This window comes from Acinonyx jubatus, chromosome B1, assembly GCF_027475565.1.
Source record: "Acinonyx jubatus isolate Ajub_Pintada_27869175 chromosome B1, VMU_Ajub_asm_v1.0, whole genome shotgun sequence".
NCBI classification, from domain to species: Eukaryota; Metazoa; Chordata; class Mammalia; order Carnivora; family Felidae; genus Acinonyx; species Acinonyx jubatus.
In genome coordinates this window covers 91993520-92065608 of record NC_069382.1, presented here as the reverse complement: position 1 = coordinate 92065608, position 72089 = coordinate 91993520, and positions in this window count along the sequence as shown.

Here is a 72089-nt window from a genome sequence, read left to right as displayed (position 1 = left end):
TTCATTACTTGCCCCTTATGCCCTAGGAAGAAAATAAATAACTATAATAAGTAGCTGAGAAAGAGGCAAGGAAAGCAGATGATGATGTACCATATCACCTCAAAATTAAACCTCTTATATTTCAATATTTATTATTATCATTACATTGCACATTTTAGGTGTAGAAAATATTATGTTCAACCATTTTTAAAGAATGAATTCTAGGAAACATGAATGATACTATATAAATAACTTACAATAAAATTTGTCTGTAGCTTGAATAGAAACTCTTGGTTCCAATTTTCAATCCTGGATAAATATTGGCTATTCAGAAACAAACAAACAAACATATAGGAATATTATCCCTAAAAACATAGGTGAAACTGTTTTTTTTTCAAATATTTGAAATATCTACTCCAATGAAGTATGGACCTTTACTCCTTTTTGAAAGTAATGATTTGCTAAACATTTAACTACTATGTCATAAACTCTATAGTAAGATTCCATTCAAGTATTCAGCTACAAGTGTGTGTGTCAGTGGGTGAATGTTTGCATTTGTATGTGTGTATATATATTTATATGTTCATTTTCATGAATATACCTACACATACATCAGAGAAGTATCAGGGAAATAAGCCAAATGGTTGAAAAAAAGGACAGCGAGGAAAAATTGAAAATAATAATTGAACATGGGATAAAACATGGCAACTTAATGACTTTGTATCCTGGGGAAACTCCTTTATTCACTTGAAGATTCACCATTTTATATAAAAATGGAAACAGTAATTATAAAGGCTAAGTTTTATTGAATTATTATTATATTCCAAGTAGCCTTCTGATTGCTTTACATGTTCAATTTATATAATAATCACACACCAACCTCTGAGAGGGGTATTATCAATTATATTAATTCAGGTCTAAGGAAACATACTATAACAATAAAGCAAGCTTCATTTAGTTGGGGAGATGAAGCAAGACTTACTCGGGAAATTATGTTTGATTTTAACTTTAATAGGAATAAGGCAGTTAAAGAGATATAAACTGGACTTTTGATGATAAGAAAAACATGCATGCGACTGCTTAGTGGACTAAGGTGTGTAACATATTTGAATAACTTAAAGAAGGCATAAAATTATATAATCTTAGGCTGGAGCAGTACATGGGAGTAGGCACAGAAATGATCTGTCATTTCTATGTTTATGCATTCATGACAAGAGGGTAACAGTCCCTTGAGTTGAAAACTTTGGAATGGCAGTATTTTAGCTAATAGAGAGATTTATTAGAGATAAAATAACATACATATATAAGATTTTTAAGTATGGTTTTGTAAAAGGGTGAGTCATGACTATTTTATTTTTGAATTCAGAAAAAATAATATGTTTGTCTTTATATTTTTTCTTTTTTTCCCATCATTTGTGAATTTTATTTTATTTTATTTTATTTTTTTCAATATATGAAATTTATTGTCCAATTGGTTTCCATACAATACCCAGTGCTCATCCCTTAAGGTGCCTTCCTCAATACCCATCACCCACCCACCCCTCCCTCCCACCCCCCATCAACCCTCAGTTTGTTCTCAATTTTTAAGAGTCTCTTATGCTTTGGCTCTCTCCCACTCTAACCTCTTTTTTTTCCTTCCCCTCCCCCATGGGTTTCTGTTAAGTTTCTCAGGATCTACATAAGAGTGAAAACATATGGTATCTGTCTTTTCATTTGTGAATTTTAGATTTATTGTAAGATTATTCTGATTTAAATTGTATTCCAATTATAAAACTTTCATACTTGCTTGTACTATCCTGAGTCTTTTGAGAATTTATGTGTTCATCATACACATATTTACATATTAAAAGTCATTAAGACTAACTTTAATACAGTTGCTGAATTCAACACTTCAAATTTAAATCTGCTTTCTAGATATTAAAGTTCAATTGGTAAAATAGCAAAAATTAAAAAGAAAAAAGTTATCTTCTGCAAATAGGTTGCTAGTAAAACCTGTCTAAAGACAAAAACTAAAATAGCTAGACAAAACCAAACCAAATGACAACCATTTGTTGAAAGTATTGGGAAACAATCAACTCAGTTTGGTGGCCATGATATTATAAACAAGAAAAAGTTCAGAGAAGTTTGTCCTGTATTTGATGCTTTCATTTCTCCCCAGGTATTTGTCAATTACATATCATTTATAGAGATAAAGAGCAATTTCAAAATGATAATGAAATAACGTGATGAAATGTAATAATAAAATTTAATTCACCATAGAGATTTAAAATTATAAGTGTGTATGCTCTAATAATATACCCTAAAATACATAAAGTTAATATTAACAGAACTAATGGAATATTAAACAGCTTTCTTAGTAACTGATAAAACAAGCTAGAAAAAAAAAAAACAGTGAGCCTTTATATGAATCATCTAATCAATTTGAGCTGAACCCAACAATTTCAAAATATACACTCTTTATAAGTGCACATGGTAGAATATTAAGTAAAATTTATGACCTGCTGAGTCACAGATAAAGTCTTAAGAAATAACAAAGGCTTTAAAGTAAACAGTACATTGTTAATTGTTATGGTATTACCTTAAAAATCAATATTAAAATAAGTAACACTCAACTTTAATTAAATTAGGAAGCAGAGTCCTAAAAATCCAATTTAGTTGAAAAAAAAATCACAATACAATTAGAAACTGCTTTTTTAGAGATTTTTTTAATGCTTATTTATTTGGAGATACAGAAAGAGATAGTGAGCAGGGGAGAGGCAGGAAGAGTGAGAGAGAGAAAGAGAGAGAGAGAGAGAGAATCCCAAGAAGATTCCACACTGTCAGCACAGAACCCAATGTGGGGCTCGATCCCATGAACCTTGAATCATGACCTGACCTGAAGCCAAGAGACAGACGCTTAACCAACAGAGCCATCCAGGTCGCCCAGAAAATCCTTTTTTAAATTGAATGCCAGAAAGTCTAGTTGTGACACTTACTGCACATTCAAGATAATAAAATAGGAAAATGAATGATATAAGCATTCCCATCATTATAAAACTTAACAAAAGAAACCATAAGATAAAAATAATCAAGATAATAAAAACTAACCATATAAGAAATATATTTTTATAATATATTACTAAGTATAATAAACTCCTGATAGAACCCATCAAGATACTAGAGAAGTCCCAATGATCAATAATGGGAATGATAAAGGAGATATTAATAGACATCTTACCAATATGAAAATCATTATAAAACATATTATAAACACCTTTATAGATATACCTTTATATAAGAATATCTGATAACATAGATTCAATAAGAAAATGTCTAAAAAAAACATAATGTATACAAACTGACATAAAAATATTTTCACTCTGAGGGATGCCTGGGTGGGTCAGTTGGTTAAGGGTCCAACTTCAGCTCAGGTCATGATCTCGTAGTTCGTGGGTTTGAGCTCTGTGTCTGGCTCAGTGCTGATAGCTCAGAGCCTTGATCCTGCTTTGGATTCTGTGTCTCCCTCTCTCTCTCTCTCTCTGCCGCTCCCCTGCTCACACTTTGTCTCTCTCTCTCTCTCCCTCAAAAATAAATGAACATTAAAAAAAAATTAGAAGATTTACAATCTGAATTATTCTATAATTATAAAATTTATCTTTATTAAAATCATTCTCAGGGCACCTGGGTGGCTCAGTTGGTTAGGCGTCTGACTTGCACTCAGGTCGTGATCTCACAGCTTGTGGGTTTGAGCCCCACATTCGGCTCTGTGCAGCCCAGAGCCTGGAGCCTGCTTTGTATTCTGTGTCTCCTTCTCTTTCTCTCTCTGCCCCTCCCCGGCTAGTGATCTGTCTGTTTCTTCCTCTCTCTCTTTCTCTTTCTCTCTCTCAAAAATAAATAAACATTAAAAAAATAAAATAAATAAAATCATTCTTACAAAACACAAAAGATTGAGTACAGGTAAAGATGCCTTCCCTGATAAATTTGACCTAATATTTAAGGAAACAGTAACTCCCACCATTCAAAACAGTGTCAAGGAAGAAAGAAGAAATCATATCTCAACCTGCTTTGGAAGACATAATGATGTGGATAACAAAATCTGACAAAGATGTAACAATCATAGCAAATTTTATTTGTTAACACAGATACAAGAATCTTAAAATAAATATCATGACCAGATATCATGACCAAAATTATATTCAGGAATGTATTGCTAACTTAACATTTAAGTATAATTTACCAGATTAACAGATTAAAGGAAAAGTCATAAGGGGATATCAATAGATGCAGAAAATAATTCAATAAAATGTATTTCTAATTATAATGTAAACCCTTAACCAGCCAAGAACATTTTTAATTGAAATATAATTGAAACAAAATGTTACATTATTTTCAGGTGTACAACGTGGTGATTCAATAATTCTATGGGTTATGTTATACTCACCAGAAGTATAGTTACTATCTGTCACCATAACACCCTTGAATCATGAACTGACCTGTCAAATACATTGACTGTATTTTCTATGCTGTATCTTTCATCCCCATAATTTACTCATTTCATAACTGGAAGCCTGTACATTCCGCTCCCTTTCATCCATTTTACTCTTCTCACCCCTCCTTCCCTTCAGCGACCATTAGTTCTCTGTATTTATTGGTCTGTTTCTATTTGTTTGTTTTGTTTTATTTTGTTTCAAGATTCCACGTGTAAGTAAAATTCTATGGTATTTTTCTTTCTCTTATTTTTTTCAAGTTTTTATTTAAATGCTAGTTAGTTAACATATATGGTAAAATTGGTTTCAGATGTAGAATGTAATGATTCATCACTTACCTATAATACCCAGTTCTGCTGACATATTTCACTTAGTTTAATACACTCTACATCCATTCATGTTGTCATAAATGACAAGATCTCATGTTTTTGTTGTGGCTGAGTAATACTCCACTGTATAGGAGCACTAGATCTTGTTTATTCATTTATCTATCCATGGACACAGGTTGCTTCTATATCTTGGAAGTTGTAAATAATAATGCAATGAACATGGGAGTGCATATATCTTTTCAAATTAGTGTTTTCATTGTCTTTGGATAAATACCCAATAGTGGAATTACTGGATCATATGATAATTTTATTTTTTTTGTTTTTTGAGGAATGTCTGTACTATTTTCCATAATGGCTGTACCAATTTACATTCCTACCAACAATGCACGAGGATTCCTTTACTCCACATCTTTGCCAACACTTTTATTCCTTGTCTTTTGATTCTAGCCCTTCTAACAGGTGTAAGGTCACATTTCATTTGGGTTTTGATTTGCATATCCCTGATGATTAGTAATGTTGAGCATTTTCATATGTCTGTTGGCCATCTGTAGTTCTTCTTTGGAAAAACGTCTATTTAGATCCTCAGCACATTTTTTAAGTAGAACTATTTTTCTTGTTGTTGTGTAAGTTCACTGTATATTTTGGATATTAACTCCTTATCAGATATAATACTTGAAAAAATATCTTCTCCCATTCAGATGTTGCTTTTTCATTTTGTTAACAGTTACCTTTGTCGTGTTAAGGCTTTTTATTTTGGTGTAGTTCCAATAATTTATTTTTGCTTTTTTTTAAATTATTAATTTAAATTTAAGTTAGTTAACAATAGGGTTGTATTGGTTTCAGGAGTAGAACCCAGTGATTCATCATTTGCATTTAACACCCAGTGCTCATCCCAACAAGTGCCCTCCTTAATGTCCATCACCCATTTAGCAAATTGCCCCACTCTCCTCCTTTTCAGCAGCCCTCAATTTATTTTCTGTATTCAAGAGTCTCTTAGGACTTTCTCCCCTCTCTGTTTTATTCTAATTTTTCCTTCCCTTCCCCTATATTCATCTGTTTTGTTTCTCAAATTCTATATGTGAGTGAAATCATATATTTGTCATTCTCTGATTGACTTATTTTGCATAGCATAATACACTCTAGTTCCATCCATATTGTTGCAAATGACAATTTTCATTTTTTTTTGATCACCAAGTAGTATTTTTACTTTTGTTTCCCATTCCTGAGGAAACATATGTAAAAAAATGTTTCTACAATAGATGTCAAAGAAACTATTGCCTATGTTTTCTTCTTAGATTTTTTATGGTTTCATGTCACACGTTTAGGTTTTTAACCCATTTTGAGTTTATTTTTGTGTATGATGCAAGAAAGTGGTCTTTTCTCATTTTGCATGTGGCTGTCCAGTTTTTCCAGTACTATATATTGAAGATACTGTCTTTTCCACATTGTGTACTCTTGACTCCCTTGTTGCAGATTGACCATATATGCATAGGTTTACTTCTAGGCTTTCTATTCTGTTCCACTGATGTGTGTGTCTGTTTTGTGCCAGTACTATACTAGTTTGATTATTATAGCTTTGTAGTGTATCTTGATATCTACGATCGTGATACCTCCAGCTTTGTTCTTTCTCAAAATTGCTTTGGCTGCTTAGGGTCGTTTGTGGTTCCACACAAATTTTAGTACTATTTGTTTTAGTTGTGTGAAAAGTGCTATTGGTATTCAAAATCAAATATAAATGCAATATTAACAACAAAATAAGAAATCCATAAGTAATACATATGCTTTTCTCTGTAACCATTGATAAGAAAAACATGTCTTTTATCATCATATTTATCTAATATTATATTAAGAGATCCTTGCCAGTTTGATATAGCAAGAAAAAAATGAACAAAAATTATAAAACCCAGAAATAGAAATGACTGTCATTAATTCAGACAACATATTGTAATGGGTAGAAATTCAGAAGAATTTAGTAATAAATTATTTGAATTAATAATGTTATTATTATGCTATTCAATGTAAGGTAAATTAAAAAAATCACTTGAATTATTATATACTACCATAATTTTAGAAGATAAAGAAGGGTATTTTTATTGTCTCAAAAATGTCAAATATCAAAAATATAAGATATCCAATACCTCTATACAGAAACTATACAATTTTGTTGCCAAAAACTAAAGTGAAACTAAATATATAAATAAATATTTTATGTTTATTAATAAAAAACTTGATTTTCTAAAGCCACAAAATTTCCACAAATTTATCATAGATGTATTCAATGAAATCTCAGTCAATATATTGACATGTTTGTGAAAATGCATATATAAAAATAAGAAATGTGGTACTGTGCCTATGCATGGCAAAGACCAAAATAAAAAAGTAAAAAACCAAATATTGACTAGGCTCTGGAGCAATTGCTACTTTCATTTGTTACTATCTATTCACTGGAGGGTGTATACATCAATATAAGTTTTTGGGAAAACTATTTGATATTATTCACATAAAGATGCCCTGAGTCTCACTATTTCTTTCCTGAGTGTGTGTCTTGTGTGTGTGTGTGCATGCACCTGTGTGTATCTTTAATGGATAAACATGTAGAAGTTCAAAGAAAAACATGAACAAGGATGCTTGCAGTGACATTATTTGTTATGGCATAATGGGAAGTAGACACATAAATATTTATAATGGTAGAATAAAAAATAACTTAGATGAATTAATAGAATACTATATAGCAATGAAAATATAACCCATCTCTATGAGATAATATGAAGGAATCCCAAAAATATTATACTTATCAAAGGCAGCCAGGTCAAAATGAACACCTAAGCATGATTCCATTTTTCAAAGTTCAAAGACAGGAAAATCGTGTTATGTCATTAATGATCAGAATAATGATAAGTTTTGGAGCAGAAGTACAAGGTAGTGGTTTAAAGGAGGAGTGAAGCTTTAGGACAGTAATCATATTTCATTTCTGTCATGTAAAGATTTGAATTTTTGATAATTTGTCATGCTGCTAATTTATGATTCAATTTTTTTTAATTTTTTTTCAACGTTTATTTATTTTTGAGACAGAGAGAGACAGAGCATGAACAGGGGAGGGGCAGAGAGAGAGGGAGACACAGAATCGGAAACAGGCTGCAGGCTCTGAGCGCTCAGCACAGACCCAGATGCGGGGCTCGAACTCACCGGCCGTGAGATCATGACCTGAGCCGAAGTCGGATGCTTAACCGACCAAGCCACCCAGGCGCCCCTATGATTCAATTTCTGTATGCATGTTATAATTCTATGAAAACTTTAGAAAATAAAACATTTTAAATTGAGGGCAATGGTTAAAATTGTGTCAACAAAAGTGCCTGTTTAAAATATAATCTTAGTGAATATATATTAATTTTCCAGCCAGAAAAAGGAGATAGGGACATATTTCAGGGGAGGAGAAGGCAGAAGAAAGGTAATAATGACTAGAGTTTTGAATTTAGGTCGCAGGTCTGGCAATAAGAGTAGATAGGTAAGTCAAGGTCTATGTATTTATAATAAGAAAGAAAAAATCATTATCTATGTGGAGAAGTGAGATTTACAAACAGTAAGTATAAATTCAGATTTTATTTACAGTAAAAGTAGCAGTGTCTATTGAAAGGAATATAATAAGTTTATTATTTAAGTGTGTTTCTATGTACTGCCTTTGATTACCCTATCACAATGTGTTATGGTGAATATATTCAAAAATGATAATTTAATGCATTTAATTTAAAATTTAATTAGAAATTTGAGCAAAGGCAAAACATTCACAAAATCTTGAATATATTACTTACATCTTTTGACTGAGATATTATGACATAAAGATGTGGATTCAGAAAGAAAAATCACCTCACTATTTCTTCTTCTGCCTGTTTTTAAAAATATGAATCAATCTAACAGTATTATATTGATCCTAATATTCACTAGACAGAAGTGTTAGACACTGCATATACATTGGTGCAGATTTATTAAACAGAGTAAACATATGTACACACATACATGTATACATATTCACACACATATATACATATAATTATATATGTATACATAGAGAATGAATTATATATGTGTGTGTATATGTAAAAGTACAAACTGTGGTAAGTTAGCTTTAGGAAAATAGCTAAATACTGTGAAGAAAAATGAAGGAGTCGCTAAATTTGGATTCGTGGTCATGGGTTAAAGAAGGAATGACGGAGCATATGACATTTAAACTAATGCAAGGAAAAAGAGGAGGATTTAGGTAAGTCAGGAATATAGAGCTACTATTCTGGAGAGAGAATAAAATAGTATTTGCAAAGTATATAAGACTGGAAACAGGTTAGAAGAAGAAATGATTAAGTGTCAGATTAGCTAAAGTGTATGTGAGGAATAAAAAAAAAAAAAACAAACAAAAAACAGAGAGGTGCCTGGGTGGCTCATTTGGTTGAGTATCCTACTTCAGCTTCAGATCATGATCTCAAGCAAAGGACAGATATTCAGGCTTAATAGTCCTTGTTAAAGTGATAAACATCATCTTAAAGGCATATAAGCTTGAAAAATTATAAGTAGGATAATAAAATGATATACTTCTCATGTTTAGTATGTCACTTGGAGTATATTCCCACAAATTATTTTACTGGATCATTTGATTTTTTTATATGGTAGAGTCCATGGAAGAAAGTCCACAACAATTATTATAGCGAAAATAACTTGACTTTAAAATATCAGAGAGGTCAGAAAACATTCTGATATCACACAGCTTCTTAACTGCAAGAGTGCAGCAAGATTTCATATTCCTGCTAAAGTGTTACATTTAATTATGTTAGAATATTTTTCTTCCACCACACGCATTAGCATCTTTGATCTGTCAAGCTAATAACTAAAAACAGTTTAATAACAAGGTGAAAGTGTTATATAAAAATAGCTTTTGGATTCCTTTTAACTGTACATTTTTAAATTACTTTAATTGCTGATAAAGAATTTGTTCCCTCTTTATAAAGTTGTGACTTGATATATCAAGTGGCAGTTTAAACATTCCCTACATTTGCTTAAAAGTTTGATTCTGAAGCTAAGGTACATCTTTTTCTCAGTAGATAATTAAGTTCTGCATAAAATGTGACTGATCAAGTAAGTACTGAAAGGTTTTTATTAAAATAATAAGTCATCTCTGCCTCTATCATATTTAAATCTAAATCAAAGTATTCTGAATTCAATATATGATAGCCAATTGGTTGTACTTCCATTATTCAATTACACTGGGAAGACATGTATTCAGGTAAACATCTTTTTTTTTTTTATATTTACTTACTCATGATGTTATTTGGAACTCACTGGGTAGCAAATTCTATAAAACCAATACAAACATGCTTAGTGACAGCACAGCAAATGGAATATTAGTTTATTGGATCAGATTACTAATAAGGCTTATTTCAGGCATAGCTGAATTAAGTGGCTCAAGAATGATCTCGCTGATTTACTGTCTACTTCTCTAAGCTCTGGATTTACTCAGCATTGTTGTTACTCTCAGGTGGTCTCTAGAGTTAGGGTGGAGTTGTCAGAATTTGCTATCTAGGTTCTTCTTGGTAAAACAAGCAAAAAGGAGATACCTTTTTATATTTCAACTGATTGCAAGGAAAAGTCCAGACCTGAGCTTTTTAACCCAATCAGGGCTAAATTCTTATCTCCAAAACAATTGCTGTGGCCAGGGGTAAAGAAGTCACTGAGTACTGGCCAGAGATTGGAGATAAAGTGTCCCCTGTAATTTGGAGTCTCTTACCTATAAAAAAAGGGACATGCAGTGCTGGAAGGTAAGAATGTAAATGTCAGTTACACTAGTGATTTTTAAACACTGCTTCATTTAGTATTGCAATGAGTGTGAAATAAAACACTCAATCAGAATAGTAGATGATAATTGTACAGGGGTTTTGGAAACCATGGTGGACTGAAATCTTTAGTACATCTATTTTAAAGCTTGACTTTTTGTTTACCTGAAGTCTGAAGCTCTTGGGTTGAGGATGGTCACATAATGAAAACAGAATTTTTAAAAAGAATATCACAATTAAACAGATAACATTTTTGTATTAATAAAGAGATCCTTGAATATAATGGGATGTTACTCAGCCATAGAAAGGAATGGGATCTTGCCATTTGAGACAACACAGATGGATCTTGAGGGTATTAAGATAAGAGAAATAAGTCAAGGAAAGACAAATACCATAGGATTTCACTTATATGTAGAATCTAAAAAAACAAATGAATAAACAAACAAAAAGCAGAAGCAGGCCCATAAATACAGAGAATAAACTTGCCAGAGGAAAGGGGGATAGGGGAAATGGGCAGAATGGGTGAAGGGGAGTGGGGGAATGCAAGCTTCCAGTTATGGAATGAATAAGTCACTGGGATAAAAAAGGTACAGCATAGGGAATAGAGCCAATGGTAATTGTGAAAGCATTGTATGGTGACAGATGGTACATGCACTTGTGATGAGCATAGCTTAATCTTTAGACTTGTTGAATCACTATGCTGTACATCTGAAACAAATGTAACATTGTATACCTTTAAAAAATTAAAAAAAATACAAAAACAAAAAGAGGAAGAGAGATCCTTGGTAGAGTTGTTATATAATGTTTCTTTTTTACCATACATTCTGATTTCACAAATTATGTTACCTATTTGATGTGCTTTTGACAATGCTATAACATTTGAAAACATTTTTCTTTATTTTCTGTTGTAAAATTTAATTAGGATACTTAAATAGGACTTGATAGAAGAGGGACTTGGAATGACTAAAGATTAAAAAAAAACTCAGTGTGATTCCTTCTGCATTTTGTTTCCTTTCCAAGATAGACCTTGTGGTAGACAGCCTCTAAAATGGCTCCAAATGATGTCCATCTCTTGGTATTCGTGCCTTTGTATAACCTTTCCCCTTGGGTATGGGCTAGATTTAGTGACTGGTTTCTAATGAATAGAACACAATAAAAGTGGTTGAATGTCCCATCCAGGATTAGGTTACAAAATCAATGGCGCCTCTGTCTTTTTGTCATCTCTCATCTTCTCTTCAGTGGTATTCTCCTTCTTGGAGAAGCAAGCTGCCTATTGTAAGTATCCCTCTGGAGAGACCCACATAACAAGGGAGTGATGTATTTGGCCAACAGCCAGTGACAACCTGGGGCTTGCTGAGTCATGTCAGTGAGTTGGAAGTAGAACTTCTCAAACGAATCAATAGTCATTGAGGATTTACAGCCTCCCAAGAGCCACATGAACTAAGGGATGAATTCCCTCCAGTCAAACCTTGAGATGTTTGCAGCCCAGTGAACACCTTGATCACAGCCTTGTGACAGACCCTAAGGTAGAGGACCTCACTAAGCCAGATCTGATTCCCGAGCCACAGAAACTATCAGATTATCTCTTTTGTTTTCAGACATTTAGCTTGGAGATAATTTATAATAGCACCAGATAACTAATACAGACATATTGGTAGATTATTGATTTTCTATACTGTCAGTTTCTTCTACAAATTCTACATCTAGACTCAAGGAGCAGTTCATTAGGTTTTACAGTATCTCAATCATATATTATGAAGACATGTGGCACATTTATAATTATCTAAATGCATTTCATATCTAAATATTATGTTTAAAGATTCAGTCCATAGATAGTAAGAAAATAATAGCTAACAGGTTTTTCCTGGCTTTTCCCATAATTGAATCAGATTTACAGCAAAAGTAGAAAAGAGAGCATGAAGTAGAGGGAAAAGTCTTAGATGAGAAGATAGTACTGGCTTGTTTATGATTTTATAGTCATTTAACTTCTTAAGGCCTCATCACTTTCCTTATATCAAAAAAATATATACTAAAAATGTTTTTTGCTGCCAATATTACCTATTTGCAAATGAATAGAGGACACTTGTATTCTAACAAGTAGAGAACAAGAGTCAAAAATTGAGCTGTAATTTTCTTCCCATCAGCAGTCATTGTTATGATTTGGGGCAAGTTATTCAAAGATCCTTTGAAATATTTTCACCTTTAGAAAATGTTCCCTATGATTCTTCATTGTTTGAAATGTATGATATCATGATTACATTTTGATTTTGTTGTTGCTTTTGCATCACTATATGTACTAATCGTCCAACCACTACTGGATTAGTTTAAAACTAGGCTTGATACTAATGAAGAATAAATTTCCTGATGTATGTTATTAAATTAAATTTATTGACATTTACCCCAAGAAGTCCTTTTAATCCTCTGGTAGAGGATTCAGTGCTAGACAGTTTATCAAATTATTTCCTCTTAGCTCCCAACCCGCTCTTCCATATTCTGCTTGCCAGCTCCTCCCTGTTAGGCTCTTTCAGGAGGGGGTGCAGATGGAGAGTTGGAGACTTGCAGTTTCTGTGAGCATCACCCCAACCCCATTTGTTCATCTTGGCAGAAACACTTCCTTTCTGGAGCAGTAGCTGGATGGTTTGAGCTTTTCCAAACATTTACAAAAATAGCCTTGTTGTACTCTTTCAGAGACATAAGCACTAAGTAACAGATGCTTCCTCCTTGGAGGTAAGAGTCTTAGCACCATGGGGCCCCTCCTGTGACAGACACCACATCAGCTGAGGCCTGAGCTTCAGCTTCTCAGGGCCCTCTTCTAAATTTCAAAATTTTAATAATTCCAATAGTGTCTCTGTTCCTTCATTCCTGGAGTAGTAGCTGCTACATAAGGTCCCTACTTTCATGATGACTGAGTTCTCCTTTTACCCATTCTGTTACTTAGTTAACAAACTTGTACTTAGTTAACAATCACATATTAAATTCACTCCATATAAAGTACTAAGGAGGAATTTGTCTCCTGACTGTCCCTTGATTGATAAAATCACATAGCTTATGACCTTTTTTTTAATGTTTATTTATTTATATTTATATTTATTTATTTATTTATATATTTAATGTTTATATATTTATATTTATATTTGTATATATATTTATATTTATTATATATATTTATATATTATATAGATTTATATTTATTTATATGTATTTATATTATATATTATAATATATAATATATATTATTTATATTTATTTATATTTATTTATTTATATTTATTTATATTTATAAATATTTATTTATTTATATTTATAAATATTTATTTATTTATTTATTTATTTATTTATATTATTTAATGTTTATTTATTTATATATAGAGTGGGCAGAGGGACAGAGATGGAGGAAGAGAGAATCCCAAGCAGGATCCACACTGTCAGTGAGGATCCCCACTGTTAGTGGGGCTCGAGCCCACAAACAGTGAGATCTTGACCTGAGCCTAAATCAAGAGTCAGATGCTTAGCCAACTGAGACATCCAGGTACCCTTGTGAACCTTTAATGTTGAACGAATGTGGACTGAAGTCACTTAAATATACACCAATAAAGTCAGAATCTGGTGCTATAGCAGAGTGGCTTACACTATAGAATAGACAATTTAAAAATATTGCACGTGTTAGGAAAATGTGTTTAATGTTTGCTTTGCTTTCCAAACAGCTTAGCTAGGAAACTTCTTCTCCAGTGTTTGTATGAGTATTGCATTAGTTAATTTGATTTCTTAAAAACGATTTCATTTTGTCATCTTTAAGATGCCAACTTAAATTTTAATTGCACTGACAGCTATGTGTTCTGTTTGTTCAATATACATTCCCTTGTGTTTTAATATGCAATTTAAAATAAAATTGATTTTTCTTATAGTTCCAATATTCAAATATAATCTTACCCTTTCAACAAAAATATAATAACCTAGTCATGTTGATCAGATCATGCCAATTGACTCTTTGAAACACACACGCGCACACACACACACACACACACACACACACACACTCAAGGTTAAAGGTTTTTTACTTATAGTTTCCCAAAACGCCTCATAGTCATATATAAGTGGATTTCCAATAATTTACAATTGCACTATGGAAAGATTAACAAGGGAATCTTGATTGATTTTACTCTTGCATTGCAACTTTATAGTGTTTTAGAAACTCTTCAAAAGTATTTCCTAATATGATGAACCAGTTGAATCATAAAACATTTTGTGATTTCCTTTTCTCATGCATTTAAGTGCTATATCACTAATTTAAGTCAATTATACATTGATTTTGTTCAAAATGTCTACTTGTTACTTCAATAAATATTCTGAATGAAATGCATTTTATGTAGCTTTCTAATGAAAGATACCCTTTTAATTAACACACAGAGTAAAAAGATTTTCTTCAGGATAATTGTACTTTAAATATGGTATTTCCTGGGCAATCCTCATGACATTTATTTGTTATGATGGTTGTTTGTTTTGAGGTTCTTTATACCAGTAACTCTTTTTTTCACATTTTCCCTTTTTTCACTCCCATTTCTGGTGAATAAGTGATCTACTCTCTTACTAAGGCCTCTCAATGTGTCCTTGATTCTAGCAATTTCATTTTCATCACCTGGTAATAACTGATAAATCATTATCTTCTTTGTATCTCATAATATTTTATAGTGTTTATAACAGTAATTTTTATTAGTCTATTTATTAATTTCTGCTTAGAAATAAAGGGTTAGAACTTAAAAACTCATGTACCAAAGTTTAAGCAACTGAAGGGCATTCATCTCTTTCCAGCCTGATCCTAGTTTCGGTAGGTAGACTGTGGTTACTCAGTGAGTATATGTTGAATAAAGATGACCTGATTTTTTCAGGCTTATTCTCCATCTCTACCTTAACGTTTCTAGAATCATTTGCATCTTGAATTATATTTTTTAGTGGCTAATTTTCTTATTAAAGAGATGATTCCGTATCACCTCCACATTACCTAGGATAATGTTTTTCAGATGATCAATTTAATATTCATACTTTCTGAATTGATTTGCTTACAGATATGCTTCTTATCAATAAAATAAATAGAAAACTAACATCTTTCTCATCCTGGCATCTCCACATGCTATTGGCCATCATATCTTCTCTTACCTGGAATCCTATTTCCTTACAATTCACCTATTTATTTTATTTTTCAAACTTACATCACCAATTATCTTTTTACTTACACTATGTTCTTGTAGATATCCAGTGAAGACCTTGTCACCCAAAATAAAGAGATTTTTAATCAGTCATTTTACTTTTATTCCAATATTAAAATAATAATTAGTAAAATTCTACTTTTAGCAATATCTGAACAGGTATTTTGCTGAACAAGCTTTCTTATGAGAACACTTAGTAAAACAAAAACAAAATTGGGGATTGGAAGAACTGTTTTAGGCATAGTGACAGCAAGAAAACAGTCATTTTTGTAATCCAGAAAAAAATATGCCCTGATTTTTATGAATGGCCTTTTGAATCATATTCATGATGGTAGAGTTATGAGTTGCTGCAGATGGGCTCTGGATTATATTTTTAAATATCCAAATTTATTTGTTTATAGTCACTTTGTAACAGTTGTCCTAGAAACAGTTTTAAACATGGATTGTTTTCTTGTAGAGATGGAATTCCTTATAATGTCACAAATTTCTATTTCTTATTTTCATTTTGCCATTCCCGTCTGGATCATCACCTTTCCCCATAATTTTTTTCTGTACCTCCACCAGATACCCCATCAGAATAGGTTGACCTTGCCTATAAAATTCAGAGTCTCTTACCCATACTTCTCTTTAGAATCTATAATAATTTATTAGTAGCATTGGTTTTTGTATTCCTACTGTCTTGTTTTTAGTTATTTATATGTCCATTTAATAGTCAAAATAGTATGAAAGCAGACATCAAGTCTTATTTCTGTGTCTCCAATATCTAGAAAAATGCATAGCATAAAGTAAGAGAAATAATCATTTAATGAATGGAACTGAAAGAAGAGGTTCAAGTGGTCATTTTTCAAGGATATTGGCAGACTTTGTTATCATGTGTAATACTTTCTGTAATGTATCCTAATTCTTGTTTATAAAGTTAAATTATCCTTCTTAGGGAAGGATAATTCGTGTTCCACGAACAGGCAACTGAGTGTGTCCAAGAATAAGTTACTAAGCTAACACTTTCCATGGTATAACTAGATAAGCTCAATAGTTTTAGTATATGATCCATTAAACTATCCCTTCCTACAAAGCTCAAACATTATAAATGTAATAACAAAATTAGTTATTATATCATTTAGAATGCAACTTTTATTTTTTAAAAAATGTAACTTTTATCAATATATACAACTAATTTAAAACAATTTCAGTGCACATATTCTTTATGTCAATGGACATCATCTGTCATCAGTCCCAAATTAGTCTAACCTGGTTCTAATTGGAGACTAAAGGTACATTTTATCCTGTCTCCCACCATCGAGTCTGAATCTTTTGGGTCTCTGTCATATCATTCTGTCGTGACACGGATCTGCTTGAAAATGATCTCTGCAAGTGGCCCATAACTAGCTACTTGTCCTTTTCAGGAAAAAGATGCATAATTGCCTTCTTAACTTGTAAATATTGGATACTGCACGTCATAGAGCATAATATTTCTCTTTTCTTGTGTCAAAAAAGGAAAAGGAAGAAGGGAAAAAGTCCTTTACAGTGCCCTCTCCATATGAGATAAACAAAAAAGAAAGTACAATTCATGGATTAGAATACTATGCTACTCATACGTGATTCTTTTAAATATGTATTTTGTGTTACTCAAATATTACTCTGGCAATTCCCATTGTAATCATTCTATGAAATTTATTCATGCTTCCTTTATTTTTTTCTTCCTTTAATATATAGTATTGTTTTCTTAAGCTGTTTTTGTTAAAAACAAATTTTATTAATATCAACCATACACCCCAAATTATAAAACTGCTACCAAATAAAGCAGAAAGGTAAGGGGAGCAAAAGTTCAAGGACACTTACATAAGCAGCTAATTTTAAAAAAAAGGAAGCTTTGCATTTTAAATTCACATGTTCTTAAAAGTTTCATGTCCATATTGGATTTTACATAGGAGGTCTAGGGTATGGTGGTAAGAAATGCCAGGTGTATGGACTCCCAATCTGGAGACAAATTAACACATTGAAAAAGCAAATGGGAAAGCCACATCTGTGTCTGAAATTGGCAGAACAAGATTTCATCCCATGTCAGTGGGATCCAATAGGGCCAAAAAGCATGCAGGCAGGAAATGGTGTCACTGACAGCATAAGCCTAATACCAAGCAGTATATTCTAATTTTAAAGAGACCATCAACCAGTGACTTTTTTCAAGCTGCAAACAATGAGGCAAAACATAATTTGCTAATTTCTTAGTTTTAGGATTTTTTTTCTTTTTTCAATATCCAACAACCATTATTTATATATGCTGTTTCAGCTGTTTGTTAATGAATCTTTAGTATCCATTAAAAATGCTATATTAGGCATGTTTCTGCAATCCATAAAAAGATAGCCAATTTGCAACATTGTGAATTTTAATCTGTTAAATCTCAATTAAGATTTTAATATTGATTATCCTTTACTCCACCATGATATTTCTCTAGATAGAATATTATGAAATTATCCTGGCAACTCACCTGTAAATCCCTTTGTTCCAGTTTATTGGTCTTAACCTTTTCCTTTTATTTTTATATTTGTACAACTGAAAACATAGGTAGTTATTTTTAAGAAGATATAATCATTCTGTGCATACACTCTTCATTTTATCATTATTTTTTCTCTCTTTAATCTTGCATTTGTACATATCTATTGACAGAAAAACATTAAAAATATTTTATTTGGTCAAAATTTCTCTTGAATATTCAGTTTCTCAGTCATATTTTTGAAATCGAAGAACATTTTAGAATGTTCACTGCCTGAGTTTACATGTGAAATCAAACAAATCTATGTACTATTATTCATCATAGGTAAGAAATTTGGAGACGGTTTTTGAGGGAAATGTTTTTTTTTTAATCATAGTGTGTTTTACCAGGTCTCTCGACCTGTATCAAAATCTCCTGTAATGCCTGGTTAATATGTACATTTGCCCAGAGTTTGAATTCAGAGATTATGGGGGGTATAAAACTGCATGTATTTCAATGATACTTTTGCATAGTTAAGTTTGAGGATTATAACATTAATATCTTTCCACAATTCAAATTCAGATATATAGCCAAGAAACATTGCCCACTTAAAGAATCTTCCTTCATAATTAAACCTCTACCTATACATTAACTGTAAAATTCTGGAATAAATTAAACTAGAATTGTTAAATATGCTTTCCCAGGAATGGGAGTATTACTAGATAACATAAAATTATGAAAATCTCTTAGATTCTGAGTTAGGTTTTTTTGTAATACTCATCTCTGAAGTAATTAATAAATATATAGGTAGCATTTATGGCTCACAAATCTGGCCTTGTTCTAAGTGATTTGTGTATAGCAACTTTCTTAGTCTTCACTGCTACCCAGTGGGCTTGGTTCCTTTCCTCTCCTTGCTTTATGGTTGAGGAAATGGAAGCACACAATAAGGAATTTACCTGCAACAAAAGTACACAGACCACTCCCAAGGCTCTCCAATGTGCGCTCATTGCCCTAGGGGAATAACATTTAAATAATCTATTTATTATGCTTGCAGGGTCTACATATGTGAGTGTTAATTCTAATGGATTGTACAATTGAAGGTGTTCTTTTGAAATTTCAAGGCATTTATTTTCGAAAAAAGTTACCTGTTAAAATATAGGAGTATTCATGATCACAATGTCATTGCTACCTAAGTTTTCAGAACATTATTCAGATTGGAGGTCTTTAAAATTTTATATTTTTAAGTTATATGTATATAAAACATACATAAAAAGGAAAGAATTGTCTGAAAACAGCACAAGTATAGTTACTTTGTAATAGTTTTACAATAGGCATTCTTGTATTTTAACTATTTATATTTACTTTGAAGGTAGTAATGTTCATAAAAAGTATTAGAAAAATGTATGTTCAATATATTATTTACATACCCTTTTTCCCATGATATCAATTCAAGTAATTGATATATCAGCTACCAGCATTCTTTAAAACATTGATGTATTTATTTGGTATCTTGAATGTAATACTTTAAAATTTGGTTTGAGGCTGACCCTTTAGTAAAAGTGAGAATGAGAAAAGTAAAAGTGATATAGTGAAGGGAAAGGAAATGACTTGTAAGGAGGAGAGGTTAGATGAGAAAGCATCAGCTACACCAAAGGGCATGAGAAAGAGAACAGTGGAATTATTTTAACTTAATCAACATTATTGTGGAAAAAATGGGAATGGTTATAAAAATGTGTAAAATAGTGACACTGTAATAGTCATTGCCTCTTAAACTTTGTTTTGTTAAATTAAGCATAAATTTTGGAAAGAATCAGAATTCTTCTGATTTTTTTTTTTAAAAAAAAACAGAAATCATTGTGGTTTCATACGTTTTCCAAAGGCTGGTGAACTAGATATTACGAAGTCCTGAAAATCAGTGAACAAAAGACTGTGGTATTGCTGATCACATATCAAATCATTTCTACTCTCAGTTGATCTCCAATAAAATATTTCTGGAGCCAAAGAGAATTTTTCAAATATTTTAATACAAATGAATGACCAGTGGGCTTAGAAGGCTGCCTCCATGAGGAGTAAGAAAAATGAAAGGAATCAAAAGGCCTTTAAAACCAAGGGCTCTGGCCAATTAGCTATAGCCCTTTCTCACTGTAGTCCTGTGGATTATACAACTGTCTAAAGATTTATTTCCAGAATCTGAGTCTCCATTAGTGGCCATAGTATTAAAGGTAGAGATTTTTCTGACATCTATGGTAAAACATGTGATACTAGTGACTGCTGAATAGTCAGTGCTCTTTACTGCATGTAGCATATTTGACTTGATTTTGTAATTTAATATAATCCAGACACCATTATTACCCCTACACATATATTTACTCATTCAACCATCCCAGTAAACCTGTGAAAGTGTTATGAATTATGATATCATTTGATTGTTCGTTTATTTTACAAATAGCAGATAACATGCCAATGCAACACACTTGATATTGGTGTATTCAGGATTCAAACCCAGGACATCTGCCTCTACAGGGTGCTTTTTAACTCCCTATAGCAGTGGTTTGTATCATGTTTTGAGTGATCCACACTAAAAACTAAGTTCCTTTTATGTAATGATCCAGCTTGCAGTGCCCACATATACACACACACCCACACTTAACCCTTGCTACTTGAGATGCATTCTGGTACTTTCTTTTATATTGTGTTCTATTCCAATCCATTCACTACATTTTTAGAAGTGCTAATCTTGACCTGCTAACAGATTTTGGCCTGGATTTTGACAAACAGTGTAAAATTTTCCCCGTCTCTGCATTAGGATACTGATGTGCCAGGTAAGGTCCCATTTACTCTTTATAATTGATAATGAATGGAAAAAAAAAAAAAAACAAAACTAGGATGTCCAAAGTTCAATATAATTAATGATTAAAAATTGTAAATAGTTGTTGTCTTTTTTTTTTTTTTACTTTTATTTGTTATTGAGAGACAGAGAGAGACAGAGCATGAGCAGGGGAGGAGCTGAGAGACGGAGGCACAGAATCTGAAGCAGGCTCCAGGCTCTGAGCTGTCAGCACAGATCCTGACGCGGGGCTTGAACTCACAAACTTGGAGATCATGACCTGAGCCCAAGTCAGTCGCTTAACCGACTGACCCACTCAGGTGCCCCTGTTGTCTTATTTATTGTATGCAAATATCCAGTATAAAACTTATTCCTTATCCTCCAATGCAGCTTTTCACTCTAAATTCTCTTATTTGGTTTAAAAATTCACAAATACGTAATCATAATCCTATTCAGGATATATTTCCCTCATTTTTAGAATTGCTTTGTACACGTATAACATACTCTGTCTAAAACAATCTGTCAATACATGTTTCTTTCTATGATATAATTTACATGTAAAGCTTTACTCACTGGTAGAACTTGTTTCCACTTCCTATTCTTAGCCATTGTCCCCTATATTAGTTGCAAATAGTTCCTGATACTGTTTATATCATTCATACAGATCATATCTTTTGCTCATTCACTGTGAATTCACTAGCTTAAAGTTTTTGTTTTGTTTTGTTTTGTTTTGTTTTTCTTTTTCTGGTCAAATGCAGTACTTCCTGAGCCATTTCAAAATCTATTCTTTACAAAAATTTTCTCTAATCCATCCTGAGTGATGTTGCCTACTGTACTGTTTATTTCACTTCTGCTTCTAAATTTAAGCTAGAATTGCTTATCAGAAGTTTAAGACCTGGCTAAATATCTGTTATTTCAATTTTATTGGCTGCTAAATGCCTACATCATTGTTAACCATATATCTTACATCATGCCTATAAATATAAACCTGTATCTTTTTTTTTTTACCAATTTAATGTTTTTCTTCTATAACTGAGTGAACCACAGTATCCACAAACATACCCAACAGAAACTGTAGGAAATTGACTTGTCCAAGAGATTAATGAAAGATCACTATGGGTATTTAAAAGCTTTGACAGGGTCTTTGTGTAATAGAGTAGTCATTAGCCATGAAAAGTTTACAGCTTTTATCTCAAAAGAGAGAGAGAGAAAGCAGACAGAGTACAGACGAAATTAACAACATTCTGCATAATAATGTGCAGTGGAAACAAGTAGTACCAGTGAATAAAATTTCACATGTAAATTATATCATAGAAAGAAACCTGTATTGACACATTATTCAGATAGTATATTATACTTGTACAAAACAATTCTAAAAATGAGGAAAATATATCCCGCATAACCCCTGTAGGTTATGGGCTATGGTTTTTCTAAAAGTTGAGGGAGATTAGAATAAGGGACATTTTTGGCAAGTCATGGATTTCTCCATAAAGATCCCATCTTAACTTCTTTGAAAGGGATTATTTTCTTCTTTGTGTGACATTTTACTCTGATTCTTTTTTTCCCCCCACAATACTGTGAAAATTACAAGACACTAAAAGATGAAAACGCATCAAAAGATTTTGTTATCCCATTATAATTTCATTTCATCAGATATCTTAAAGTTTATATTGAGTAAAAAAGTTAAGTTAAGCTATGCATATTTGCATTTTTACTTTTTATTCTATTTGTAAGTTCTGTCTATACATTGGACTCATTATGTGCCAAAAGTTCTTCTAAATTCTTTAAAATATAAAGTTAACTTAGGGGCATCTTGGTGGCTCATTCGGTTAAGCATTCAACTTGTGATTTTGGCTCAGGTCATGATCTCATAGTTCCTGGAATCAAACCCCATGTCAAGCTCTGCACGGAGCCTTCTTGAGATTCTCTCCCCCACTCTCTGACCCTCCCTTGCTTATGCACTCTGTCTCTAAAAATAAACTTTTAAGCATTATACATATTCAACTTGACTAAATAAAAAATGTCTCTGTATTGTCAAACAATTTGAGAAATATGAAGTTAATTCCTCATCTTCATAGTATCATATCCAATAGTTAAGTGACATAAAATATGAATAAATTGTTCTCAGTGCTGGGAAACATGGAAGAATTGGATTTGTAAGGTATCAGTGAGAAAGGTTTATGTATATTGAGTAATAGACAAGTTGAGCGGGATTCTTAGTCTTTCATCCTTAGCCTAGTACATCTTACATGTACAAGAACAGTATACATTCTCCCCACTCAAACTGATCAAGGAATGAAAGAGAGACTGTGGTATTTTTACTCATATTTTAATTGAAATATTGCAACAACCAGCATACAAAAAAATTCAGTGACCTTAAATGAACAACTTAGAAAATTTTCACAAAGTAAAACATACTGGGCTAACCATCACAAACATCAAAAAACAGAATATTATTGACACTTAAGAAGCTCTGTTATGATGCTTCCCACTCATTTCCCAATGATAAATGTAATTGTTATTCTGAATTGTAACACTATAAATAGTTTTGACCATTTTGAATCTTCTACAAATGGGAATATATATTATGCCTGAATTCTTTTGCTCAGTATTATGTTTGAGATTCATCTGCTATATGTATGTTTGTGTGTGAGTACAGTAATAGTTTTATACTCTTACAAATTTATAGTATTCCACTCTATGATGACCACTATTTATTTGACCAATCTAAAAGTTCATGGGAATTTTAATTGATTTTAGTTTCTGTCTATAAAAAATGAAGTTTCAATAGAGGCTGCAGAAATAGATCCATACAAATATGCTCAATTACTTTGACAAAGGAATAAAAGCAATTCAGTGGAGAAGGAATAGTTTTTCAATAAGTGGTGTTAGAACAATTGGGCATCAGCAGTCAAATGAAGAACCTTTACTAAATCACACAGTGTATATACAATTTACAAAATTCGATAATGGCTTTAAACATAAAATTATAAAATTTCTAGTAAAAAGCAAAATGAAAAAAAAAAGTCTCTAGAAACTAAGTCTAGACCAAAACTGCTTAGATTTGACACAAAAAAACATGAGCCATAAAAGGAAAATTGATACAATTAGACCTCATGGTTTATTCTGTAAAAGAATCTGTTACAATAAAAAGACAAATTACAGACTAAAGAAAATATTTGTAAATGACATATCTGACAGAGGACTAGTAACAGCAAAATGATTTTTAAATAACCCTCGAAACTTAACATTAAGAAGATACATAATCCAATTAAGAAATGGGCTAAGATGTACAGACATTCACCAAACAGGATATACAAAGAGAAAATAAGCACATGAAGATATTAAACACTACTAGCCACTAGGGAAATGAAAATTAAAAGTTCAATGAAATAGTATGTACATATCAGAATACGTAAAATAAAAAGAGTGATAAGACAATGCTATTAAGGATGCATGGTCACAAGATCACTCATACATTTCTGGCAAGAATGTAACTCAGTGCAATCACCTTGGAAAACATTTTGTTAGTTGCTTATAACAATAAACATGTATTTCGTGGACATGAATATGGATTTCTGCTACATATTGCCAGGAAAGGAATTGCTGAATTACAGGTATGTGCATGTTAAATTTTAATAGATGCTCTTTTCAAAGTATTTATAAAAACTTAAACCTTCATTATCAATGTATATGCCCGTGTCTTCACATCTTTGTCAACATATGACATTGTTTGTACCTTTCGTTTTAGCCATGCTGGTATGCGTGATAACACTGTAATTTGAGTTTGCATTTCTTTGATCACCAATGATGTTGAGTGATTTTTCACATGTTACTGGTTATTTAGATATCCTTGTCACAACTTTTGTTGAAGATCTTTAATTAGTGGGTCACATTTTCTACTAATGTTTCTGCTTCTTTTTTATTTAAGTTGATACAAGGAATTAATTAATTAATTAAGGGCGAAATTTTTGTCAGACACCTGTATTAGAAAATGTATTCTTCCAAGATAAATAAGTAAACTTAAAAAAAAATAAAGGGGCACCTGGGTGGCTCAGCTGGTTAAACGTCTACTCTTGATCAGAGCTTAGGTCATGATCTCACAGTTCGCGAGTTCAGCCTCTCTTTGGGCTCTGCATTGACAACACAGAGCCTGCCTGGGATTCTGTCCCTGTCTCTTCCCCTTCCTCACTTGTACACACACAATCTCTCTCTCTCAAAATAAATAAGTAAACATTAAAAAAAAACTTATTCTCCACTTTATAGCTTTATTTTGTCTTCATTTTCATGAATAGTAGTTATAAATATCAATATAATCAAATTTATCTTTTTTCTCTTTATATTTAATGATTTTTATTACTTTCAGAAAATTTTTGCCTACCGCACAGTCATAACCACATTGCTGTGAGTCCCAAATGATCATTGGGGTCCCTTCTGGGCTGTATACTTTGGATCCTCAGGATTGGAAGAGTCACAAACTTTTTGCTCTTCACTCAAGAAACTTTCTACTGAATTTCTTGATTTCCCATGTACCTTCTATAAGGCATTCTGGTATCTTGAGGGGAAAAGAGAGCAAGTGACTGATCTGTGTCCTGCTTTTCTCACCAGGATCCTCATCCTTGGTGTCTAATATTGTCTCACAAAACCTCTCAAAATTTTGCTTGGGTCTCTACATCTTCCTATTGGCATTTAGCTAAGGGAACTCAAACCCTCAGCTTATTGTACAGCATACAGAATTGATACTTTGGGCTAGAAGGCATGTCACTTCCTTGTGTTTCATGGTTGGTACCCCCTTCATGATCCTATCCTTTTAGATCCTGATTGCTTTAGTGGATGTCTGATGTCTTCAAACAGACAAGTAGATAAAATAATCAAAAAGAATACATAAACACACACATGCGCACACATTTTATTTAGTTTTTGCCCTGGGAAATGCTTTTAATTTCTACTTTATGGTACTTATTTGTTGCAGTTCTAATTTATACTATAAAGTCCCAAAAGAATAAAGTTAATGTATACTCAGACATGAAATTTTCTTTCTTTTTTTTGACTCAAGTTTTTATTTAAATTATACTAAGATCACATTCCGCATAATACTGGTTTGAGGTGTAGAATTTAGTGATTCATCACTTACATATAACACCCAGTGCTCATCACAACAAGTGTACCCCTTAATACCCATCACCCATTTAGCCCATTCCCCTGCCCACTTCCCCTCCAACAACCCACAGTTTGTTCTCTATAGTTAATAGTCTCATGGTTTGCCTCCCTCTTTTTTTTAAGGGAAAGAGAGAATCCCAAGCAGGCTCTGTGCTATTAGCACAGAGCCCAACATGGGCTCAATCTCATGAAGCATGAGATCATGACCTGAGCTGAAATCAAGAGTTTGAAGCTTCACCAACTGAGACACCCAGGCACCCTCATCTGTTTTGTGTTTTAAATTACACATACGAGTGAAATCATATGGCATTTGTCTGACTGACTTATTTAACTTAACATAATACACTCTAACTCCATCCACATCATTGCAAATGGCAAGATTTTGTTCTTTTTGATGGCTGAGTAATATTCATATGTTTATCAATCATCTTTATCCATTTGTCAGTCGAGATGGACATATAGGCTTTTTTCATAATTTAGCTATTGTAGACAATGCTGCTGTAAACATCAGGGTGCATGTGCCTCTTAGAATCAGTATCTTGTATCCTTTGGGTAAATACCTCATAGTGCAATTGCTAGGTCATAGGGTAGTTCTGTTTTTAAAGGCATCAAGTTTTCTTGTGATATGAATAGTTTCAGAAGCAAAAATTTAAGTTAATATTTTGACAAGTATGCACTTAAGTTTTATTTTTTTTTTGTACAGGGTCAAGATAATAAATAACCAGATTAAATACATTTATACATCTATCATTGAAGATACAACATACCAAATTAATTCTCATCAGAATTCAGATTTTTAAAAACACCACTTTGTTTCTTGTAATCGTATTATGTGAGTCATTTTATTAGAAAGCAAGATCTGCATAATTTATTTTGATTCCATTTTTCACAGACTGGTAGAAAGCACTGAGTTAATTTTAGGTTCAAGATTTTATGCTTAACACAACTAATGATTTTTAGTAAATTTAGCTTATATCCCTTTATTATGTGTACTTTTCTTTTATCTTTATTTTCAAAGCATTTGCTGCATCCAAAATATTATAATCAATGTGATAATGTTTTGTTTAATTTGAGTCTGTATATGAGCATTTTAAGACAATTTTGACATTGTTTACATAGAACTAGATAATGTGTATCTCTACAGTCTCTTGAAAATTAGACTAAATAAATTTAACAAGATGTCTAACCAAAAAGAATTGTATTACATTGTATAATCTTTCAACAGAAATGCTCATTTTTAATCCAAATCAGAGTATTTCAAAGGCTTGGACTAGTTTACAGGAGTTTTCCAAATTACCTAAGTAACAGGGCAAAAAAATTGTTAAGTTTCTCTTTGCTTCTTCCAAATAAATGCAAAAAGTCACACAAAATAATTGGGAATAAGAAAGGTGGTAAATGTGATTTATATATTTTCCCATCAACTAGACTTCAAACAAAAGAAGAGTATCTCTGTTTTTAAAATAAACATATTAACAAAATTGCACATAGAGTATTTTAATTGGGCAATATTGTCTTTTGGCAAACTATTCTCTTTGACAGACTTATTGAAATTTTGTCAAATTGGGCCATCAGAGAGAACTGCTCTTTTGTTCCCTAAGTAGTTCCAACAGGTACTTTTTCATATCCTTATTATCTTTTTGTTTGTTGTTTCTTAACACCCTTAAACACTAATTAACATGGTAGTAAATCTATACTCATTTGTTCTTTCCAAAATTAGGCTTTTGTGGATCCCTGTGGCAATTTGTTTTTTAAAAAAGCCTAAAGTGATTATTCATTTTCAGAAAACCTATGTGTGATGTATTTCAGTAGATGCATGCTTGTGCATGAAGTCTTGACTGATTAAAATCTTTCAGTCCTTGCTTTGCTTTCCTATATTATCGCCATTAGCTACATGTGGATATTTAAATTAAAATTCATTAAAAGGAAATTTAAAAATTCTGTTTTTCTCTATTACTAGCTACATTTCAAGTACTCAGTCATGAATTGGGGTTAGCTGTTATATTGGCCAACACACATATTTTTATCATTAGAGAAATTTCAACAGGATAGCACATGACTTTATATCATTTATATTATATCATTTATATTGGAAGTTTTCTGTTTAAAGGTATGGCTTTACATGACAGCGTTATACAAAAGCTAATTAGCTTGCTCTTTCCTTCTGTGTTTAACTGAGTTTGGGGGGGGGGTTGTTAAGAATATATTTCTAAATTTCAAAAAAAAACAATATAAACAACAAAATCACTCTTGCTAATTTGTCTTCTGAAAAATACTCTGTTTAAAAGTACTTGTTCAGGGCCAACTGGGTGGCTGAGTTGGTTGAGCGTCCAACTTTGGCTCAGGTCACCATCTCAATGGTTCATGAGTTCCAGCCTGTCTCTGGCTCTATACTGACAGCTCAGAGCCTGGAGCCTGTTTCAGATTCTGTGTCTCCCTCTCTCTCTCTGCTCCTCCCCCACTTGCTCTCTTTCTCTTCTTTCTCTCTCTCAAAAATAAATAAACATTAAAAAATACTTTAAAAAGTACCTGTTCAGAACTGGTAACCTGACTTCCTTATATTAACATTTTTTCTAAGTTTCAAATTTTTCAGAAGAATGTATTTTTTGGTGTGGGTATACATACGTACATTCTCAAAATTTTATCCTCTTGGAAAGGTTTCAGTATTTACCAGGTTAGAAGCAGGATGTATCCCTAAAATTGAGAAAATATCTTTAAGTTCATTTATAAAAGACTTTAGGTTAAATCATTTACCTGAGAAGGATTTTGTAGCTATTATAAAATATATAGAGCTTCAAAGGGACCAAAACCATACATGTTTAAGTGTTATTGCCTTCACAAATTCTTGTTCAAATAGCTGTTGAGTATAATATACAAGGCTATTTTTCCCCACTATATTCCCCTGATGGAAGATTCATTACTCATTCACTAAGCCATTTATTTAACCAAAATATGTATTGAAAGCCACTGAGCAAGCATTGTGAGGGGTGTGACTATTAAGTCAGATATAGCACTATCCCTTGGAAGTCTTATAATCTTGTGTACAGATTAAGATATATAAATGCACATGCATACACACAGACACATATACATGGGATCAAATGCAGGAAATATTAAGTGCCATAGGAAATGATATATAAAGAATATGTCTATATATGTGCACACCCATATATACACACATATGCATGTATATATATGTATAAGTGTGTATGTATATAGAACATTCATGTATATATATATATATATATATATATATATATAGCATATATATATATATATATACACATACCATCATCCTAAGTTATATATGTATATCTTAGCATATCTTAACATGTATTTCACAAGGAGAATCTTGAAATAAATTTTACTATTACTACTTACATTACAAATTGAGAATTCAAAGATGAGGAGTTTATTTGTAAAAGTGTATCATGGTCTTGTAGATTAATAAGACTTGAGCTAGGTACCTAAGAAGGTGTCCAGCAGTTTATTAAAAATTAAACAATGACAGTGAGCCAAGAAAATGCAGTAAATTTATAGGAGTATTAAATAATACATTTTATTCATTCAAGGGAAGGATTATGATGGATATAAAATATGAGCTGAAGCAACACTAAATATGCTTCTATAATATTAGTAAGATAAAAAGAGACTTGATTTGCATTCAATTAAACTCTTCAGGGGCGCCTGCGTGGCGCAGTCGGTTAAGCGTCCGACTTCAGCTCAGGTCACGATCTCGCGGTCCGTAAGTTCGAGCCCTGCGTCAGGCTCTGGGCTGATGGCTCAGAGCCTGGAGCCTGTTTCCAATTCTGTGTCTGCCTCTCTCTCTGCCCCTCCCCCGTTCATGCTCTGTCTCTCTCTGTCCCAAAAATAAATAAACGTTGAAAAAAAAATTAAAAAAAAAACTCTTCAAATGAAACAACTAACTGCAAGTAATTGCAACACACCTCTTCTTGGTAGATCTCCAAATGTATAGGGGAGAATTCATCATCTTCTTCTTTAATCCTCATCTTCATCCTATGTCTCTTGCTCAGTGACTTAAGACAGAAACTCAGAAATTATTTCATATTTTTCCTTCTCATTCATCCTTACCATGACATTAATCCTCAAGTCTTATTAAATCTGTGCTCTAAACCCCTCCAGAATTTATCTGGTCCCCTTCATCCTCACTACCACTATGTGTTTTGTGTCAGTACGTCTCTTGACCTGTTTATTCTAACTACAATCAGAGTGCTCAAATTTCTAAATAAGTCTCCCTACTTCTACTGTTCCACCACTTGAATGTATCAGATAAATAGGTTTTGCAATGCTTACTCTGCTCTGCCACAGCAGTGGGCACTTAGGTTTGGATTAACAAACTCCCGAGAAACACCAGGATTCTTCCAGCAACAAGTTTGTTTAGCTTTGAAGAATAATAAAAGATAGGCCACAATATCATTTTCAGAACTAGCAGAGTTCCCATGTCTTTCAGTTCCAGACACAGCTTTGACAATGCAGTCACTGCAATATGGGACATGTGTACCCAAAAGTGACAAGTATGGGTAGACACAAACAATTTCGGCTCAGGGAAGCCATCATTTTGGGGGATCCCTCATCTTTCATTCTAAGCTAGGCATTTGGCCCTGTTCCAGAGTAGTGAACTAATTCTTATTCTTTTGTTCAAATGCGTCTTATCAGTGTTGGTTATTCCCTACATATTACTAATCTTCACAAAAAAGCATATATGCTTTATCTGTAGAACGTAGTCTTTGACTAGAATCTCAAACGTTTTCAATCTTATAAATTTATTCTCTTATAAATTTATTAAATTAGTGATGCAAAAAGAATTAAACCACGAATCAAATGTTTAGGCATTATTGAGAGTAGGAAAACCCACAGACAACTATTGTTAACCTTTTATTTACAAATCTTAAAAAAAGAAAAAAAAAACTTTTGTGTTGTCAGTTCCCTTTTGAGCATTCTACAGTGTCTGGTCTAAACTGTAAAACTCCTCAGCATGTTATACAGAGCTATCTGGCCTCAATTATTGTTTGAACTGTATTTCCAACCAATATGTAGGCTTCTCTCTTGACCCCCACATTGAAACTTCATATGTTTCAGCCATTTGGAATTAGTTTCTTCTCTTAACTGTAGGCCTGTGCATGCAATGCATCTCCTTTTGATGCATCTCTTCTTGCCTTTATAAATTCAACCCCTATCCCTCACTCAACTACCTACCGTCATTCTTCCTAGAACAGGGTTAAATGTTGCTTTTTGCTTTCCCCTTGACATTCCATACTTACTTTTATTGTAATAATTATCACTATATTGTAATATTTATTAACACAAAATTTAAAATATCATTTAAAAACCATTTCATATTATTTAAGATATTAGAAATTAATTAGCAGCTTCCAATTTCTAGTTTCTCTAAGTAAAGGGCAAAGGGCTACTAGATTTAAACTTTAGAAAACACAAGTTGACTAGAGATCAGGAAACTCTCCTTTACAGCAGAGACTGAAGAACTGTATAACTCAGTTAAGAAAGTGTCATTTCTAGCTCTCTTTAAAGAGAATCCTAATAAGTAAGCCAATAAAGGAAGAATGATAACATGTATTGGTGCTTCTGGTCAAGATCACAGACGAAACTGATGCAAAAAAAAAAAAAATTCACCTGTTCAAACACAGAAGAATGCCAGATTTAAAGAAGGAGGGGATGAAAGGAAGAGGGAAAAGAAGAAGGAGGAGGCGGAGGAGATGGAAGAAGCAGAGGAGGAGGAGAAGGAGGAGGGGGAGGAGGAGAAGGGGGAGGGGGAGGAGGAGAAGGGGGAGGGGGAGGAGGAGAAGGAGGAGGAGGAGGGAAGGGGAACAAGAAGGATAGGGGAAGAGTCAAGCTTAAAAGTGAAACAGGAAAATCTCTGTCTCTGTCTCTGTTTCTGTCTCTTTCTCACACAGATACACGCATACCACAACACCCGCAATACATATGTAAAGCACTTTTAAAAAAAGTATAAAAAATTTGCAATTATTATCTTTCAATATAATTTATTTAAAGCTAGAAATAAGGGAAATAATATTATTTGGGAGATTAAATCCAATTATAGTAAAGTATTGGAAATATATGATTGTATGTGTTTATGTTGATAGCTAACACACTGCCAAAGTAGATTACAAAGGTCATGTTGATAACGTCCAAAGGACTATTGTAAAGAGGAAAGACATCGGAAAACTTAAAATTTTTTAAAAGAATTCAAAATCTTCAAAATACAGACTACAGAATCTCCAAACAAGTTGAAAGTGCTTTTTGAATTCTGGAATTAATTGTAAAAGATAAAATAGGTGGCTGGTGTATTAAGTAAGAGAAAGTAGAAATGTCTGAGATTTAAATTCATAAAGTCAAACAAAGTAAAGCCAAATGAAACATACTTAAATTTTGACAAGATAAATGTCTACTAGTGAAGGGAGTTTTGTTGATTGACTCATATTTGAATATTAGATACTTGGAAAATATTTTAATATATCCCCATGAAGAAAGTCAATAAATGATTTATGTATGATAGATTTACATAAGCCTAAAATTGGCTCTGGAACTATATCTCAACTTTCAGAAAACTATCTAGGAGTACTATAGAAGTTTGTATTTGACTTGTTTCTGCTAAGTATCTTTAAGAACCACATAGACGGAGGGGCACCTGGGTGGCTCAGTTGGTAAAGTATCTGACTCTTGATCTCAGCTCAGGTTTTGATTTCAGAGTCTTGATTTCAGGGTCGTCAGTTCAAGTCCTATGTTGGGCTTCACACAGTTCAAGCCCCATGTATGGAGCCTATTTAAAATTAAAGAAAGAAAAAGAAAGAAAGGAAGGAAGGAAGGAAGGAAGGAAGGAAGGAAGGAAGGAAGGAAGGAAGGAAGGAAAGAAGGAAGGAAGGAAGGAAGGAAGGAAGGAAGGAAGGAAGGAAGGAAGGAAGGAAGGAAAGAAAAGAAGGAAAAGAACTGCATACAAGGGAATTGTAATTCACTTTTATTAAATTACCTGACAGACAAAACTAAAAAAGGATAATGTGTGACATAAACTAAATTCTAAAATAAAATCTCATTGGGTCACAACTAATGAGATAGGCATATATACAAGGCCATAGACAAATGTGCACATAGTTTTATAAGACAATTGTATCTGAACAACATGTTCATTTGAATATCCATCCCTATTAAAAATAATTCCTGTTGTTTTAATTTATATCATGGATACACTGTGTCAAAATATGACATAATCACAAAATCTATTTTATATCAGATTATATTAATGCTAAATTAGAGTCCAGAATAAAGAGATGCTGGTTTTATAGTACTACATTGGCAAACTACAGCTGAAATAGTATCTCAAGTGCTGAAATATTCTGTTAATTCTTCTCTCTATAAAATTATACAAGGATGTTTTCTAAATTGAGGGTATCCAGAAGAGAGAGAATGAAAAGTTGGAAGCTCACATGACTTCATACATAATGTTAATTCATAGAGCACAGTTACAAATAATATTTATGTAACATATTTATGTAAAATGCAAGGATTTTGTCCTTTTTCCTTTTTTTTTTTTTTACTATTTTATCTACATTACCCAAGCCTCAGTGAATATCTGGTGAAATAATAGATAAACCCATTTTGTTTATTTTCATTCTTGATACATCTCTCAGCTACTGAAAGAGCATAGTTTCCACTCTGTCTAAATGTTCTTATAACTTTCTCAGACTTGAAAGTTTAGAGATAAGTAAGGCTAAATTGCAGAAAAAGTCTTTCTGATATGTTTAAAGGATATATTTGGTGGAAAAAAAAAGTTGTTTCATGGTATGATTAGGCTTGGAGGAGAATATTTTATTTTATTTTTTATTAATTGAAGGATGTCATGAAAAGAATTGGACTGAGTCTGTGTTTTTTCCATAATATGTTGGAACCAGGATCCAAATCATTATCTACTAGAGGCATTTTTTTTCCCAAGTATAAATAACATTTGTTAACAGTTTTGTTTGGTTAGCTCTTTTTTTAAATGGGATGCAATGCTATTTTTAGATCATATAGAATTTCCTGTCAAAGAAAATTTTCATCAAGAATGTAAGCAAAATTCCTCTATATAATGAAGGCTATAGAAAGAATTAACAATCTGAGTAAAGTGTTGATATAGCAAACTATATTGCATGAATATCCAATGACTGCAATATGCATACTTTTATATATTTTAAACACAAGAGTTTTAACACTACGAAAATGAAGCTTGTGAATTCTATAAGCAAATATCCAAGAAACTCTTAATTTTTGCTAAGTGATGTTAATTCTTGGGTGTGGCACTTTCCCATATCATATTCAACAAAATACAATTTAATGCATTAAATCTCACATAATGTAGTGATTCTTCCTTTTATACTCATGATAATTGATATATTTGTGGGTTGTTTTCCTCTTTTTTGTTCCTCAAAGATTCAACTTTTGCTTTCATTGATTCTTCTCAATTACATTTTCTACTTTATTGATAGTCATCCCTAAGTCTTCCTTGTATTTATTTGGGTTTAGTAGGATTTTAATTTCTAGCATTTTCTTTCTTTCTTTCTTTCTTTCTTTCTTTCTTTCTTTCTTTCTTTCTTTCTTCCTTCCTTCCTTCCTTCCTTCCTTCCTTCCTTCCTTCCTTCCTTCCTTCCTTCTTCCTTTCTTTCTTTCTTTCTTTCTTTCTTTCTTTCTTTCTTTCTTTCTTTCTTTCTTTCTTTTGAGAGAGAGAAAGAGAGAGAGAGCACCTGCATGTCTGCAAGAGCACATTAGCCAAGGAGGGGCAGAGGGAAAGAGAGAGAGAAATTTAAGTAGTCTCCATGCCCAGTGCAAGGCTGGATATCAGGACTGAGATCATGACCTGAACCAAAATCAAGAGCAGAGTCAGATGCTCAACCAACTGATCCACCCAGGCACCCCTTAATTTCTAGCTTTTTAAAGTCGAAGTTTTAATATTTGATATCTTTCCTTTCTTCTTTAAAAATTAGGTATTTAAATTTACATATCTGTCTCCATGTACTACTTTAGGTACATTCCATTGTGATGTGTGTTTTCATTTTCATTTAATTTAAAATATATTTTTAAAATTTCTTCTTTGATCATGTCTTACTTGGAATTGGGTTGGTTCATTTACAAATACTTGGATTTTCTACATAGTAGTGTAATTTTGAATTCCACACTGATTCCATCATCATCAGAGAACATACACTCGAAATATTAATATGTTGAATCTCATTGCGATGTCTTTCATGACCCAGTATGGCCTGTATTTGAAATTTGTTATGTGAATAAATGTTTAATGACTATTGTTTTTAATTTGTGAATTTTAGCTTTCATTAATATTTTTGTTACATCTTATGTTAATTCTTGAAGCCTATTTTTAATTAAATCACACCTGCATTCTTTCGGTTGACATTACCTGGTACATTTTTAATTTAAAATAACAAATCATGGCATATTTAAACTAGAGAGAAGTGCACCACATGCCTAAATTTAATGGATGTTAAACTTATGTACAACCCATGTTCATTTGCAAGCTTTACTTCAGGTAGTTTTTAAAGTAATCGCATGTAAGCTAAACCCTTCTTCCCAACATCCATTCAAAGTTTGTACACTTCTTGCTATGTACATTCACACCCTAAAATAATGTGATTGTTTTGTGTATTTAAAAAATTTGTATAATTCACATCATATATTTCTCTGTGATTTACCTTTTTATTTCCACCTGGCATCACTTTTTTCTTGTGATTCAACTATTTTGATTTGTGTAGATCCAGGTCAGTCAGTTAAAATTCTATAAAATATAAAATAATTTAAAGACACAATGGAGTACTACGTGGCAATGAGAAAGAACGAAATATGGCCCTTTGTAGCAACGTGGGTGGAACGTGATCCTAAGTAGACTCCATTTACATTCCCTGCTCATGGATTGGAAGAATAAATATTGTCAAAATGTCAATACTACCCAAAGCTATCTACACATTCAATGCAATCCCAATCAAAATTGCACCAGCATTCTTCTCAAAACTAGAACAAGCAATTCTAAAATTCATGTGGAACCACAAAAGGCCCCGAATAGCCAAAGTAATTTTGAAGAAGAAGACCAAAGCAGGAGGCATCACAATCCCAGACTTTAGCCTCTACTACAAAGCTGTCATCATCAAGACAGCATGGTATTGGCACAAAAACAGACACATAGACCAATGGAATAGAATAGAAACCCCAGAACTAGACCCACAAACGTATGGCCAACTCATCTTTGACAAAGCAGGAAAGAACATCCAATGGAAAAAAGACAGTCTCTCTACCAAATGGTGCTGGGAGAACTGGACAGCAACATGCAGAAGGTTGAAACTAGACCACTTTCTCACACCATTCACAAAAATAAACTCAAAATGGATAAAGGACCTGAATGTGAGACAGGAAACCATCAAAACCATAGAGGAGAAAGCAGGAAAAGACCTCTCTGACCTCAGCCGTAGCAATCTCTTACTTGACACATCCCCAAAGGCAAGGGAATTAAAAGCAAAAATGAATTACTGGGACCTCATGAAGATAAAAAGCTTCTTCACTGCAAAGGAAACAATCAACAAAACTAAAAGGCAACCAACGGAATGGGAAAAGATATTTGCAAATGACATACCGGACAAAGGGCTAGTATCCAAAATCTATAAAGAGCTCACCAAACTCCACACCCGAAAAACAAATAACCCAGTGAAGAAATGGGCAGAAAACATGAATAGACACTTCTCTAAAGAAGACATCCGGATGGCCAACAGGCACATGAAAAGATGCTCAACGTCGCTCCTTATCAGGGAAATACAAATCAAAACCACACTCAGATATCACCTCACGCCAGTCAGAGTGGCCAAAATGAACAAATCAGGAGACTATAGATGCTGGCGAGGATGTGGAGAAACGGGAACCCTCTTGCACTGTTTTTGGGAATGCAAATTGGTGCAGCCACTCTGGAAAGCAGTGTAGAGGTTCCTCAGAAAATTAAAAATAGATCTACCCTATGACCTAGCAATAGCACTGCTAGGAATTTACCCAAGGGATTCAGGAGCACTGATGCATAGGGGCACTTGTACCCCAATGTTTATAGCAGCATTCTCAACAATAGCCAAATTATGGAAAGAGCCTAAATGTCCATCAACTGATGAATGGATAAAGAAATTGTGGTTTATATACACAATGGAGTACTACATGGCAATGAGAAAGAATGAAATATGGCCCTTTGTAGCAACGTGGATGGAACTGGAGAGTGTGATGCTAAGTGAAATAAGCCATACAGAGAAAGACAGATACCATATGGTTTCACTCTTATGTGGATCCTGAGAAACTTAACAGAAACCCATGGGGGAGGGGAAGGAAAAAATAAAGGAGGTTAGAGTGGGAGAGAGCCAAAGCATGAGAGACTCTTAAAAACTGAGTACAAACTGAGGGTTGATGGGGGATGGGAGGGAGGGGAGGGTGGGTGATGGGTATTTTGGAGGCACCTTTTTGGATGAGCACTGGGTGTTGTATGGGAACCAATTTGATAATAAACTTCATATATTGAAAAAAAATAGTCTTTATCAAAATAAAAAAAAATAAAAATAAAATAATTTAAAGAAATCATAATTGATATATTCTCTTCCTGGGTTGTTGACTATTATTATTTTGTAAATAACTTATAATAAATGTCCAAACCAACATATATGCAAGAGATTCTCTGGGATATATTTCTATATATAGTTGACGGGTCATAGACATGTATATCTTCTGTTTTACTGCACATCACCCAGTGGCTCTTTAAAAAGTCTGTCATATTTACACCCCCACAAACATAATGGATCCCTTTAAACTTCATCTTTGATAACACTGGATTTAATATTTTGAAATAGGTGTCATGTCCTCAAGTTTTTCTCCCTTAGTAAATATTCTGATTTTCCCTCAAATGGGAGTTCCAATAAGCTCCCTTATTTATCCCAAGGCAGCACATTTCAACTCCAGGGTAAAGGACTTTCATGTTTCATTTTATAGGCTATCCAGAGCAATACTAACTCTTTTTATCGTGTCACTTAGGTTTTGGACTGTTGGATACAGGCTTCTCTACATCCCTCAAGAAAAAAATCATTTCTGTCAATTGTAATCAAAAGTAGGTTGGAGTTTGCAGTAACTCCTCTTTAAATCCAGATCAGTGTAAGAGGGTTAGGTCACATTTTTGTTTGTGATCTGTGTGGTTATGTACTATTTTTCAATGTCGTCAAGTTCTGTCTCAATTGAGGCTCCCACAGTTGCTACCATAGATCATCAACTAGGACATTGGGGAACTCCATACTTCAATTATAGAAAATAAGACAAAATATAAACTCACTACCTTAATGTTATGAGACATTTTTCATACGACTTCTGAATGCTTCTTTTTTTTTAGACTCCATTTACAAGTTTAAATTTATTTTAGAATCTCTGAGATGATGTAAACTGCTTACAAATTTGGGTTGAAAACCATTTAAGTATTTGGTTTACTTATTTACCATTTGGACAATTTATTATACATTTCTAAAGCTAAGAAGTACAAATGTGTACACAGTTAAATAATTCCTTTCTAATTCTCAGTTCCCACTCTCAACCTTCCAATCAATACCTTATTAGCAGACTTTACTACTCTTTGCAGTAGTACATTATGATTATTTTACAAATATGGGTACATAGTTTTAATTTTCTCCAAGTTCTGCATAAAATTATGTAAAGTGGTGATCATACCCACTATTAGGCTCCTTGCCATTACACTTAATCTTCTACAGCCAATATTTAAAAGCTTTGGAGTGTTTTATCACCTTTGAGCATACTTTGAATTACTTTCCCCGTTTTTAAGCACACATACGGATTCTTATTTCAAAGGACTCAACATATTCCAATAACCTGTTGTCATTGCATTATCTTATTTGGCTTATACTATTAAATTATATTTTATAGAAAAGTATCCATTTCAAATCTCTAATTTACTGGGATAAAGATTTTACCCTTTTTAATAAAGCTTTTAAAAACTTTTATTTCAGGGGCTTCTGGGTGGCCCAGTTGTTTGAGTGTTTGACCTCTGCTCAGATCATGTTCTTAGAGCTCATGGGTTCGAGCCCTGCGTCAGGCTCTGTGCTGGAGCCTGCTTCGGATTCTGTGTCTCCCTCTCTCTCTCTGTCCCTCTTCCACTGTGCACTCTCTCTCTCTCAAAAATAAATAAACATTAAAAAAACTCTTATTTCATATGCACTTTTTATTACTAATGATGTTTGATCTGTCTTTTTAAAATCAGTTTATCAAAAGACTTATCACTTTATTAGATTCTTTAGTAACTCAGCCTTTTTCTTTAATTTAGTGTCTTTATTTTTGTTTTCTAGTTTATTACATTTTTTAAGTTATCTAATTTGTTGGAATATGGTTGTTCATGTTACTTTCTTATAATCCTTCATATTTCTGTAATGCAAGTCAGTAGTGAGTCTCTTTTTTCACTTCTGATTCTAGTAATTTATGTCTCCTCTCTCTCTCTCTCTCTCTCTTTCTCTCTTTCTCTCTCTGTCTCCCCACACACACCCCAACAGTTTTCTCTCTCTGTAGAATCAGTGCTTTGTTTAATCAATTTTTCTCTACTGCTTTTAATTCTCTATTTTATCAATTTCTATTTTAATCTGTATAATTTATTTCTTTATTCTTGCTTTTAAGTTTAGTATGCTCTTCTTTTTCCAGTGTCCGATGGCAAAGATTTAGGTTATTCATTTCAGTCTTTCTTCTTTCTTAATATAGGTATTTATAGCTATAAAGATCTTTCTCTAAGTACTGCTTTAGCTGCATCCTGTAAGATTAGTCATGCTATAGGACTATTTTTATTTATTTCAGGGCATTTTTTAAATTTCCCTTTGACTTATTTTTCTCACCCATATGTTTATTTAGACGTGTATTGTTTGATGCATGGGTGTGAGTTTATCAAATTCTTTTTCCTGTTTATTTCTGATTTCATTCCATTGTGATCAGAGAACATACTTTGTATTATTTCTGTCCTTTTAAATTTATTGAGTTTTTTTTAATGGCCTAGTTTATAGTCTATCCTGGGAAATGTTCCATGCAGACTTGAGAAGAATGTGTGTGTGTGTGTGTGTGTGTGTGTGTGTATTAGATTCTTCAGTAACTGTATACACACACACATATTTTATATATATATATATATATATATATATATATATATACACACACACATATACATATGAAGTGTTCTCTGTTAGGTTTATATTGTCTGTTGCCTTATAGTATTGCTCAAATCTTTTATTGTTGATATTCTATTTGTTTTAACCATTACTGAAGTGGGGTATTGAAGTCTCCAACTCTTATCAAATTGTCTCTCTTCATTTTAGTGAGTTTTTGATTCATGTACTTTGGTGTTGTGTTAATAGATCCATATATGTTTATAATTTTATCTTCCTGATGGATTGACCAGTCATTCTGAAATGTCCATCTTCAACACTAGCAACTTTTTGTTTTATGTTTATTCTATGTAGTATTAGTATAGTTTTTCTGACATTTTTGTGATTACTACTTGTATGATATATTATTTATATCCCTTTTCCCATTCTTGTTATTTTTCACCTCTTTGTATCTTAAAATCTAAAGTGTGACTTCCGTAGACAGCATAGAGCTGGATCATATATATATATATATTTTTATCAAGTCTGACAGCCTCTTACTTTTCATTGGATTATTTAATCCATTACCAATTTGATTTTGTTATTGACATCGTGAGATTGATGTTTTCTATTTTACTTGTTTTCATTAGTCTCACGTATTATTTTTGATTCTATATTTTTCCTTAACTGTTTCCTTTGGAATTAAGTAAATATTTTCTAATGTAATATTTTAATGGATGTTTTTATCATTTTCCACCATATTTTTTAAGAGTCATTTGTTTGTTTGTTGGTGATTGCTATGGGGTTCAACATATACATCTTAATATATAACCTAATTAGATTAACTTCAGATTTATACTAGCTTTTTTTTTTAATGATATATAAAACATTACTCTTATATAGTTTGGTTCCCTTCCTCCCCTCTTTTTTTTTTGTTATGATTTGGTTCCTGGCACAGACATTCAACTCTACTTTCTTTTTATGTTTGAGTCTTGTTTTATCTTTTTAAAATAAGGATCTTCTCAATACTTTATCTGAGATTAGAAAATTTCAAAAAATTTGTCCCTACAATTAGGAAAAACACCCCCAAAGGGGATTTGTTTTTTACATTTAAATACTCTCAAATGAGCACCCAATGGTTTTCTGATAGTCTCTCAGATGGTTATTTCCTATATTACTAAAATGCCCTGTGTCTCATATGACCTAAGAATGGATGATATATCATAGTATGAGACTTTCTTGCATGCTAATATGGTATGATATGCAGTACATATATGCAACTGTTTTCTTTACAAGTGACACCTCAAATATCAGTTAGTGTATTAATTTCTGCAACATGTTCATCTTCTAGAAGTGCAGGAGCAATTAAAAAGAATGAACAATTAAATAATAAAAATGTGACTAATATGTATGAAAATGAAACTTTAAATTGTCAGGAATTCTTTTATTTTGTTTTAAGGTATACATTCCATTGCCTAAATTGAAAAGATTACAAAATCATTTTTTAATACAATAATACTACATATGTCCGAGAAGTTGGTTGCCTCATCTCTATAATTTGTAGACAATCTGTAACTAAATATAATCAATAAAAATATTATCAATTATTTAATACTTCAGAAACAATTTCCAGAGACTCACAAAACCAGGTATCCACATTTCAAGTAGTGGCTGGGTTCTGATCAAGTTAGACCTTCAGAAATCTTCAGAATCCATGCAGAAGTCAACTATATCAAGCATTCTTTTTTTTATAGCTGAGTAATATTCACTCTCTCTCTCTCTCTCTCTCTCTCTCTATATATATATATATATATATATATTATATTAGTGTTTTTGTTTTATTTGGATAAATGTAAAGTTGTGGAATTACTGGATCATGTGGTAATTCTATTTTTAATTTTTTGAGGAGCCTCCATACCATTTTTCATAGTGGCTGCACCAATTTGCATTGCCACCAAAAGCGCACAAACTTCTTTTTTCTCCACATGCTTGCCAACATTTGTTATTTCTTGTCTTTCTTATTTGAGCTATTCTGGCAGGTATAAGGTGATATCTAATTGTGGTTTTGATTTGCTTTTCTATGATGATTAGTAGTGTTGGACATCTTTTCATGTATTTTTTGACCATTTATTTGTCTTTTTTAGAAAAATGTCTATTCAGGTCGTCTATATTTTAATCAGATTATTTGTTTTTTTTGGTTTTGAGTTGTATAACTTATTTTTATATTTAGGATATTAACCTCTAATTGGATATATCATTTGAAAATATCTTGTCCCATTCAGTAGGTTGCTTTGTCATTTTGTTGATTATTTCCTTCAGTGTGCAAAACCTCTTCTTCATTTTCTTCTTCTTCTTTCTTCTTCATTTTTTAAATTTTTAAAAATGTTTTTATTTATTTTGAGAGACAGACAGAGTGTAAGCAGTGGAGGCAGAGAGAAAGGGAGACACAGAATCTGAAGCAGGGTCCAGGTTCTGAGCTGTCAGCACAGAGTCGTATGCCATGCTTGAACTCACGAACCGTGAGATCATGACCTGAACCGAAGCCAGACGTTCAACTGACTGAGCCACCCAGGTGCCCCATCTTCTTTCTTCTTCTTTTCCTTCTCCTCCTTCTCCTTCTCTTCTTTCTCCTTCCCCTTCTCCTCTTCTTCTTCCTTCTTTCTCCTCCTTCTCCTCCTTCTTCTTTTCTGAGGTAGCCCTAATAATTTATTTTTACTTTGTTTCCCTGGCATGAGAGAACATATCAGAATAAAACATTTCTATAACTAATGTCAAAGAAAGTATTACTTATGTTTTATTTCTAGGAGTTTCATGGTTTCATTTCTCACATTCAGATCTTTAATCCATTATGAATTTACTTTTGTGTATAGGGGCTCAGTCAGTTAAATGTCTGACTCTTGATTTTAGCTCGAGTCATGATCTCACAGCTTGTGAATTTGAGCCCAGTATTAGGCTCTGTACTGTCAGTATGGATCCTCTCTCTCTCTCTCTCTCTTTCTCTCTCTCTCTCTTTCTCTCTCTGTACCACTCCCCTGCTCACTTGTTCTCTCTCTCTCCCTCTCTCTCTCAGACTAAATAAAATAAACATTTAAAAATTGTTTTTGTGTATGGTGTAAGAATCACATTCTTGAATATTCACAATCTTTTTAGATAAAAGAACTAAGACATGTTAATATCTTCATTTTATTACAAAAAAGTTTCTGTATCAGTTGATAGCTTAGTTATGTTCTTCTGTTCATCTGTTCTTCTGTTCATCAGAAAAACTTTTATAATAATAATAACTTTAAGAAAAGGGCATGGACAATGATTTTTATACACTAGCAAAGGATGAGATCAAAAGAAATTATTTTGTTTATCCAATGACTCATCGAAACTTAATTTTAAGAAATATTCTGATATATTCATTAGCATTTTACCTTGAGCTGGTACTTGAGAGGTAAAGGTGTATTTATAGCCAAATAACAAGATATACAATAAAATAACAAAATTATATATACCATGGAACAGACCAGATATATACTGTATATGGGACAGAGCAAGAGATGGTCAAGGTGATTTTTTAATAAGATGTTTTTATTATTGTTCAATAGATTTTACCGGCTTAGATTTCTTTTATTTTCTCCTTAAAACATGTTTGACATATGGTATTTTACTGACTGCTAACAGATATTAGTCCCAAAAATATACTATGAAACCACAGGTTGAACTAGATTATGCTTTTCCAAAATAAACATCTTTTTACATATATCGTGACTCCAGAATTCATCATTGTCCAGAATATTTTCTTACTTGGTGTGAATTCTATGTGTTTGTACCTTACACAAGATGGCAAATTAGTAGGAAGTGAAGACCCTTCATGATTTCATCATAGTTTACCTATTATGACAGTTTAATTGGGAAAACATTATTTTAATTCTAATTTCCATCCCCTACATTTTGACTCAGGTTAATTAGACACATAATATCTAAAAATTTTATTGGGCTGTACACTAGTGCAACTACTATATTCATATTCTTTTGGGATGCATTTTACAAATTTCCTTCCTTTAGGTAACCACTATGTATTCATTTTCTTATATTAAAAGTGCCTGTTTATAGGTTCAAATTAGCTCTGTTCATGCTAATGTGAGTTTCCCAAAATGAACAACTTATAATGTCATAAAAGCAGAAACTTTGTTTGTAGCAAAACTGTTCTCATTGAAATGGCAGCGAAGGAAAAAATAAATACTTTTAAAAATATTTATTTATTTATTTATTTATTTATTTATTTATTTATTTAGAGAATGCAAGTGGGGTGGGACAGAGAGAGAGGTGGGGAGAGTCCCAAGCAGGCTCCATCCTCAGCACAGAGTCTGATGAGGGACTCAATCTCATAACCATGAGATCATGACCTAAGCTGATATCAGTAGTTGGGTGCTTCACGAACTGAGCAACCCAGGTGCTCCAGAAAAATAAACATGTTGAAATTTTTTCTGTGCTATGTATATTTCAGTCACATATAAATAAGTCCTGTTATGAAATATGTAAAAGTAGTTTCAAGGGTGTGTGAAACTAAAGTACTTTTAGGCTGCCTTAATCTAAATGGTAGTAAATAAAACTTTATAAATATGTTCTACTGACTCTGAGTTTAGTTTGTGCTTTCCTTCCTAGCTTACTAAGATAGGTGATTAATTTTAGATCTTTTTAATTAAGGTCTCTAAAGCTATATACATTTCTCTGTAACCACTGCTATTGGCTAAGTCCCATAGTTTGTTACATTGTTGTATCATTGAGCTCTATCTATTTTAATATTACTTTGAGATTTCTTTTGTTAAAAGCCATGGTTATTTATAAATATATTTCTTAATTTCCAAATATGCAGAGCTTAAGATTTCAGTTCAGATTTGTTATATTTCTTTTTTTTAAATTCTTTTTTAATGTTTATTTATTTTTGAGACAGGGAGAGACAGAGAATGAGTAGAGGAGGGGCAGAGAGAGGGAGACACAGAATCCGAAGCAGGCTTCAGGCTCTGAGCTGTCAGCACAGAGCCCCATTCAGGGCTCAAACTTGTCAACCATAAGATCATGACCTGAGCTGAAATTGGACGCTCAACCAACTGAGTCACCCAGGCGCCGGATTAGTTATATTTCATTACTCAATAATCACAAGTGCTAATGGCTATCACATTGGATAATGCAGATGTAGGGGATCCTCTTGATGATATATGGGGTGAAGCTAGACCATAGTGTCTCAAATCACATTTTCAAACAATTTGACTTCATTTCTCCATTAGGTACAAGGCAGGTCTAAACTTCCATTCAGAGTATTTTTTTTTGTATTTCTAGATATCAAATAATATTTCAAAAATATTGTCTATCTTACATAAATAAATATACTTATGCAGCATAAGAAAAATTCAAGAAAAACACTTATAAACTATTAACTTCAATTACTTCTAGAGTGAGAAATGAGATTGAAGGGGCACAGGATGTTTACTAAATATTTTAAAGTGAACTAAAAAATCAATAAATTTAATGTTACAATTACTGCTGCTGCTGTTGTTACTGTTTAACAGGGCTAAAGCTCTCAGATTGGTCTAGCAAGTCTTATTCTAGTCCCAAAAAGTAGATTCAAGTAAAAAATAAATAATGTGGAATACTATTTTGGAAGCATATTATTTAAAATATATTTTCCTTGCATTAGAGTTTTCAGGGAAATACATTGTGTAAAATCAGAGTTTGGCCATTCTTACCAAGATGTGATGCTATCTTCACCTTATTTAACATGGTAATAGCCCAGTCAAGTAAAGATAAGTACAATTCTAAGCAATTGTGATATTTACCATTATTAAAGAAACATTAGACAGATTTTCCCAAGTACAAAAATGTTGGTAAGGATAAAGGATATCATTTCACTTTCTCTTAAGACAATGAGATAGACGATACTATCCTCAATCCTAGAAATCCAAAGTTGTTTAACCAATTATTTATTTGTTTTATCTGATACATGTAACAAATGTTATCTACATTCCAAAATTGGAAAAAGTAGTTTAAAAATAGCATACCATTTGCCATTTAAAATCAGTAATCTATACAGGGATTCTATTTATAACCACCTAGTCTGATTTTTTGTGTAAGCCATGAAATATTGTGTAATACAGTAATATTTATGTATTTTTCCCATTGAGACAGACCACATGTGTTGAGTTCAGGGGATTCATGGAACATTATTCATTGATATTTCCTTCAGTGGTATCTGGAGTTGCTACGCAAAAGAGCAACATTAGTATACTTCTACTACAATATAGAATTGTGGAAAAGGGAGATACAGATATTGTTAGAAAGTAATTCTAAAGAAATCATAACCCCTCAATGAAGTTAGATTATGCCATGCAGAAAATATATCAATCTTTGAGAAGAAAACTTAGGATACACATAATTTCATTGGGAGCCGAATTTAGTTATATTCATATATTCCGGAATAAAGGCTGTTTATACTGGGGTCTAAAGATGTCGGTACATATGGAAAATCATAAACTCTTACCAGGAAATCAGGAAAATGATAATTAGTCATGGATGGGTTGTTGGATACTAGTAGGAGAAATTACTGGATGGGAATCCACTTATATTTTACAGAACTTAATTGATGTAGATTAAAGTAACATCCACCTCTGAGAAACAAAAGGCAAATTCAGAGCATGTATATATGCATGAAGTGCTTACTCATATAAATATATGATTTTTCTATTTTGCCAATTCAATAGTTAGAAAACAGCATGTATTTGATACACAAAAATTGATTTTAAAGATAGCCAAATGATTGTGTTAATGGAGACCTCAACTCTGACTCTATATTCAGCTTTGTTTCAGGCACATAGGTACAATTTGCATTAAATTATATAGTGATGTTTTATAATTTCAGAGGGAGCTTACAAATAAAGACTGTGAACTTATAAGTCAGGATTTCTATATTCATACAGTATGGGCTGGGTATTTAGTATTTTCCTGTCACATTTTCAGCATCTGCTAGTTGTATTACCCAAGTCTTAAATCAGCTAATTATGTAGAGTGCTCAAAATTACGCATGGTGCATAGTAAGCATTAGATAAGTGTTACTATTATTGTTATATTTTGCACTGAATTATCAATTAATCATCTAGTTATATGTAAGGGAAAGAACTCAAAAGTTAAATGTGTTTAGTATGTAGATATTTAAAAAATGCATTTGCATTAGTTGTTTTTCTTTTAATATTTGCATCAAGAAGTAGAAGCAAAAGAGAATTAAATGAAAGAAACCCTCCTTGGGTATTTTACCAGGAAGAGATAATGTTAGGGAAAAATAGTACTGAGATACATGCAGTGTGAATACATAATCATAAGTATATTTGAAAATCATTTCTTGTTTATTTTCCATAATATTAGTCACTATTCTTTTTTCAGCCTTTTATTTATTCATTAACAATTTTACTGCATTCTTAGCAATAACTACTTAATTTATCTTTTTTTTCTGTGTGTTTTCTTTACTAAGTGTATTTTCTTTGATCTTTTCAGTCTATTAGAGCTGTGATGAGGCCTAAGTGGATACAGTATAATGCTCTCTACCTCTCACATGTGACCCAAAACATACATTGTAGTTTTCTTTTCAGTGTCCAAGATAGTAAAATTGGGCATTGATATGGTCAAGAGCAAGCCAAGAAATTTCACCAAGAAGCATATGCCAGAAGAAATAAATACACCCTTGCATGAAAAGACATGTAAAGATGTGCTTAATAACTTGATATTTTTCTTTTAACAGCTTTATTATCACTGATGCATCTGTGATGAATCTAGATTGATACATCATAATCATGCAAAACCCATAGCTTAACCTTAGAGTTTACACTGGTGTTGTATATTCAATGAGTTTGGCTTCTTTTGCTTAGTAATAAGTACCACAGTTTATTTATACATTCACCTACCTATACATAAGTGTTTACAGCAGCTTTGTTATAATTGCCAAAACTGGGAGGCAACTGAGCTGTCCTTTAGGTAAATAGATAAATAAACTGTAGTTCGTCTATATAATAATATATATAATGGAATATTATTCTAAACTTAAAATAAATGCGCTAACAAGCCATGGAAAGACATGGAAGAATTTTAAATGCATATTATTAAGTGAAAGAAGCCAATCTGAACATTACATATGTATGATTCCAACTATGTGACATTTTGACTATAGGGATAGTCAAAGGTAAGCTTTTGTCATGGTTGAGGGGGGCTGGGAGAGATAAATAAATGGTGCACGGAAGATTTTTTAGGGTAGTAAAACTAGTGTGTATAATATCATAGTGGTGGATGTATATCATTATATATTTGTCCAAACCTGTAGAATGTACAAGATCAAGAGTAAACCCTAAAGTAAATTATGGATTTTGGGGTGATATGATGTGTCAGTGTAGATTCATCAATAATAAAAAATGTACCATTCTGATGGGGTAATTTTGATAATGGGGAAGGATATGCACATGTGGGGGCAAGGGGTAATAGGAAATCTCTTTACCTTACTCTAAATTTTGCTGTGAACCTAAAACTGCTCTAAAAAAATTACGTCTTTAAAAAATTAATTTAGAAAGCACCTGAATAGATGTTTATCCAAAGAAATTATTCCACTGACCCAAAAGACATGGAAAGATACTCAATATCATCAGCCATTATGGAAATGCAAATCATAACCACAACGAAATAACACTTCATACCAGCTAGCATGGTTATAATCAAAATGATAGATAATAACTGATGGTGGTGAGGATTCAGAGAAATTGAAATTGTCATTCATTGCTAGTGGAAATGTACAATGGTGTCACCACATTGGAAAGCAGTTTTAAAGCTGCTCAAAACATTCAACATAGGGTTACCATGAAAACCTAGAAATTCTACTCCTAAGGATAACAGAGAGTAATGAAAATATATGTCAATACACAAAATCATATACGAATGTTCAAAGTAGTGTTATAGTATAGCTTAAAAGTGGAAACAGTGCAGATGTCCATTAAGTAATGAATGCATAAGCTGTCAATTCGTGAAAAAACATGGAGGAAACTTAAATGCATAATAATTGTTAAGTGAAAGCCAATATGAAAACAGAACATACTGGATTTTTCCAACTGTATGACATTCTCAAAAAGCAAAACTATGGAAATTGCATAATATCGTTGGTTTCCAAGAGTTGACGTGGTGAGGAAGGGAGAGATGAATAGACAAAAGGAGATAACAGTCACCAACAATAATTAGAACTTAATATTTAAATAATATTTATGTAATTTTCTCTAAGATGGTAACAAGATGCAGTAAGAACTTTTCTTACATAAAATATAAATTTTGCTTAGCTTTTTAAACTGTTTTAAATATGAAATGTACTTAACTGTAAAGGATTCATAACAGGCATATAAAGACATGCTATACACATTAATAAGAAATAGTGAAAACTATTAAATGAGATATTTGAATAGTCATTTTGCAGAAGAGGATACCTAAATAGTTAATAACAAATGAAAAACATCTACCTCATTAGTTATCAATGGATCAAAAGAAACTCTCATTTTGATAGCATTACCAAAAAAGCTAAAATTAAAATGACTTACAGTAACAAGTGCTATTGAAGGCATGAAACATTGAGGATTATTACATAATACTTGTTTGGATTTTAAATTAGCACAACAATTTAGTGAGGAAATAAAATCCAAGAATATTTTGAAGAATAAATATTATGAAGCATTTCACTTATAAGATTTCAAGATTAATGACAAAATTTTAGTGCTTTAACTAGAAATTTGTCAAGGTGATTTTAATGTTGTAATAAACAGTCTCCAAAATCTCAGTAGGTTAACACTGTACAATGGTTTCCAACAGAACTGTCTGTATTTATAAGAATATTCTGTACAGGTGGCGTTCAATAAGATAATCACTGTGACAGCCATATGTACCCAAATGAACCCTTGAACTGCAGCTAGTCTGAATGTATAACTAAAATTGTAATTTTAGTGAATTTTAACCAATTTAAATTTAAATTTAGTGGCCAGTGTGGCTAGTGGCTACTCTATGGGACAGCACAGCTCTAGAATATTATTTCCTGCCCACCTGTCTTCAGAACAGTTATTTGGCATCTGTGTGCCACACTGTGATTCAGAGCCCAGGCTCAGTGCACCTCATGTATAGTCTGTTCTTTCGGATCTCATAATCCTCTACTTGATCCTCTGCATCTTGTATGTACATAGGGGAAGAAAAGATTATCTATAAGAACTTTTTAGAGCCAGACTCAAAATGACACACATGACTCTGTTCACTGCCCCCTGGTCAGAAAGCAATCACATAAACATGCCTTGCTAAAAAGGAGGCTGGGGAAATAAAAGTCAGTAGTATGCCCAAGAGGAAAATGAAATATGTCTTGGCAACACGTAGCAGTGTCTCTCACAGACAGTGTCATATTAGGCAGGCAGGATAGCTGAAGGCTTAAATGTCCAAACTCTGGAGCCAAATGTCTGAATTTAAACCTGATTCTACCAAGTACTCTGTGATCTTAGGAAATTAGTTAAATTCTTTGGTCCTCATCTGATAAATGGGAATATAAAGTACCTAAATCATAGAATGGTTGTAAGATTAAATGACTAAGTGTTTATAAAGTCCATAGCAAAAAAAGACCCTAGGATAATATCTGGCATATTAAAAAGTACCGAGTTTATTATTACTCTTGGTATTATGATAGGCAAATGGATAAATGTTTAAGATTAAAAAGTTCATAATGAGAAAAACGTGCGGAAACTTGTTATGTGACAAATGTAAAACTTAATGCAATAACTAACGATTCTGAGGAAACTGGTAATAACATAAAAATAAATTTATATTCATTTAATATACCACCAATAAAATAAATTTTAATGGATTGGCATCATCAATTGTGAGATGAAAGTTTTAAATATACAAGGACAGGAACAGGAGGCAAGGTATGTGATATATAAATATGAAAGTTTTCCTTTGACAGACCACAGTGGCAAAAATTATAATAAAAAGATTGATTAATATGATTGATACTTGGCAAAATTAGTTAAAATCAAATAAGCTCATACCCTTTTACTTGGGGATTTCATTTCTATATGTATTCTCTAGAAAAAAGTCACAAATGAGCACTAGAATTTATATACACTTATATTTCAATGTAATGTAGTATATAAAAGAGAAAATTTCAAATAACTTAAATGTCCATCATCATTTATTAGTTACATGTAATATCCATCCAATAGAATTTTATTGAAGAATTGAAATTAATTAACTAGCACTATATCTATTAACTTAGAATCTATGAAAATACCATGGAGAGAAAGAAATACAATTTAAAATGGCCATGGTAACAATACCAGATTATGTTTGTGTATAAGTAAAAGTATATAAACGTACAGGGGGACACTGAATTCACCTATCAATGACTCGAGGAAAGGGAGAATTTGTAATGGGGTTTGGCACAATCCAGAAAGGCCTCTGAAGAATTTTTTTAATGATCTGAATGAGATACTATATATTGTGTACATTAACAAAACTGGGAATATTATTATCCTCTATATGCTGAAATTATTACCCAAAATAGAAAATGATACAAGGTCAAAAACAGGTTCAAGAAACATTTATACTTTCATAAATTCAATTATGTTTCTCAGATATTATTAATACAACAAATACTACCTGTCTATCTAGCTACCTATCCATCTATATTTTAAATGTTGTCTACCGAATATGTGTGTTCATGGGAAAACAAGAAGAACAACAACAACAAAAACTAGTGTTGACCAGAGACAAAAGTATGTCAGAAGTATATTTTGGAGAAAAATGTTACCTAAAATTTGAAATCAGTCTTTTTGTGTAAACAGTGATTCATAAAATACCCCTTAAGTTTCAAAGCACCTTATTCATAACACTTTTGTATTCTATTGTAACTTTTTTCATCCAACAAACATCTAGTCCTAATTTATCTAGGCAAAAATATACAGCCAACTACATGTGTTCAAACAAAAACTTTAATTTACTTCTAAGCTTTTTATCTTCTGGGACTTTATCTTATTATTGTGTGCATTTATTTCGATTTTATTTGTTTCCTTTCTTAAGCTGGAGAAAAAAAGTAATAAAAGCAATGACATATTTTTATACATAATATGTAGACACATTAAATGTATCAAGTTAGATATTTAATGTAAGAAAATTGTATTTGTCTAATCTAGATATCAGCCTAAAATTAGGAAATTTCGTTCATTATTTCTGACAGTTGTAATATGCTTAGTTTAACAATAAAAGTTTTCAATGTGTAAAAGGGAAATATTGTTTAACACAATTAACAATAAGAAAAACAAAACAAAACAAAGTTTTGGCAGCCTTCCAGAAACTCAGAAATCGGTGGAACTCAACTAATTAATTCTACATTATGGTAGAATATTTTAGGGAAATAAATACGAGTCTGCTTAAAACTCAAATGAGTTCATGACAATCAGTAGTATTATCACTAAAGTATTACTAATGTCTCTATTGACTATGATTACAATAATTGAAAAAGAAGTATTTAGAATCCACCAGAGATTAATGATTTTTGGAAACTGACTAAAACATGTTAAGTATCAAACAGTAGTCTTTGGCATTAATGTATGTAAACTAAATGTAAATTCTCTAAGAGACCTGATCTATTTGTTAGTGGAAAAACTTCTTTCTTTCTTTATAATCACTGTGATCCAAGGAGATGAGATGAGTGATCAGGCATCTGAACTTGGGAGGAATAACTAGGTGCTTATCTTAGCTCAGACCTCCTTTCTCTTGAAGCTAACGCTGTCAACTTATGTAGCAATGTAAACCTAAAGGCTGGAGCCCCATTTCATCAAGCACTATTTTATGGGGTGGACAAATATGTTTATTAATTTTGAGGTTTATTTATTTATTTATTTATAATTTTCTTAAATTTATTTTTGAGAGTGAGAGCATGGGACAGAGAGAAGGAGGAGAGAGGATTCAAAGAGGGCTCTACGTTGACAGCAGAGAGGCTGATGTGGGGCTCAAACTCACAAGAAGTGTGAGATCATTACCTGAGCTATTTGTGACCTGAGCTGAAGTTGGAGACTCAGCTGACTGAGTCATCCATGAGCCCCTCTGAGATTTATTTTTTAACAACACTGTTTAGCTCTTACACTAAGCTATGTCCATTGACCTGGCCTCTGTCAAAAATATATTTGACATTCTGGTTTCTATTTTACTCCTTTTATTCTCAAGATGAGGAACTTGATTGAAATTGAGATATACAGTATATTGAGGTCCACCTCAGAGATCTCAATGCTGCTCAGTTAGTGTTATAATGTACAACACTCTGCCGATTTTCATAAAACATAATAACTGCATTCTAAACTTATTCCTGACTTATTTTACTAATAGGGGATAGGACATAGGTTTTGCAATTACAACATCACTGACATATCAGCTCAGGTACTTATAATGATATATAACAAATAATAAATGTTAATAATAATAATAATAATAGGAGCTTATTGGCCAATTCTCCACAGCCTCCTGCTTTTGTTACCAAGTTCTTATCAGAATGCAACTACACCCATTCATTTATTACTACCTCCCCTGTTTAAAAAGAAAAGCAATATGAGTGAAACAAATACAAAAAGGGGATAGAAATGAGTGCTGGAAGGAAAGTCTGAAAATAAATTACTATTATTATTTTTTTACTGCTTCTATACTACAATGGCCAAGTTGAGTATAATGTGATAGAGACAATATAGCCCATAAATCCTGAAATATTTACTCTCAGTTTTTCTTACAGAAAAAGTTTGTGGGCCTTTAATTTAAAAGAGCAGCCTAAAGAAATAAAAAATTGGTTTTGTGTGTGAGATTTCCAGATTTTTTTTTTTTTTTGAGAAATCTTGTTTACCCACACAAGAAGCCTAAGTTGTTTAGCCTGGCCCACTTTCCTTCTTTCCTGGTCATTTATATGGTAGACTCATTGATCAATCTCTAGAGCATTGATTATACTAAGAAGTATTAATGTTCACTTACAATTTCAAAGATAATGGCATTTATACAGTCTACCTATTTTAGTCATATATAAATTTGAAGACATATTGTAAAACCATTGATTTGTTTCCAATGATAGATAAGCATAGAATACAGGCATTTAATCTGGTGGGTGGTCATTTGTTGTGAAAGTTAATTTCTGTTGAGGGCTAAAAAAGTGAGATGAGATTACCATTTAGAAGGGATTTGTATTTTCCTCTGTTTTGGTCAGTGTGACCAAGTTAGCCTTTTAAAAAATTTTTCTTATTTTTTTTTTAATTTTGCTAATATAATGTGTGGAACACAATCTACCTTCTGAACATGAATTGGTATTTCCAACAGAATTTCATAACACACTACTCAAGTTAGTTTTGTTGAATTCAATTGTTATCAAGTTTTCTGAGTATAAATATGGCCAAATAAAATTTATTAATTAATATTACCTGGAGAAGTCTTAAACTAATAATAATTAGTGCAAAAAGGACATTTTTTAATCAATACCCCTTCTTAAATACCTTTCATCACATGCCGTGCCCCTCTAAAAACATTGCCAGTAGGTGACTCTGTAGGTTGAACATCCCACTTTAGCTCAGGTCATGACCTCCAGGTTTGTGAGTTTGAGCCCCTCATCGGGCTCTCTGCTGTCACCCCGGGACCACTTTGGATCCCATTTCCCTCTCTTTGGCCTTCTCTTTTGTGCGTGTGCACACACTCTTTCTCTCTCAAAAATAAATAAACATTAAAAAAATTGCCACCAAATTAACTAGAAGTTCTGGTTAAGTACTAGCTAGTAAACTCCAAAAAAAATAAATTCCATTTAATCAATTTTATTAAAGTATAACTTATAAACAATAAATTGTACTTATTTTATTTAGAGTTTCATGAGTTTTGACAAAAGTCTACACCCATGTAATTATAGCCACTGTTAAGATATAGAACATTTTGGGGGCACCTGGGTGGCTCGGTTGGTTAAGTGTCTGTCTTTGGCTCAGGTCATGATCTTGCAGTTTGTGAGTTCAAGCCCCATGTTGGGCTCTGTGCTGACAGCTCAGAGCCTGGAGCCTGCTTCAGATTCCATGTCTCCCTCTCTCTGCCCTCCACCGCTCATGCTCTGTCTCTCTCTGTCTGTCTCTCAAAAATAAATTAACATTTAAAAAAAAAGATATGCAACATTTTTATTCGCCAAAAAGCTTACCTTTGACCCTTTGCAGTTAATCGCTCTGTCCCATCCTAGGAAACTGTGACAAGTGCTATTTGTACCTGTAGAATAGCTTTTACTGAGATTTCCATGTGGGAATGCGTTACTGGAATTTTATGGTTAGGTGTATAGTTTTACATATATATGTACATACATATATATTATATAAGAACATACATAACATGAATAAACACACACACACACACACACACACATGCACGCACACATTCTGAATCCTAAGTGAAAAACTAGAAAATCAAGAGGAGAGGAGAAAAGAGATTGCAATTCTCTTGTGGAAGTGAGTTATTAATCAACATATAGATTTCATTAGTGGAATCAAATGACATCGTGGTGAAAGTAATAGCTGTAAATGTTGACAGGCAGTATCCAAAGCTAGGTTGACATTTCAGGGACCAGGGTTAGGAGCAAATGGAAAAGAGCTCATGATATGATCAGTCAGTCCTGTTTGTAGCTTTTGCTAGATTATAAATGTGTGTTTAGTGCCTATTCTGCTGTTAAATGTGAGCCATGTTTACAGCTAAAATAACTGTTCTTTAATTTTTAATACTAGTATACTTTATATAAGTTCTATGGATAGTATTAGAAAAACAAATTTTGAAATCAAAAGATGTCTTTAGATCAATAAATTTGATAAATCAGTTTGAATATTCCTCTTACCTTTGCTAAATTAGACAGCTATGTTACTCAAATATTTCCAATGAATTATATGAAGATTGAATAACTTTGATACCAAACTCCACAAAGAATTGTAGAAAAAAGAAATCTACAAGTCAATCTCACTTAAGAGATAAGACACAAAAAATGTTAAAATATTAGCAAATGGACTACCAGGTATTTATCCAAGGGATACAGGTGTGCTGTTTCAAAGCATTACATGCACCCAACGTTTATAGCAGCGCTATCGACAATAGCAGAAGTATGGAAAGAGTCTGTCCACCGACAAATGAATGGATAAAGAAGATGGGGTGTATATATGGAGTAATACTCTGCAATCAAAAAGAATGAAATCTTGCCATTTGCAACTACATGGATGGAACTAGAGGGTGTTATCCTAAGCAAAATTAGCCAATCAGAGAAAGACAAATATCATATGACTTAACTCATATGAGGAATTTAAGATACAAAAAGATGAATATAAGGAAAGGGAAGCAAAAATAATATAAAAATAAGGAGGGGGAGGGGCGCCTTGCTGGCTCAGTCGGAAGGGGCGCCTTCTGCTCAGGTCATGTTCTCAAGGTTTGTGGTCTGAGCCCGCGGCGGGCTCTGTGCTGACAGCTCAGAGCCTGGAGCCTGCTTTGGATTCTGTGTCTCCCTCTCTCTGGCTGTCCCCCACTCACGCTCTGTCTCACTCTCTCTCTCAAAAATAAATAAACATTACAAAAAAATTTTTTTTAAAAATAAAAAATAAACAAGGAGAGGATAACACAGAAGAGACTTAAATATAGAGAACAAACTGAGAGTTGCTAGAGACGTTCTTGGTGGGGGGGATGGGCTAAATGGGTAAGGGGCATTAGGGACAACACTTGTTGGGATGTACTGGGTATTATACATAGGGGATGAATCACTGGAATCTACTCCTGAAATCATCACAGCACTATATAGATGCTACATGTAATGGATGTAAATAAAAAAAAAATATGTTAGCAAACAGAAATCAAGAATATATAAAAATGATTATTATATTATACATGTCTGGAAAATGATGAGATGGTAGAAAATAAATCACCAGAAAAATCATTTAACAAACTTAATTGTGCAGAAAAATAATTCGATGCAGTTCAACACATACTCCTGATTAACAAAATTCTTTAAAGCACAAGTTTAAAATTTGTTTGAAACAATTTTCTTTTTGTCGAAATTGTTAAAATTGTTAGCAGAGTGGAGCGCATACTCATGTGCTCTTGTGTTTGTGTTATCACCACAAGGAAAGCTTCCCGGGGTCAGCTGCTGGTCTTCGTTCCAGGGCCCAGATTGAAGACCCCGTTAGCAAACTTTGCTCTGCCATTATCCAGCCACACACACTTTAGAAGTAAACGTTTAGTGTTCCCTGCGGCTGAAAGCTTGTGGTTGGCAGTTATGCAGTAAAAACTGGTATACATTTTTCTATCTTCCCACTTTCTTCGTTTTTCAAATTATTTTTAACTCATATAATCTTTGTGCTTTTGGGCTTGTGACTTGGTGCCCGTGTAAGTGTATAGTAAAATGACAGCAAATCCTTTTTTATGCATACTAGGTGTGGAACTTCTTCCTTTGTCCTCTAATGTCCCATCCACCTTTATTTCTACTTTCCATAGCTTGTAGTATGTAACATGTTACTTTGAAATATATAATTTAGAACATAATACTATAAAAGTTACTTCCATTCAGTAAGTGGTGAGTGGTGCTTAGGTGAGTTAAAATGAAGTCCCTTGACTGCTTGCACAATGTATTATGCAACATTTAAAGTGTACCCTTCCTAAGATATTTTTCCAAGAAAATTAAATCTTGAGTTTGAATATGATTTTCTTTTTGTGTAAACATAATTGGTGCATGTTTATATGGATTTTGGGTAAATTATATGTAAAGATAAGAAGAAACATTAACTAATGCAAAGTTTTCAAAATCAATATAGATTTTACATCATTTAAATTATAAATTTGACATAGCAAAAAATGACAGAGCCTGTGCAAGCACTATAAAAATTCCACAATGGTCTGATGAATGGTTTTGAGAAGTCTCAAATAATTCATAATTTGATTCATCTACTGCTTTCTTAATATGGTTTTTCATTTCTTATTAAGGGTATATGAGAAAATTAATTATTAACTTTTCATTATCTATTGATCATTTTTTAATGTAATGATTAATGAAACTGCTTAAATTGATCATTATCAAAAAAAAAAAAATTCAACCATATATGTGTCCTGAATCATATGGCTTTACCTTAGTTCTGATCTTTCAATGGTTTTAAAGAATCTTTATTTCTTTAGTGAATCCTAAAAATATCTCTTGACTTTATTCTAGGTATTTTGTATTAAATACTTTGTTTAAGTAATCTATTATCAAATTTTTAATCAATCTGTCTTTATTAAATAAATATTTTCTCAGGCTCCACAATGTATCAACTATGTTGAATGAATGGTGGAGATAATCCAGTAAAAAGCAAACAATTCCTTTCTGAATGGATACGTCCTTTTGTTTTCTGTTCATTTCTTATATTTGTTCTTGAAGTAAAAATAACACTTAAATATAGAAAATATTTGAGCTTTGTAATGGCTAACTAGGTTTCTTTACAGCGTGGGAGGTATTCTTCCGTGTGTCTTCTGATTTCTTAATTTTCTTTGTTTCTGCAAGTCCTTTGGCTTTCCTTGACTTTTTTTCTCTTCTCCACCAAATCTGTAGGGCACCTTCTTTTTCCAAGTTGACACTTTCTTCTTTAAAAAGGTACCTCTCCAGGGGCACCTGGGTGGCTCAGTCGGTTAAACGTCTGACTTTAGCTCCTGTCATGATCTCACAGTTCATCAGTTCGAGCCCCACATTGTGTTCTGTGCTGACAGCTCAGAGTCTGGAGCATACTTCAGATTCTGTGTCTGCCTCTCTCTCTGCCTTTACCCAGCTTCTCTCTTTCTCTCTCTTTCTCTCAAAAATAAATAAACATTAAAAAATTTAAAAAGGCATCTCTCTGAAGCAACCCCCGGGATTATACAGTTTTCTAGATGTAGCCAAAATGTTGATCTTTCAGATGTCAACCTTGTTCTCAGTATTATGAATTCTCTTTGTAATTTTATTCTTCCTCGGGAGACCTCATCTATGCTCTCTCATGCTTCCTGAACACATCTCTTATATTCTACATATACTTTGGATTTTCTGTCCTACTCTTCCTATCACCTGGGCTCCTTCTCGATCTATTGCATTTTACCATGATTTCCCTGATATGGGTCATTTATATATATTTTTAATATGCTATGTCTATTTTTTAGGATGTAAGTAATGATGGTATATGAATTTGTGCACCTCCTTTGGATCTGTATTATTTTTGGAACTTGAATGATGAGATTTTGATTCAGGTAGTTAGCATTATTCTGTGAAGCCCAAGAAGTACCATAGTTATTAAAGCAAACAAACAAATAAAATAGATTGATAAATGTTGAGAATGATTATAGAGTTAGACCCCAAGGGATGAGATAGAGGCATAGATTTAAAATTACTATAAATAAAAGTAAATACTATAGACATTAAAAAGAGAATAAAGGATGAATAATTATAAAATAATAAATACATATGTGAAATGGAAGAATTCTAAAACACAAAACACTACTAACAAAATCACAACTAAATGAAAAATTGGAATTGTTTTCTGTCAGTTTCAGTGTTTAACTTAAAATATCAAAAACAAATTCACTGAGATTATGGTTTTAACTAATGAGTTTTAACAAATGTAAGAAAGATATTGCAATAATTCTATATTTTTAGATATTAAAAAAGGATAAAATATTCCTAACTCACGTTATGAGACCAGCTAATATTTCTCCTACCTCTTTTTTTTTTTTTTATATAGTTGCCTCACAAAGTTACATTAGTTTCAGATGTACAATGTAGTGATTTAACAAGTTTATATATTATGGGAGGCCAGGTAATCTTGATACTATAATCTTACAAGAACATCACAAATAAAGAAAAATTAGAAGCAACTCTTTCTTAGGTATGTAAATTTAGAAATCCTAAACCAACATAAGTAAACTCTGTTTAGTAATACAATAAAATGAAGGTATGCAACAACAAAGATGGGTTAATTTCAGGAATTCCAAGTTTGTTTCACAGGTAAAATAAATGAATCGATATATCAGAATGTGATATACAAATCATATTATCATAAAGAGATATAAAACAAACATTTAATTAAACCCATTATCCAATTATTCTTTTATGCGATTACAAACCAGGATTAGAAGAGAACTTCACTAACCTGATTAAAGGTATTTACAAACAGTAAAAAACAAAACAAACAAACAAAACCCAATAAATACGGTAAATAGTAAAATATTGAATGTGTTGTTCCATTAATTCAATAAGGAGACAACAAAATCTGTGCTCACTATTACTGCAATTCAATAGTATTTCAGATGCCCTAGTCAATGCAATAGGGGATAACAGAGGAATAAAGTCACATATATTATAGGAGTAGATGTAAAACATCATTTACATTGTAATTAGTTTATTTTGGGGGGTGGATGCAAAGTCAATAAATAATAGTGTATTTCTCGATTTCAAAAACAATGTTTTGGCACATTCAATTTATAACCTAAGTGTATTTTGTAGCATCGAAATATCAAACACTGAAATCAAACATAAATAAATCTAACGAATAAATCTAATAAAACGTGTAAGACCTCCATATAGAAAATTGCAATACATTAAAGAAATTGATTATAAAAGATTTGGCACATTTTATCATATTCCTGGATTGGAAAGCTTTAATCTTACATACATTTATCATAGATTGATCAATACATTTAACTTAATCCCAATCAAAATTCATTTAGCATATTGTGGTAAGTGTGACAAATTTACCCAATTGTCTTTGTCACCACATTTACTGTGGTAAATTTTATTAGGACATAATGATACTTTTTACATTTTTATTTAAGCTAAGGTGAATAATGATGAAAATACCATCATGGGGAGATTCTTTTCTATATCATTCTTCTCTCTCTCCTCCTGCTTCGTTTTCTTGTTAGTTTTCTCACTGGCCAGAATTTATTGTAAGAATTATTTAACTTTATGACTAATAACAGGCTAAGAGAGGATTAAAACTTTGAATTTTAGCATCTTCCACATCTGCTGTTGCGTTAACCAGGTGGAGTTTTTATAGATGATGTTTGGAATTCTACCTAATTAGCAATAGCATCCCCACTGAGATGTGTAAGTGTGTATTAGTTGATATTTGAGGCAGAGTAGGATCCTATCCCCAATGTATGACATCAGCAGAATCATGAATTAGGAGAAGGAATGGACTCTGAGCTGAAAATTATCAAAGGAGGGGAAAATAAATTCCTAGAGGTGAATTTTCTGGGCTAATGCATTTACTCATTACTCTTCTTACTTTTTCATGCATATTTCCATGGTGGCCCAGACTTCTTAGTATTAGAGAAATAGTGAGAGATGAAGGAAAATGAATCTAAACTGTTGATTGGGTAAATAAGCATTCATCATGGTTATTCCCCAGGGAGACACTATCTACCTAAAGAAAGACTATTTCCCCCTCTCTTTTAAGGAAAGACGTATCTTTTTTTAGGCTACTGTTCTAAGTTCTAATAGTATGGTTTATTAAAGGCTAGATGTCTTGGAATATCATAAGCTGTGTATATTTTTAATTTGGATGTTTGTTACAGAGTATTTTGAAAGGGCACCACCAATGTTTTAGTAGTAAATGGAGCCAATTATACTAATGAAAATGTCAATACTTGGACAATTGAAGAATGTCCATCTTTAATTTTTATTTGCTCTATTCTCTTTGTCAATGTTCAATAAATTGACTTAATAATTTGGAACCAAGTGATTGCTTGGTTCGAATTAGATTGCTAAGAAAATGCTACAGCTTTCCCATCATGACCAAATATGAATAACCATTTCTTCTCCATTATTGCTAATTTGCAGGTCTCACATGGCATAAAGTACTGTAAAGGATATGAATATTCCTAATCAACTTGATTCACAAGAGTACTTGATTATATAAATTACATGTGTAGTGGAATAAATCATAATAGTTTTGATTAAACATAGCAGTAATTTACAGACATCACCTATGGGTGAGTCTACCAATCACAAAATATATAAAACAAACTCCTGCCACCATTTTAACATTTGTGAACATGCACACATATAATTTAAATGAATGGATTCAAATATTGCATGTAATCTCTATGTAGGACCTTTACTTTGCATTTAGAAATAGCTCAGGGTGCCTGTGTGGCTCAGTTGGCTGAGCGTCTGACTTAGGCCTAGGTCATGATCTTGCCGTTCCCGAGCTCGAGCCCCACATCAGGCTCTGTGCTGACAGCTCAGAGCCTGGAGCCTGGTTCAGATTCTGATTCTCCCTCTCTCTCTCTGCCCTCCCCCCACTCACACTCTGTCTCTCTGTCTCTCTCAAAAATAAAAATAAACATTAAAAAATATTTAAAAAAAGAAATAGTTCTTGGTTGCTAATTAACTGTATTAATATTTTATAAATACACTTTACTTAAAATAATTTTTCTTCACTTTTAAATGAGTAAATTAATATAACATAAAATTAAGGAAAGAGTAAACTAAAGGGTTCTGTAAAGAAGGGAAAGGGTAGAGCAATCTGGAATAAGGAGTGAGAATACAGTAAGGAATACAAAGCATTTTCTTTAGTCTTGGTATTCAAAAGGAAAGACATTCGTTTGTTGTTGCTGTTGTTGTTTTGTGTTTTTTGTTGTTATTTTGTTTTTTTTTTTTGTTTTCATCAGGTTTTGTTTGCTTTTGCTTCATTCTGGATTCAAAAGAAATTTGCTGTAAAAGGCTTCATACAGTATACATATAACATAGATAAAATGAAAATACAAGGTATAAGACTCTCCCATCTATAATCCACACATATTAAACTCTTTATAGGCTATCTGGATATTTTTCTGTACCATTCACCTTATCATCCCCAGGAGATTCTAATTATGTTACATTTTTCATGCACACAGGGCTAAAATTCCTAAGGAACAACACATTTCTCAAAGTGTGTGTAGCTACAGAAATATGACATCTTGAATCTGTCTTCTCCTGTAACAAGGCAGTTTGCCTATTTAACTACCCTCTACCCATTTTTTTTCATATCCCCTAAGTATAACTTAGTATTGCAACCTGGCATAGTAAGTGAAACCTACATCATTTTCATAAATTCTGCTAATCTTTTTTTAGAGATTTACACCTGTTTAAAATTATTCATTAACATAGATTTGGTAGGGGGCGCCTGGTTGGCTCAGTCGATGAGGTGTCTGACTTCAGCTCAAGTCATGATGTCATAGTTTGTGAGTTCCAGCCCAGCATGGGGCTCTGTGCTGACAGCTAAGAGCCTGGAGCCTGCTTCAGACTCTGTTTCTTCCTGTCTCTCTGCCCCTCACCTGCTTGTACTCTCTGTCTCTGTCTCTCAAAAATAAATAAAACATTAAAATTTTTTTTTAAAAACATAGATTTGGTAGAAACTTTTCCACCACACTCCACATTTTATGCTTCTTGCTTTTGTTTAACCCACCCACAGATCTTACTCCATTTAGATGTCAACACTTTCATAATTAATTAAGCTTTCAAGGTCGGCCTGTTTGGGTTTGATAGATGTTTGTCCTCATCATTTTGGGTCATCAAATTTACTCAAGTATTTAATTTGATTGTTTACCTGGAGCAACCAAATATCTTTAAGGTAGCAGAATCATCCCAGTTCTTTCTAAAAATAGAACTAGGGTCATAACACTTTTTGCTTTGTTTTTTGTTTTCCATCTGTACCTGCTGAAATACATCCTGAAACTATAACTCAGTGTTATCAATTACAGTTAATTGTGGCCACACCAAAAGGAACCCCAAGATAACATTTCATTGAATTCCAGGCTCCACAGGAAAGTCTGCAAGTTAAAAACTTAATCTGACTCTGATTCTACCATATTTGTAATTCAAGAGCCATTTCCTGGGCCTATTACAATAAGATAATCAAGATAAATCTTATTGATTAAAAATTCTCTCTCTGTTCACATGTAGCTACTACTTACCATGTTTACCCTGCTTAAAATCTTGCTTTTTTTTTCCTTCCTACCACTTACAATTTTGCATCTTCCTTTATAATTTAAAATTATCAAAATAATACTTTTTCTAATACTTTCAAAATTTGTGCCAGTACTTAAGAAATTTCTAGCACTTGAAGCATTTGAGAATGTAGTAGGGTGATATTTGTGATAACAGCTATTCATCTTCAAAAACCATTAAATTCGTGCAGCAACTTTCCATTATCAATGTTGAAGTCCTGAACTATATCACCAAGAGAGGTAAACTAAGATTAGGGCAGTATGTTTATCTGGACATCTTTATGTCAGCTAACTTCTACCAAAAGCCCACATGGGTAAGAATGTTTCAACTTGACTCTTAAAAGGACTTGCAAACTACTTCCTGATTTGATTTTGACTCTTCTTCCTTCACACTTCTGAACTCACTTTCTGCTTGTAAAGATATTTTTCCTGCCTTTCTATGTCTGGTTAAATTGTTCTTCTCACCTGTTTTAGAGTCAATGGTTTCTGGGGAAATACATAATAGGGGAAAAGAGAAGACAATTGCAAATAACTAGTTTTTTGATATATGACATTTTAGGTATCCTAGAGAATTGCACATAGGGAATAGAGAATTCTTTTCTACTATAATAGCATGGCATCAAACTTGTGTGATATGATCTGTGAAAGAAAGGTTCTTTCTCTTCAGTATAAACCATGAAAAATCAGCTACATGATATTAAAGTTTTCGGACTGTCCCAATTTGCCATTTCTTTAACTTAACTTATTAATATTTCTCCAAAGGATTGGATTTAAATTGCCATTGGGCATATAATTCAAGAGCAACTCTGTAGTTCTTCTTGATTAGGTTCTCAGAATAGTATTTAAGCTTTTCTTTTCTTTCATTTTGTAAAAGAAAAAAAATTAAAGCATAGACTAACTGGCTTCTTTGAGTTCTGCTAAATGATTTGTTTCATTTGGGATTCGCAAATTATAAACCCCATTTGCAAGAGAACAATCTGATCATAGCTGTGCTGCTCTGCAGTTTAAATTAGAATTTTGGAAATCTGAGGATTTAAATTAAAGCTCATACCCAAGGTAGCAGAAAACCCTCCACTCTACACTCATAGAGAGAGTAATTATATATGAGAACCTGAAATTAGAAGCTGAAATTAGAGCTATATTCACTCAGTCCCAAAGAACAGCTATTTTTTTAGACCTCATAATGAAATGATTCCAGGTAAGATAATATACATGTCACAGCCATTCTGTGCCACATTTTCTTAGCTTTTATTTTCTTTTCTCAAATATATTGAATCCCTTTAACTCCCTTTCCTGGTGTAAAAAAAAAAAGTTTTAGACTATTATAGAAATGCAGTATTTGACACAGGTTTTAAAAGGTTTTCCCTTACATTTAGAGAGGTAAAACTTGCCGTGTTTAATTAAATATCCTTTTTGGTTTTATTTCACATTCATAATAGCAAATACAAATAAGAATTGATATCTTTAGTATTACTCATCACAATGCTAAGGAATATAATACTTCTATTACAAAATGTTATATAACATTTTTATAAATTAACTTATAATCGAGAATATTCAATGCAAAAATATTTATGAAAATAATAACTAGTGTTTGCTGAATGTTTTTCTGTACCAGACATTCATTGTACCAAATATTTCACAAGTATTGTTTCATTAAATCTTGATAGCAACATTACATATACGCACACACACAAGATGTGAGCAACTCTTGGTTGCTATTCAGATTTTATACATACACCTACATGCATAAATATATACCTACGTATCCCAATTTACCACAGGTTGAATTGATGATTTATCTAAGTCACAAAGATTTCCAGAGCTCAGCCTCTTTATCTCTATAATATGGTAAAGTGCATTGCTTTTAACTTAGAGTTATGAACAAAGAAAATCATTTATTAAAATAAAATCGATAGATATATTTCTTTTTTTAAGTTTATTTTTATTTATTGAAAGGGAGAGAAAGAGTGGTGGAAGGGTAGAGACAGAGGGAAACAGAATTTCAAGCAGGCTTCCATGATGTCAGTGCAGAGCCCCACAGGGCACTCAAACTCAGAAAACTTGAGATCATGACCTGAGCTGAAATCAAGAGTAGGATGCTTAACCGACTGAACTACCCAGTCATCCTGTCTGTTGATATATTTCTAATATATTGATTTTGTGTTTTATATGAAGTTTACATTAGAATCCAAATATTTAGGGACACCTGGGTAGCTAGGAAGATAAGTGACTGACTCTTGGTTTTCCCTTGGGTCATGATCTCATGGTTTGTGAGTTTGAGTTCTACATAGAGCTTTGTGCTGATAGCACAGACCCAGCTTGGGTTTCTCTCCTTCTCTCTCTCTTCCCCTCCCCTGCTTCCTCTCTCTCTCTCTCTCTCTCTCTCTCTCTCTCTCTCTCTCCCTGTCTCTCAAAATAAATAAATAAATAATAATAAATAAATAAATAATATTAAAAAAGAATGCAAATATATAAACATTAGTACATGTATAAAAATAAACTGAAGAAATGCAAAATATTATATTGAATATAAGACCAAATTTAAACAGATCAATTACACCAGATATAGCGTGGCAGCAATTGCTAAAACCTAGCTTAATCTTGAGGAAATTACACTGTGATGTCATCACTAATGGTGAAACCTATTCATGGTCTTGTCCTGATAAATCTATTTGTCTAATCTGCTTCAGGTAATCCTCCAGGTTGCCAAAGATCAGAATGTGTATAAGGATTCAGAGACATACCTTTTCATATATATATAACTATATAACTATATAACTATATATATATATATATACATATATATACACATATATATACACATATATATATATATATTTCAATGGAATCAATAGTATCTATATAAAAGCTTCACTGAGAATGCATTGGCATTACCATATACTTTCTTGAACAATAAAGGAGTTTAGGTTAAATAATCATTGTTCATTCAGATTAAATATAGAGGTATAAACTTTAATGTTTCCTATTTATAGGCTATATCTTAAAGAGTTTTATTGAAATGTAATAAATATGCAAAAAACTGCATATATTTAATGCAATTTGATGAGTACACACGTGTGTAAACCCATGAAACCATCATCACAATCAGATTACAAAACACATTGATCATCTCCAAAAATTTCTTCCTGCCCCTTTAGTTTTATTTTAATATTTTATTTTATTTTATTTTATTTTGCTTTATTTTATTTTACTTTATTTTATTTATTTTATTGCAGTGGCAACACTTAACATGAGATCTACCCTTTAAACAAATTTTTAAGTGGACAATACGGTGTTGTTAACCATAGGTGCTATGTTGAACAGCACATCTCTGGAGCCTATTTGTCTTGCATATCTGAAATATTTTACCCATTGACAACAACTTAAACTACTATAAAATAAAATTTGTATAAAAGCTTTCTTTTCTGTAGTGAGTCATTTTATCAATTTAGCATTCTCATCAGAAAAAAATGAAGGAGTGGGACCAAATGACTTTGTGCTTATTTCTAATCACCAAATCCTGGTTTATAGGAAGAAAATTCTATAATAATCATATTTAAGCTATAACATACATTTTTGCTTTAATTTAGAATTACTGGGTACTTTCTTCTTTAAACTATAGAAAGCATCTGCCAATTAACCTCCCAATTAAAAACATAAAAAGTGTCTTCTTCACACTGTATTAATATGAGAATATAAATTGGTATGACCTTTCTGGAGGCAATTTGGTAATGACTTGCAAAAGCCTTAAAAATGAGCAAGACATTGCACTTCAGAAATATATCCTAAGGAAACAATTATGTGAATGAAAAGATCTATAAGAAATGTATTGCAATAGTGTTTGTAATAGCAATAAATCAGAATTTTCCTAATTTACAAACAACATGGGAAAATTTGAAACATGTAGTGTAATACAATCTAAGCATCTTAAAGAATGTATAGTATTAATATTATAATCAATTAAAATAATGTATATGTGCACAAATACATATACTTATGTATTAATCATTATAGTAGTATTTGATGGCAAAAATTGACAAGAAATAATTGAATATAATCTTATTCCAAACAAAAATATAGAAGAAATTTTTAGAGTAGATGTGTCCCAACTACTGCTGATAATATTTTTTAAAATAAAGTCATTAAAAATATATAAATTAGATTTAATAAGACATTAACTTAAATGAAGGAACAAAATATCTTTTTTTAATATGCTTATAGTTTTAATGGCATGGTCTGTTTTGTATAAGAAATTTACAGCAACTTTACTTTGGAGAAAAAAAAATGGAAATAGTTTGTTTTTTCTAATAACCACCTAATATATCTGCTATTAAAGAAATGGTCTTAGACACTTCTTTCTTGCTGGCAGATGGGCACAATTAATTACACAAATTGGAAACCCTCTTTGTGGATCTTTGTTTGGAAATAGTTATGATTACGGTATATTTCAAGTTTTTATCAAAGATACCATATTTAAAGGAATTTTGAATATGTTTTGAAGAGAACAACGGAAAAAAAGAGGTGCAGAGGCATTTCATCATAAGTAGAAAATCTGTTTGACACATGAAAAGATGCTCAACATCACTCATCATCAGGGTAATACAAATCAAAGCTACAATGAGATATCACCTCATACCAGACAGAAGGGCCAAAATCAACAACACAGGAAACAACACAGGAATCAACAACAAATACTGAGAAAGGGGAACCCTCTTACAATGTTGATGGGAATTCAAAGCGGTGCAGCCACTCTGGAAAACAGTATGGAAGGTCCTCAGAAAGTTAGAAATAGAACTACCCTCTCATCCACAATTGCACTACCAGATATTTACCCAAAGAACATAAAAATACTGATTTGAAGAGGATTGCACACTGATGTTTATAGCAACATTATCAACAATAGCAAAATTATAAAAAGAGCCCAAATGTCCATTGACTGATGAATGCAGAAAGAAGAGGTGGTGTGTGTATATATATATATGCAATGGAATATATATATATATATATATATATATATATATATATACGCAATGGAATATTAGCCATAAGGATGAAATCTTGCCATTTGCAATAACATGGATGGGACTAGAATGTATTATGCAAAGCAAAATAAGTCAGTCAGAGAAAGACAAATACCATATGATTTCACTCATATGTGGAATTTAAGAAAGAAAACAAACATGGGGGAGGAAAGAGGGGTACACCACAAAACAGACTCTTAACTACAGAGAACAAATTGATGGTTACCAGTGGGGAGGGGAGGAGGGGGGGAATGGGTTAAACAGGTAATGGGGATTAAAGAGTGCACTTGCTGTGATGTTTGAAAGTGTTGAATCACTAAATTGTACAGCTGAAACTAATATCACACTTTGTTAACTAACTGGAATTTAAATAAAAACTTGGGGAAAAATCTGTTTATAAAAAACATATAGAATCTTGAATAACTATTTATACATGTGTTATACCTATTAGAGTATTTGATATTATTTATCCCAACCTATTCTTTTTATGCTTAGTTCACAGTGAAGTGCAGTTTGCAGATAACTGCCTAAATGTTTCAGTACATTTTCTTCTCATTAATTTTGAATGCCTGAATAAGCTTTGATATTCTTTGTTTAAGTTTCTCATTGCTTTTCCAGATGCAAATTTGGGTTTAGAATCAGAAGGATATAATCTTGACTTTTCCACAGATAATTTTATATTCCCTGAACATTGAAATATGTGGATATGTACTAAAATATCTAAGTACTTACTACTAATAGATTTTTCTCCTGCTATGGAATAGTTCATAGTTTACTATTTTCATAGTGATTAATTCCATGAGATAGAATATCTCAGAGATCAACTTCTGTCATGACTGCATAAGCAGCTCCATTGACCCACTCACCAGAGAAAATGTGGAAAATTATCTTTAAAAAACAACCATTTTATTAAAATTAATAACCGAAGCTCTGTGAAAAACACTGTTAGGAGAATGAGAAGACAAACTTGGAGAAAATATTTGCAAAACATATCTGATAAGTGGGGCACCTGGGTGGCTCAGTCAGTTAAGGGTTAGACTCCTAGTTCGGCTCAGGCCACGATCTCATGATAGGTGAGATGGAGCCCTGAATGTGATTGGGCTTCCCTCTCTCCTTTCTCTCTGCCCCTCCCTCTGCCCCTGTACACTTGCACTCTCTCAAAATAAATAAATTTTAAAAAATTCTGATAAGGGACTCTTATTCAAAACATACAAAGAACTCTTCAACTCAGAAATAAGAAAGCGACCTGATTAAACATGAGAAAAGACCTGAACAGAAATCTCACTAAAGAATATATACAGACTTGAAATAAGCATATGGATAGATTCTCAACATCATATGTCATTGGGGTACTGCAGAATAAAAGAGCAGTGAGATACCACTACACACCTATTAGAGTGACCAAATTCCACAACACTGACAATACCAAATACTAGCAATGATGTGGAGCCACAGGAACTCTCATTCAGTGCTGGTGGGAATGCAAAATAGTACAGCCACTTTGGAAGACAGTTAAGCAGTCTCTTAGAAAACTAAACATACTCTAACCACATGTGATCCAGCAATCACATGCCTTGGTATTTATCAGAGAAAGTGAAAATATATGTTCACACAAAATCTGCACATAGATAGTTTTAACAGTTTTATTCATAACTGAAAAAACATGGAAGCAATCAAGATATTCTTCAGTAGGTGAATACATAAATAAACTGGGGTAAATCCAGACAATGGAATATTATCATTCAGTGCTAAAAACAAATAGGCTATAAAGTCATGAAAAGACATTAAAAAGCCTTAAATGAATATCATTAAGTGTGGAGTGTAAGAGCCAACTGGGGAGATTTGTGGACTTACTGAAGATATAGTCCAGACTGTAAACTGGCTAGTTTGTGGAAAACAACCAGGTAATGTGATGGCTGCAGTGAGCTTTCTTGGTGTCAGAATAGGCTCAGCCATGGACCTTAGAAAAAGCCAAACTTTGATTGGATTAGTTTGTGGAGCAATTGTTGCCCCAGACATTGCTGAAACAACTGAGCAATCTGCCCACCAATCAGTGGAGTTTAACAGCCAAATGTGATTCGTGAAAAAGAAAGAGAGAGATCCCTATCAATAACATACCACTGATATTCTGGAGGACACCAAAAGCATATCTAAGGCTGCACTAGCTTTCGGAGAACCGTCAAAAGCTTAATATTGTGAGTATGGGACAAACAGATTTCATTAAACCAGTCCACCCAGTCACTAAAAATTATACAAGAAAAAAACAATAACAAGCCCTTGTGGGGAGTGCAGCAGACAGCAGTCCCTTCAGTTGTTACAATATACATTACAAAATGTTTATTTTCTAACAAAAAATTTAAGGCTTGCAAAAGAAACCAGTAAATATGACACATATATCAGAAAAAAAGAGCAGACAATACAGATTGCCTGTGTAAGTGACCAGATGTCATATTTAACAGAAAAATATTTTAAAATAGCCACTATAACCTCTAAACAATGAAAAGTGCAAGATCAGTGGACTTCACAAGAGAATTCTACCAAACATTTAATAAAGAATTAACACCAAATTCCTATGAAACTCTTCCCTCCCCACAAAAAAG